General features: G+C 44.2%; 2 protein-coding genes across 5 annotated transcripts; one reads left to right on the forward strand and one right to left on the reverse strand.

The window, feature by feature from the left end:
• The first annotated feature begins 632 nt into the window (after window positions 1–632).
• On the forward strand, window positions 633–25,999 carry tmem132a (transmembrane protein 132A). 4 transcript variants are annotated; one of them, XM_044185601.1, is made up of 15 exons: window positions 637–1,001; window positions 2,837–2,917; window positions 3,280–3,403; window positions 3,828–4,054; window positions 4,180–4,392; window positions 4,497–4,702; window positions 10,350–10,490; window positions 10,633–10,887; window positions 10,982–11,134; window positions 12,579–12,774; window positions 12,915–13,058; window positions 17,818–18,020; window positions 20,400–20,619; window positions 20,718–20,909; window positions 24,458–25,999. In XM_044185601.1, the coding sequence occupies exons 3-15, from the start codon at window positions 3,322–3,324 to the stop codon at window positions 25,382–25,384; spliced, it is 3,159 nt and encodes a 1,052-aa protein (XP_044041536.1). In that variant the 5' UTR covers window positions 637–1,001; window positions 2,837–2,917; window positions 3,280–3,321; the 3' UTR covers window positions 25,385–25,999. The 4 variants fall into 4 exon arrangements, with proteins under 4 accessions (XP_044041545.1, XP_044041536.1, XP_044041525.1 ...); XM_044185590.1 differs by having other exon boundaries at window positions 637–2,917; XM_044185610.1 differs by having other exon boundaries at window positions 633–3,403; window positions 10,404–10,490.
• Window positions 26,000–27,170: 1,171 nt separating this feature from the next.
• Window positions 27,171–51,656, reverse strand: si:ch211-89o9.6 (fez family zinc finger protein erm). The gene is made up of 8 exons (XM_044185655.1): window positions 51,072–51,656; window positions 39,375–39,478; window positions 39,009–39,126; window positions 38,155–38,288; window positions 34,709–34,802; window positions 34,045–34,160; window positions 30,071–30,464; window positions 27,171–28,600 (listed from the first exon to the last, which is right to left on the reverse strand). The coding sequence occupies exons 1-8, from the start codon at window positions 51,364–51,366 to the stop codon at window positions 27,924–27,926; spliced, it is 1,932 nt and encodes a 643-aa protein (XP_044041590.1). The 5' UTR covers window positions 51,367–51,656; the 3' UTR covers window positions 27,171–27,923.
• Between the last annotated feature and the right edge of the window lie 2,913 nt (window positions 51,657–54,569).

The raw sequence follows: 54,569 nt of genomic DNA on the forward strand, positions 1-54,569 counted from the left end.
TACTTTGTCTCTCATCTGCCCATCATGGATGGTAAGCTGGTCATCCTTACTGTAGTTGATCAATCTTATTATTACATATGTTTAATCATTCTTCACATCCCTTTGTCATTACTTAATTTTGGCTATATTTACCTATAACCATTATCGCTCAATTTACAAACAATGAAAATATGGTCACCATCCGGTCAACGCTGCCATCATGTAGGCTACATACCATGTGACACTTGACAAACAGTGAAATAAAACACTAATGTGGAGCCATCATGCTCATCCAAGACCAGGTGACGGTGTTATACATGGGATTTGCAGTCTAAAGCGTTTACAATGGACTGCTCTGACAAACTTTACAGTAACTGCTAAGCTTAAAATGACACATTACAGCCACTATACAATGTCTGAGGCTTAGAGAGACAGTTTGTTTCTAATTACAGCACACACTTCATACACACTCCTAACTTTAGTGTATATGTACGATTATAGTTGGTGTGTGATGGAGAAACCATCCAGACACACACAGTGAAGCTTTTGGGAAAGCATTTTATATCAAAAGAGTGACCTTTTCTTTGGCAAAATTGTTTGAAGAAGATGTGGAGGAGGGAAAACAGAGAGGGAAGGACAAAAAGAGTAACTTGGAGGGAGGGAGAGAGCAAGAAGCAAAACCTATAAGAATAAAATGAGATCGTAAAGAAGGGCAGGGAATAGGGACATAACAGAGAGAGAGAGAGAGAGAGGATTATTTACCGTTGTGAACGAATAAATCTGTATTGTGTGAATCTGGCACAGAGAGGGAGGGAAGAGAGAGGCAAAGAGAGAGGAGGTTTATAGCAGGCGCAGACCAGCAAAGAAGAGCGCGAGAGACAAAAAAGACCATGTAACTGTATTTTGGAAGGTTTTGTATGTAGTATTTGTTGTATTTATTGTTGTATTTATTGTATTTTTTAAACCTGCTTTAAAAATGCCTCGAGAAAAAGATGTAATCTGGAGCTGAAATAGACATACAGGTGGGTAAAAGAGGTGTGTGTGTAGGTGTGTGTGTGTGTGTGTGTGTGTGTGTGTGTGTGTAAGCGAGAGAGACATCAAGTGCGTGTGTTGTGTAGAACATTATGGTATCATCTTACCTGTTCATAGTGATTGTTGTCATATGGGAACATGTACGTAATACACATATTTGATATATTTAGCTTTGATCTGTGTCCGAATTTAACCTAGTTCCACCCAGCTGAGGTGCATGAGTGTGTGAGTGTGACTGTCTGTATGTGTGTGTATGTATGGACACACTGACTTTAATGACTAAAATATTGTTTGCCTAGTGTCCCTGTGTCTATGATGCTACATGTGAAGGCTCTGATTGGTTTCCTGTAAAATTATCTTCCCTCCCTGCAGGTATTGTGTAACAATAATAGGCTTATTGTAAGCAGAGCTGAATGAAGCCTTTCTGGGGTCTTAAGCAAATTTCACAATTTATAAAACCTCTGTTTTTAACACTGACATAGAGAGCAAATCATTCACCTTGGATCTGCTCTTTATAGGGTCCATCAATCAAAAAAACAGTCAGAGCTCTTGTTTTTCTAAACAAAATGGCTTCTGTTTAAAATGTTTTTGAATATACCAGCAAAAATGAAGATAGATGTTGTTGCTTGTACCCATATGGTTAAAAAAAGACTTTCCCTGCTTGGCCCACATGTCAGGCCTCTGCATGCACCCTGAATGTAGATCCAACCATGACATTAGCTAGCTTATCATAGTATGTGGTCATCATCAATCATTGTATTGTATCTGATTTTCAAATAACTAACTCCTCTTGAGCAAGCTAGCATAACTAATTAGAAGCTACATCTGAACATTAATGCAGCTTGTTTTGCAGTTGGTTAGTATTTGAAGTAAAGTTTAGGGCTATGGACACTACAAACGGCGTATTAGGGCTATTGTGTGTAAAAAAAATAATAAATTACGGAGCTGGGGGAGTTGGGTAATATTCAGAGAAAAACCTCAGAATTTAGAGATTAAAGTGATAATTTCCGAGAATTTTTTTTTTATTTTCTCTGAGATTATAAAGTCATAAATTTGCGAGAACAATTTCAGAAATTCTCTGAGGATAAAATCACAAATTTAGCTGATAAAACAATCTCCACTGAAGGATTTACTTGCTTGTTCTGGAGCTTTTGACTGTATCACATGGTCTTCATCAGCAGTTGAAATTTGCTCAGTTTCAACTGTAGATGTTCAAATTATCATTATTCTGAGCACTTTTTGGACTTCTGAGTTGACAACAGTTAAGCTTGACAGTTCATCAAAAACAAAACTTAATCTGCTGATGAAGACCTGTAATCCGGTTGAAAGCTACAGAAGAAGCAAGCAAATGGACCTCGAGTGGAGACGGTTTTGTCAACATTCAGTAATCACATTTAATGGGATATTCCTTCATTATTTGCACATGGCAAACAGTATTAGTATGCTTAAGATATAATAACCAGAAGCACCTGGTTAACATTAGAGATTGTGGTTATGGCAACTTAACCCTATGTCCTAAAGTACAACCAAGGTTAGGGGGAAATGGTTGAATAATAAAAAAATGTCAAACATTTCCTGCACTGGTACAGAATGTTGCTACTGGATGAGAATATCTAATGCAGCTGTCCGCCAGTGTGGCCTGCTTGGAGCAGATACACAACAGAACTGAACTCTCTCTTACAGCAGCAATGTGAGGGCCTGCGTAAGATATATGCAACAATACCTAGTTAGCGCCAATGGCTACTACACAAAGTCTGCCAGTTAACTTTAAGAACTAACTTTGATAAGAAGACGGAGTGACTGGTTCCTCCATCTGCACAAACAGACTGCACAGCAAGGACTTTTCTCCAATCTGGACCAAAGTTCTTCCCCACCTGGTTCATCCACATGGCCAGCTAACAAGGAGGTTTGCTAAGCTTTGTTCATCTTTTAATACATGCTTGTGTATAATTATGCTGGTTTCTTTAATTTTGCACAAGAGTGAATACACCAAATCCTTTAAACTACTAGCTATTAATGGTAATTTTGGTTATAGTTATTAATTGAATTATTAATCTGAGTTACAAATTGAGAGTTTAGAGTATTTTATAAGAGTGAATCAATTAATTAGCTATCATTTTCCCTTGTTTTAAGGGTGGTGCCCCAAGGACTTTATTCATTAAAGTTATTATTTATGATTATCTTTGATAATTCTGATTAATTGATTGCACCTACACAATTCGGTGCCCCTTTAATCATTGTAAATACCAGCATTGACTTAATTTACAGCGGACTGGTTGTCACATACTGTGTTGCATCAAGTCTGTGGGGATGACAGATGTCAGCTGGGCCAGTGTGCGGTGGGGCAGAAGAGGAGTTAGCATGCTGCTGCTCTTTTGGATTTTCATAGTAGGTGAGTCTTTACTATGGTAAGTAGATTTTTGGTCTGTGGTACATTAGAGAGTCACAGTAGGGTGGACTTTTGCAGAGGTCAACAGCTCATGTATCTGTTGTTAAAACGCTGGACACAAGATGTCTCCTACTTCAAAAGTCCATTCTCAGTGTTTCCACATATACTGGACCATGTTTGACTCCAAACTAGTTGTGATGTCATAAATTCTGCTGGTGTTACTGTAAAGTGAGATTTAAGGCGAGCACAGAGAAACATTCCCCCTTCAGCAAATGAACAAGTTTAGGGGGACTTCAGAAAGTAGGATGATTTTTTCAGATACCTCTTTGTGGAGCAAGGTTTATGTTTTCTTAACTTTCTAGCATGCCTCAATCGCTAACACTTTGGTTCACACCTCCTCCATCACCTTCCTTTTTTATTCCCTCAGTCCCTCCATCCCTCCTGCAGCCTCCTCTCCCTCTCTCCCTGCCAGTGCACATGTCGGTCATCCCTCCTCCCTGGCAGTTTCTCCATCTGTCCCAAGCGGAGCTGGGCCCTCTTTTCTCCAACTCCAGCCCCTTTTCCTTCTCCCAGAGCCTGTTCATGGTGTCCCCACCCGGCCGGATCCCCAGACCAGTCCTCCAGGCTTCATTTGGCCCTTACTCAGTTACACAGGTAAGAGGAAAAGAAGAGGACAGAAGAGATGTGTGGGGTGAGTTTACTGAAGATGGCAATGTATGCTAATTCTATATCAACTGCTAAAGCTAACAAGCTTTATACCTCTCTTTCTCTTTCCACAGCACATGTCAGAGCCTGTCCTCCCTCTCTCTCCCCTTGTGTCCGCCTCCCTCCTCTCAGAGCATGTGGAAAGAGAGAGGGATGAGGGAGGGCAGGAGAGGTTCAGGGTGAGGATGCTGTTCCACAAGCGAGGCGATACCAGCACCCGAGGGACCTGCATCACCCTGCATGCCTTCAAAGAGACAGAGGAGCACAAGGTCTCCTGTATCACACAGGTGAGGACCAGATTTTCTCTGAACCTAGTGTTTTCTCTCTGTCCTACTCATTCACTTTTCCATTTCCCTCTCCTGTCCATCCTTCTGTCCGTCCTGTTTCCCAGCCTCCTCTAGGGCTGTGCTTGGTAACTCTGACACTGCCCAGAGACTGGTTCGAGGATCAACACAGCAACCAATCACATCAGGATTTGGACAAGTGGCACAGTAACATCCACCCTCATCGCCGGGTGCAGAAGCGGGAACAGCAGCAGGGCAGACATCATCACAGCAACTTTGTCAACCATCAGCGTGTGACTTCTCCTTTACTGAGGTGAGGTATTATTCTTTCATTAGCTCACTCATTCATTTCAGTCAGCCAACTCACTTGGAATGGATTATTATACAGTGGTGTGAGAAAGTGTTTGCCCCCTTCCTGATTTCTTTATTTTTTGCATGGTTGTCACACTTAAATGTTTCAGATCATCAAAAAAAATTAAATATTACTATATTACCATATTACTATTATTATTATAAAGATAACACAAGTAAACACAAAATGCAGTTTTTAAATGAAGGTTGTTATTATTAAGGGAAAACAAAATCCAAACCTACATGGCCCTGTGTAAAATAGTGATTGCCCCCTAAACCTAATAACTGGCTGGGCCACCCTTAGCAGCAACAACTGCAATCAAGCATTTGCGATAACTTGCAATGAGTCTTTTACAGTGCTGTGGAGGAATTTTGGACCACTCATCTTTTCAGAATTGTAATTCAGTCACATTGGAGGGGTTTCGAGCATGAACTGCCTTTTTAAGGTCATGTCACAGCATCTCAGTAGGATTCAGGTCAGGACTTTGACTAGGCCACTCCAAAGTCTTCATTTTGTTCTTCTTTAGCCCTTCAGAGGTGGACTTGCTGGTGTGTTTTGGATCAATGTCTTGCTGCAGAATCCAAGTTTGCTTCAGCGTGAGGTCACAAACAGATGGACGGACATTCTCCTTCAGGAGTTTTTGGTAGACAGCATAATTCATGATTCCCTTTATCACAGCAAGTCTTCCAGGTCCTGAAGCAGATGAGACGTGCCTTAATGTTCTTTTTGCTCAGCAGTGGTTTTTGTCTTGGAACTCTGCCATGCAGGCCATTTTTGCCTAGTCTCTTTCTTATGGTGGAGTCATGAACACTGACCTTAACTGAGGCAAGTGAGGCCTGCAGTTCTTTGGATGTTGTTGTGGGGTCTCTGAATGGCTGAAGAAGAACAAAATGAAGTCTTTGGAGTGGCCTAGTCAAAGTCTTGACCTGAATTCTATATTAATTTTTTTTTGATGATATGAAACATTTAAGCGTGACAAACACTTTTTCACACCACTGTATATATATTGGTGTCTAGGCTCTGACCTCATTACTCCCCACAAGGAAACATCAAGCTAAGCACAGCAGGGAGTGACAATAAGAACTTCCCTCCTAAGGGAAGGTAGACTCATAGCCTACAGGTAGATGTTGGGTGGCTTTTCAAATGCTGTATGAACAGCAGAAGCAGTAACAGCAGGTGATTTCATCAGTGATAGCGTAGCTTTCAGGTGAGTGGTGCGGCAGCATGCAGCAAGAGTGAACAGAGAACTTAAGGCTTAAATACACTGCCATGATTAAAAGGGTGCGTTGGATATATATGTTGTAATGAGAGGAGTATGACATGTGAGTGCAGCAGCAAACACGAGTTGACTGTGTGAACTAGCTCAGTTTGGGTCTGTCTCCACCACTTCCCATAGAAAAGCTCAGTGAAGTGGCTGTATGCTGCTCTTTATCAGAGGTGGGGAAGTTATCCAGACCTACATTTGCCAAACCAACTGTCAGCAGACAGCAGTTAGTACTGAGACGAGGGAGTTTATTGAAACAGCCAGACAGAGAAAAGCAATGACGGGAGCTAAGCTAGTAAAGTCTATGGGTCTTATCTTGATGTAGCGCTGGTAGTAAGATCCACTGGAGGAGACGGGTGGCAGGAAAGTCGGGAGCTGACGAAACACACAACGGAGAAGTCCAAAGTCCAAAAGGGGTTGTCAAGAGAAGCTGTGGTCGGGTGGAGTTCTCGTAAGAGGTTTGAGACCAGACAGTGAGTGAACCGGGGGAGTGAGACTATATAGTGTGGAGTAGATGATTAGTGGCAGGTGTGTAATCAATACTCAGGTGAGTGCGATCTGCTGATTGCAGTGGGTGGAGCTGGTGGTGTCTGTGTTGGCTCTCTGACAGTACCCCCTCCTCCAGGGGTGGCTCCTGACGCCCGCCGACAGCGACGGGGTCGGCCTCGGCCTCTGGGTGCAGGACGATCCGGATGAGCCCTGTGAAAGTCCGTCAGTAACGCCGGGTCGAGGATGTCGTCTCGTGGAACCCAAGATCTTTCTTCGGGCCCGTATCCTTCCCAGTCCACCAAGTACTCTAGCCGGCCGCCCCGTCGCCTGGAATCCATAATGGCCTCCACCCGGTAGATTAGGGGTTCCTCGATCACATCTGGAGGAGGAGTTAGGGGTAGCTCCTCGGGTTCTGTGGAAGATGGAGACACAGGTTTTAGGAGGGAGACATGAAATGAAGGGTGAATGCGGTACCTCGGGGTGAGCTGGAGCCGGTAGGTGACGTCATTAATCTGCCTCTCGATGGGGAATGGACCTATGTAGCGGGGACTCAGCTTACGGCAAGGCTGACGGAGACGCAGATCCTGAGTGGAAAGCCAGACGCGATCCCCTGGATGATAGACCGGGGTAGGGGATCGGCGGGCATCAGCAAACTGCTTGTGCCTCCGTACAGCATGCTGCAGGTGGATATGGGCTGAGTCCCACACTCTCTCGCTCGCTCGAAACCAGTGGTCAATGGCTGGGACTTCAGAGGGTTCCTCTGTCCAGGGGAACAACGGGGGTTGGTAGCCGAGTATGCACTGGAACGGGGTGAGACCCGTTCTGCTTTAGCGAGTTTTGTGCGTACTCGGCCCACGGAAGGAAGCGGTTCCAGCTGGTTTGGGTGTTGTGACAGTAGGTCCGAAGATATCTCCCTATCTCATGTATCTTCTGCTCAGTCTGGCCGTTGGTCTGAGGGTGATAACCGGAGGAGAGTTTGACTGCTACTTGGAGGAGTTTGAAGAAAGCCTTCCACACACGTGAGGTGAACTGTGGTCCTCGGTCAGAGACGATTTCTTCCGGGATACCAAAGTTGCGGAATACCTGTTGGAAAAGGGCCTCTGTGGTCTCAAGAGTGGTAGGCAAGCCCTTCAAGGGAATGAGCCTGCAGGCCTTGGAGAAACGGTCCACCGCGACGAGTATGCAGGTGAAACCGTCTGATTTGGGTAAGTCTGTGACGAAATCGACTCCGACGTGGGACCAAGGTCTACGTGGTATCGGAAGGGGTACCAGTTTGCCAGCAGGAAGTTGACGTGGCGTGCGGGAGATGGCGCAGACTGAGCATCCTTCCATGAATTGGGAGACATCCCGGACCATACTGGGCCACCAGTAACGAGCCTGAAGGAGAGAGAGAGTACGCTGGCTGCCTGGGTGTCCAGAGCCCGGAGAAGCATGCGCTGAGCCCAGAAGGTCTTTACGTAGGCTGGTTGGGACGTAGATCTTACCCTCTGAGCCTACCGGCGGAGCAGGTTCCGAGACTGCAGCGGCCTGTATTTGGTCGTTCAGGTCCCACTGGATAGGGCTGACAAGTATGGCTGGAGGAAGGATGGGTTCTGGTGTGAGGGATTCCTCGGGAGCATGGATTCTGGAGAGGGAATCCGCTTTTACGTTCTTGTCTCCGGGTCTATAGGTGATGGAGAAGTGGAAACGGGTGAAAAAGATGGACCAGCGGGCTTGGCGAGGGTTCAATCTTTTAGCAGTACGGAGGTATTCTAGGTTCTTATGGTCGGTGATGACAGTGAATGGGTGATTTGCTCCCTCCAGCCAATGCCTCCACTCTTCTAATGCCAACTTTATAGCCAGCAGCTCCCGGTTGCCGATGTCATAATTCTGCTCCGCCGGGGACAGCTTCTTAGAGATGAAGGCACAAGGATGGAGTTGAGGAGGCTCTCCGTGGCGTTGGGATAGCACCGCTCCCGCGCCGGTAGTGGAGGCGTCCACTTCTACCACGAAGGGGAGATCTGGATTAGGATGGGTGAGCACGGGAGCAGTGCAGAAGGCTCTCTAGCTCTTCAAACGCGGCTCGAGCCTCAGGGTTCCAGGACAGTGACTTGGGTTTGCGACGGAGCAGAGAGGTGAGAGGAGTGGACATGAAACTGAAGCTCGTTATGAATCTGCGATAGAAGTTTGCAAACCCTAGGAACCGTTGGAGTTCCTTAACTGATTGAGGAAGTGGCCAGTTTTGGATGGCTTGGATCTTCCCCTGGTCCATATGAATGTCCTCTGCACTGACGATGTACCCGAGGAACTGGACCGTGGGGCAATGGAACTCACACTTCTCACGTTTCTGATGATTATCTGGTGATTATCTTGATGTAGCGCTGGTAGTAAGATCCACTAGAGGAGACGGGTGGCAGGAAAGCCGGGAACTGACGAAACACACAACGGAGAAGTCCAAAGTCCAAAAGGGGTTGTCAAGAGAAGCTGTGGTCGGGTTGAGTTCTCGTAAGAGGTTTGAGACCAGACAGTGAGTGAACCTGGGGAGTGAGACTATATAGTGTGGAGTAGATGATTAGTGGCAGGTGTGTAATCAATACTCAGGTGAGTGCGATCTGCTGATTGCAGTGGGTGGAGCTGGTGGTGTCTGTGTTGGCTCTCTGACACCAACCAGTTAGTCTTCCATCCTTCAAGTCTTTTCTCTTGTAAAACACGCTTCCAATAAAGCATAAATCTCATCTTTGTGTCGCTTGTCGAATTTTGTTTTTGAGTTTGGAATAGGCTCATTGTTGCCCCCTTTGACCATTGGGTATAAAAACAGCCACTACGCCTGCAATTCTCACCAACCATTAAGTACCAGTGGGTGTTTTCTGTCCTCCAGCCTCAGGAGCAAACCCATTACAAAATGAGCCCATTACGGTTTGGCGTACCAGAACGATGCAAAGAGGATGCACACTCGAAAACTTACTTCGAGAAAATACTTCTAGGATGAGTACTAACTGGTTGTTTTGGCACATAACCGCTTTACTAAGCTTTTCTATGGGAACCACCAAGAACTGTCTCAACAGAGCTACGTCTGAACTAGCTTACAGGCTTCACTTTTTTTAGGAAGGATTAATTTGTCTTTCCTTCTTTCATTGGATACTAACATGACAACTTACAGTTCAGTAGTTGTTGGTGAATCCTACCTTATAACACATTGTAACATCACCATTCATCCTTGACAGTCACATCCCATTGACCGCCTCCCATTTTAGTCAATGCCTACTTGGCTTTAGCAAGGCATCTAACTTCATGTCAAATCATTCCTTCTTTTTTTCTGTCATGGTATGTCTCTGCATTGACACAGCTTCAACAGCTGTAGTGATTTTCCCCTAATATGACTACTGACACTGCTAAATTTGTTATGTTTTCATCTGCTGACATGAAGCTCTGCAGTGTTTACATGTTTGTGAATAAAATTTGCCCACAAATGGAGCGGAACCAGCAGCCTTACATGGAAATGTAGGGGAATCCATTATGCTAATGATCAAATCTCACACAAGTGCACCTATTAACGTACAGATGACATTAATCAGGTTGAAACAAGCAATTTACAAAGTTGTGCAGTTAAGAGGGTTTGAATCCAACTTGGAACACTCATACGAGCAAACCTCAGAAAAAAAGTGAGGCTCTCAGATAAGGATCCGAAAATGTTGTTGCATGAAGCCCATTGTCTTTACACACGAAGATGATGTCCGGTTATAACAGGAAAATTGTGCATGGACAGATGTGTTTGAGACAGTTTCCATTCATCCTTGTTTTCCTCTATGAGTCATAGGTGTGAATGATCCTTTTATCAGTTGCCTGTGTATAAGATGAATTTACGCATTGATTCAGATACCATCCAGGTGTTGATGGGGATACCCTGGGGAATTTTCCACGGGCCCTCAGATACCAACGGGGCCCCATGAGAAACCAAATACAGCTTTACTACTCCTCCTTCGACACAGTGGACGACCTAGAGCTGACACCACCAGGGTATGTTACAGAGAATGTGAAAAATGTAGACAGACTATTTTTAGTTTTTATTTACTTTGCTGCTCAATTAATTTTCATAATTCGTCATTCGTCATTCTCCAACATCTGTCGATCTCCTTGTACCCATTGACCATCCATCCAGATGTGTGGAGGACAGAGCTGCTCAGTCCCAGAGGCAGCTCTTCCATATCAAAGCAGTGACACTAAAGGAGGAGGAGGAAAGAGAGCAGAGCAGGACCAAAGAAGAAACCTGTTTGAACGGGCAGCAAGCGGAGGAGCTTATCTTGGACTCCCATGTTGTGATTCGCTATCACAGGGGCCCGGTCCTCATAGGACAGCCAATCAGGGTGTCTGTGAATCTGAGAGCTAACTTCAGTGCTGAGTTTGTGGTCTTAAGGTAGACACAAAATGATGTCAGTACAACCCTACTTTCACATTCTTAAAATGCTGTCTTGTAGTTTTACATTGAAAATCTGCGTGTGTGTCTTCAGGCTGAAGGTGAAGAAGGGCTTGGTGTCGATGGTGGCCCAGAGAACTCTGACCTCTGACCTGTGGGCAGTGACCCTGGAGCGAAGCCAAGGCTCCAAACATGATGTGGTATCCATCTTCTGCCACAAACACAGCTCACGCAAGCACACAAACAAGTAGGTCTAGAGTTTGATTTCAGCTCAGTTCAGTTTGTCTATGAACCATTACAGTCAAGACAGGAAAATGGAGCGAGTTCATTTAGCTAATCTCATGATAACTGAGCACAACACCTCCAACCATAGTGACCGCTATTATACACAAAACGATGGAAAATACAGTAGCAATTAAAAGTGTTTTCACCACATTTTACCATTGAGACAACCAAAGGTGTAGGTTTAAACAAAGACCAGTGTTCACACACACAAAGAACTTGGCAGATTGTCTAACAGCAGCTGAAACCCCCTGCCCCAACACCTTTTCAACAGCTAAATTGTGGAGGCCTACATCTAGCAGGTTCTGTAACTTTCAGAAACTGACAATCCAACAAGCACACCCACTTCACTCAGTGATTGGTCAGCTGTGTGGACGTGAGAAAGTAGGTGGGGTTTGAACTTCTCTCAAGGAATGGTGGAATGAGTGAAATGATTCCTTCATGTGTAGGACAGTAAATGATTAATGCTTCAACATGACTTAAAGGGAACATTCTGCACCTTTTATGTGGCTGTCCAGTCAGTGTTGATGGTAAATGTAGTTAATTGAAGCAATAAGTTCTCCTGCTCGTGGAGCCAAGCTGGCAGTGCCTACCTGTACCAGGATGCATTGCGTGCAAGCTTCTGATGCCCACGCCCACCCAGCGGGCCACTACAGCTCTGAGCCGGTGCTAATCAAAGTTACACAGCGTTGTCAAGCAAATTAGATCCTGCATTTGAAAAACTGCCCACACTGAAATTCATTGCAGCAGAATGATCCAATTTCTGTTGGCATCGGAGGACAATTTGAGCAAAGGCACCACCAGTCAATGTATGCTCTCAGCAGCTGGGGTTCTGGAGGGTCTGGTTCTAGTTCCGCCAGCCATATCCTCTTGCACGGTTGCAGCTGTGATTGCGGTGGCAGCCTCTGCCACAGCCCAAACAGGAAGTCAAGAGGGCTGTCACATTGCCAACAGGACAGAGAAAGCCTGAATCAAAATGTAAATAAGAAATGGTTCAGATGCAAGTAAGCTGAGAGCACAGTGATCATATTTACAGTGTCAGAACTTTCAAAACATTTCTAGCAGTGCCTTCATCTATGTGCATTAGCTTTGAAACTGGCCTTATTTAATCACTATGTAACCAAGGTGGCATTGGGAAGGCACAACTTCCCTCTGCATTAACTCTCACTGTGGTGTAGTTTGAGTAGCAGGGAACGTAGGACTAGGGAGAAAAAGGGGACTGAGTATACAGGGCCCTCATGTGAGGAGGGCTCACAAAGATATTAGAATGAACAGCTGTGGATGCGGGGAGGGGCCCATAGAGAATGCCTATGTACAGGGTCCAGAATTTTGTGCTACGCCCCTGTTGTGTAGAAGCAGTGAGTACTGACATACTGGCAGCTCAGTCTCTGATCTCTGTCGCCCTGCAGTCCCACACTCCTCCAGCAGGTGGTGTGTCTGTCAGTCGACGGCCTGAGGCAGAGCTTCGGTATTGCCATGACCGTGTCTGCCAACTGGTGGGTGGAGTACTCTGGGCATAGTAACCCCCTATCGCCACACGGGGCAGCAGTGAGCATCTTCTCATTCACTGATCGACACATCTTTGGCATCACTCCCATCACAGAGGTACTTCATTCATTTATTCATTCATTCAATCCCAACGCAAAGATCATAATTTTATGAACTTTCAAATCTTTAAAGGTCCATCTAATCTGATTTGTTTCAACATAATTTTAATTGTGTGTTTTCTGATCCTCTTTCGTCAGAGTAACACGATCATCAACACAGCCATACTGACCAATCAGCTGGTGTCACTTCCTGTCATTGTGCTGGCCATAAGTCGTGATGGGAAGGTGTCAGATGTCACCTCTGCTGTCACGTGTCACTCTACCAATGAGAACACTGTCAAGGTGCAATACAGTCAAACACAAAAAATTCTGTCAAAAGATTTTAACCTGTCTCTGTTCAAGGATGGTCTTTGGCATCGAAAAAGACCATCAAAGCGACTAAGTGGATCTTGAAGATTGTTTTTGTCAAACGACTACTTCCAAAATTAAGAATGAACAGGCGCTCAACTTTAGCATAGCTTAGCAAAAAAGACTGGAAGCAGGGGGCAAACTGCTGACATAAACTAAGCAATAAGTAACAATGTACTCATATTAAAGGACATTTATTTGAAAATCAACAAAAATAAATATTGTTATATTGCGACCTCTCCCAGAGGACAGATGTTGTTTATCTGACTTATCTGCTATCATGTGTCAATTTCAAATTCAATCAATTTTTTTGTCCAAATTATCACCTTATAAAGTTATGATTACCTTGTTAGCAAACAGATGCTTATTTACACATCCAGCAGACACAGAGCAATGTGATAATTTATTAGGGGTGGTCTGTGTCACCTGATGAGTCCAATATTCTCACTCTGTTAGCTCTGTCTCTGGTCTCCACCAGCTCCTGAGGGAAATATCTGGCTCTTTAGCTGGTAAATGCTCCACTATGTTCACCAGCTGCTCTCTAACTGTATTTGTCTGCTGTTCTGTTGTTTCTTGCTGAGCAGGTAGTGTACAGTGGATTTATCAAAGCTATTTCACAGCTGCTGCTGTCGTATGTACAATCTTTCGAACCCACAAATGCAGAACACACTAGTAGTCTTTTACAACCAATTCACACTTTATTTAGAATGTTAGCAGGAATAGTGGGAAGGGGTGTAATTGTTCAGAGCAAAGCCTGAACAATTACACCCCAAACTAGATAACCCAGGGGGAGTAGCAATGGTTCCAGCGTGGAGACTGAAGCAGCGGTCACCCGACTAACTTGGTTTAGACGCTGTGTGGGTCTGGACAGGCAGACTGGTCCATGAGGCAGGGTGTAGGTGATACCGTGTAGACCTGGGCTGGCCGTGGGGTGGAGTTTGTTGTGGTATGTGGAGACTGACCATCAGTGGAACCAAGATCATGGAGCAGGTTGGATGCAAAAGGTCTGGCTCCGTGGTGGAGTAGTTGGAGACAAGGTGGGGTGGCTGGAGAGACCGGCAGGCAGGCTGACAGGAATCCAGACAATGACAGGAACTTTGATCACCGAGTGCTGGAAGACACTGGCTTGTGTTGAGATACATGAAAGGTAGGATGAACTCTCGTGGAGCGGGGTAATTTCAACCTGACAGCAGATGGGTTAATGATGCGATCAATGACGAATGGACCAATGTAGCGGGAAGACAGTTTCTTTGACTCGGTCCTTTAAGGGATATTTTTTTAAGACAACCAAACACTCTGACCTGGTTCATAAGTTGGCGCTGGTATCCGGTGTCGATCTGCGATTTGACGGTTCCTCTCGGCCGACTAGAGAAGAGCTGCTCGGGTCTCTCTCCAGATCTTCTGGCAATGGTGAAGGTGGTGCTGCACGGACGGAACTGCGAGCTCACTTTCCTGGGATGGAAACAGGGGCGGTTGATATCCTAGTAAGGACTCAAATGGGGAGAGGCCAGAAGCAGCGCAGGTCAGGGAATTGTGTGCATATTCCACCCAGGGGAGTTGGGAACTCCAAGAAGATGGATTAGCGGCGGCTACGCAGCGAAGGGTTGCTTCAAGGTCCTGGTTCTCCCTCTCCATCTGACCGTTGGACTGCGGGTGGAAGCTGGAGGAAAGGCTGATGGTGGCTCCCAAAGCTTGGCCAAAAGATCTCCATACCTGCGAGATGAACTGGGGACCCCAGTCTGAGACATCCAGCAGGATCCCGTGGAGATCGAACACTTCAGGAGTCAGGGTCAGTAGGTCTGCAGTCTCCAGAGCTGAAGGGAGCTTTGGTAATGCCACGAAGTGTACCGCCTTGGAAACCTGGTCTGCTATGGTGAATATAGTGGTGTTACCCTGTGATGGAGGCAGTCCGGTAACAAAGTCTAGGGCGATTTGGGACCATGGGCAACTGGGGACCGGGAGTGGTTGTAGCAGACTGACCGGCGGTCGATGAGAAGACTTCCCTCGAGCACAGACAGTAACAGGCGGCCACAAAGGCTGGCTATCGGCCTCCATGGTGGGCCATCACAAATGCCGTCGGAGGAGGGAGAGGGTTCGAGTGATTCCAGGGTGACAGGCAAAGCGGGAGTTGTGGACCCACTGAAGCACTTGGGAGCGAGTGGCGTCTGGAAAAAAACGTGCGGTTAGGAGGACCGTTGCCTGGGTCTGGCTGATCCCTCTGGGCCTCCCTCACCACGGTTTCTATTTCCCAAGTCAGGGTGGCTACCAAGCAGGTGGGACGCAGAATAGTGTCAGATCCAGTTTTGGGGTCCAGGGAAAGATCTTGACGGGATAGTGCGTTGGCCTTGATGTTCTTAGATTCAAGCCAGTAGGTGAGGGTGAACTTGAAACGCCCAAAAAACAATGCCCATCATGCCTGGCGAGAGTTGAGCCTCTTAGCTGACTGAAAGTATTTAAGGTTCTTGTGGTCCGTCCACAATAGGAATGGTTGTTCTGCTCCTTCTAACCAGTGGCGCCACTCCTTCAACGCCATCTTAACCGCCAATAACTCCCTGTTGCCCACATCATAGTTTCGTTCGGCAGGAGTGAGTCGTTGGGAGAAAAAGGAACAGAGATGAAGTATCTGGTCGGTGTTGGAGTACTGGGAGAGTACGGCCCCGACTCCGATGCATCAACTTCCACTGTGAATTGGCGTGCAGGATCAGGTTGGATCAGGATAGGAGCGGAGGTGAACAGAGCCTTAAGTTTGGCCAAGGCAGCATCTGCTTCGGCGTTCCAGGCAAAGGGCACCTTGGAGGAGGTGAGCTTGGTGAGTGGGACCGCCACACGACAGTAGTCTCAGATGAACCTCCAGTAGAAGTTGGCAAATCCTAGGAAGAGTTGTAGTTGCTTGCGATTGTGGGCCACTCCGAGACTGCTTTTACCTTGGCCGGGTCCGTCCTCATCTGCTCACTCTCCAGGATGTACCCCAAGAAGCTCACTGAGTCAGCATGGAATTTGCATTTCTCTGCCTTGACAAAGTGACAGTTCTCCAGGATTGTTGTAAGACCTGACGGACGTGACTGATGTGACTAGCTGGGTCTCGGGAGAAGATGAGAATGTCGTTGAGGTAGACGACGGTTTACGAAGTCGCGGAGGATGTCATTGACCAGGGCTTGGAACACCGCCGGTGCATTGGTGAGTCAGAATGGCATGACCAGGTACTCAAAGTGGCCCAGGGGTGTGTTGAAGGCGGTCTTCCATTCATCCCCCTCCCGTATCCGAACCAGGTGATAGGCATTGCGAAGGTCCAGTTTTGTGACTATGGTGGCCCTGTGGAGGGGTTCAAAGGCTGAGTTTATTACAGGCAGGGGGTACTTGTTCTTTATGGTGATCTGGTTGAGGCCTCTATATTCAATGCAGGGTCGCAGTGTCTTGTCTTTCTTTGCTACAAAGAAAAAACCTGCCCCCACAGATGAGGAAGAGGCCCAAATGAGGCCTGCCTGTACCAAGTCTCTTATATAGGTCTCCATGGCCTCCCGTTCGGGTCAAGACAAGTTGTAGAGGCAGCTCGAGGGCAGAGAAGCTCCGGGAAGGAGATCGATGGCACAGTCATAGGGGCAATGTGGTGGTAGAGACAGGGCCAAGTCCTTGCTAAAAACTTCTCGTAGATCGTGGTATTCTTTTGGGATCGAGGCTAGGTCTGGGGGTGTTGGTTTGGGTGGTGGTGTCTTAACCTCCGAGGGAGATCGGGCAGACTGGAGGCAGGTGGAGAAGCAGTAGGTACTCCAGCTCAGGATTCTCCTCGTCTTCCAGTCAATGTGAGGGTTATGTTGCCGCAGCCAGGCGTAACTCAGAACTAGGGGTGTCCGAGGTGCCGAGATGAGCTGGAAGTGGAGGTCTTTGCGGTGATTGCCGGACAGAACCATGGAGACCGGGACTGCCATCCAGCGCCTCCACCTTCCGTGGCCACTGCAAGGCCTCCATGGGGATGCCTGCCTGTCAGGCTAGCTCCACGTCCAGGAAGTTGTCCTCTGCCCCCGAGTTGACCAGGGCTAGCAGAGGAAGAGATCCGCGTGGGTGGTGAAGAGTAGCCAGGATTTGTAGTCAAGGCGGTTCCGGCTGTCGGGGGTTGTTGTGGCTCACCAGAACCCCCACTGTAACTGGTGAGCCTAATCTTTTGGCCTCATGGGGCATGTGGCCAGGAAGTGGCCCTGGCGGCCGCAATAGAAACATTCCCCCGCCGTATGTCAGCGTAGATGTTCCGCCGGCGTGAGGTGGGCTTGGCCAAGTTGCATAGGCTGGCTGGCTGGGCTGGCTGGTGGTGGTGAGAGGTCGGCTAGCGTGCGTCGCAGCTGCTGCTGCTGCTGGAAACAAGGTTGATGAGAGCCATGAGACTGAACCAAAACAGTAAAGTTTTTGTCTGTAAAACCAAAGCAATGAGCTGAAAGAGCTTTAGAGCTGAGGGGGTAATTCTCTGTAGGTTCGTCACTACGAGCAAAACCTTTCACATTACACATAGTCATTTAACCCATTGTTGTCATTAAAATATTGATTGCTTCAGCTTTATATAAGTGACATTGTTATATTTAAACATTCAATTAGAACAAATCTAAATTAAAAGCATCTTCTCTAATGTTTTGATTGACTTAATATACATACTGTACACATGTCCTATAATCTTGTCCTCTGTCTGTATCCATCCTAACCACAGGTGTCCAGTGATTGCTCCACCCTCTTTGTGGACGGCAGCGAATCAGGGTTGGGTAACACCTGTGCAATAGTGGAGTTTCTACTGGGCACGCTCAGTGGCTCTGTGTGTCTGGAGGTGTGGGCTCCTTCAGTGCCCCTGCGAGTGACCTTGGCAGACCCCGTTCTCAATGCCATCGATGGCTGGAACCACTTCACAGAGAAAGGGTAGGAGACATCCACAATGTGTCGTCTGTGGTTTATTTAACCTTTCTATATGCCTTTGTGTGGGTGTTTCTGGAGGTCCGCTGGAGACTCAAAAATTAAATGAAAGTCCTCTTTAGCCCCAGTGTTTCCTCTAAGTATTTCATTCAATAAATTCTGAAGGTGGCCATATGTTTTCTTTAATGCACAGGCTGGGAAACCCTATCAGACAATGTCAAGCACTCTTTGGCCAAAAATATATAAATATGCAATAGAATAATAACTTTTCACTAAAGAACAACCACAATGATGAGCCTTAGACTACAGTGTTAGCTAAAGCTGGAACAGTGTGAGGAATATAGGATGTCTTACCAAAAGCTCTTGTTGTGGTCCTGTGATGAGTGTTCTGAATTAATCCTGTTATGTCATCACAGTTGTGATTTTTCATTTCTTAGAGACCAAAGACTGCAAATACAGTTTAGTCTGTGGTTTTGAGCTCTGTAAATAGACTACATAATCCACAAGTAGTCTACATACAGTAATGTGCAGACATCCCACTGAGCAATAGACGTCATTTCAATATCGCCTCTATGCTTTAGCTCTGAGACCAGGATTTCTTGGGTTATGTATAGCCCGGTTTTAGACCATATTTTAAAAACATCATTACATATTTTTAAAATGCATACAAACCTGTAAATATGTAACATAAGCCTTGTACAACCCCAGGTTTACAGTATAACTGTTTCTTTTTAGGCTTTTTAGGACGTCTGGTGACGTAGTATACAGAGTGAAAAGATGTCTACATTGCCACAAGGATGTGGTGGATAAGTGGGTTACACTCAGGGCTGGCTCTTGGTACATTGGGGGTTCAAGTTTCATGTGTGTCATGTTCTTATTGGTGTTCACTTGAGAAATTTGGATGTGGTTTTTTAGTTACGCTAGTGACAATAAGCTATTATTTGCACAAAAGCGAATCCTATAGTCATTAAGGAAGGAAGAGCAGTTCAGTCTTGTCGAGGTTGAGCTTCAGGTGGTGTGCAGACATCCACTGAGAGATGTCAGCCAGACACGCAGAGATTTGTGCTGCCACCTGGGTTTCAGACAGGGTAAAAGACAGAATTAGCATGAATTAGCTGAGTGTCATCTGCATAGCAGTGGCAGGGAAATCCATGTGAGTGAATGACAGAGCCAAATGACTTGGTGTAAAAAGAAAAGAGGAGGGGACTTGAACTGTATCACTGACTGTATTTACAAAGACTTTTGTGTTTCCTAACACTACTGGAGGTAAATTAATAACTAGTTAGTAAAGATTACAATTATACTGGACCAGAGGTTCAGTATACAGTTCAATTCCACAAAGATACCTCAGTTTCAATTCAGCAGCAAATAATTTCTTTTGTCACTCTGTTTTTGGTTTTGAACCACTGAGTTGTTTTTAACTACTTTTTTGTCTGACTGGGCATCCTAATATTGGTAATTTGGAATCTCAATTCTCAGTATTTGGATCCAATATTCGGAAGGTAACAATAATACTCACTATTCACTGTATTAGCATAACAAAATCACCATAACCAAGGCACCATAATACACCACATCAATAATATGAATACTCAGTTCATTCACTTAAACCAGAAATGGTTGCAACTCAGTCCTTCCGCAGACAACCAGAATGCGTTTGAAGAAGAATGAAGAAGGTAAGTGTCTTTTCCAAACCAAGTCAAAAAAGGGGTAAAGTCAGAGTCTGGGATTTGGGGTTGTGCAAGTGGTCCTGAGAGCTGAGTGTAAGAGTGGTGCTGGCCTTGTGCAGTATATTATGTTTACCCTACCCCCATGGCAGGAGAGGGGTAAGGTCAGCAGTTCTTGGCTCTGGGCTCTTCAATTCAGGGATCTAGACGTCTCGTCTGGGTAAGCCCTAACTTCAAATCAATTCAAAAACATGACCTGCAATCATTGACATGGCCAGGATTGTTCATTAATCAATTGCCTTTCAAATGCCTTTCTGATTTGTCAGTAATTGTTAATTCCTTTAACTTCAACAAAACATTTACATATAATGTAAATTGTACAATCAACATAACATTTTAAATAACCTTTATAGTAAATTAATTTCTGAGTGAAACACTGTTTCATGAATTACAAACTATACAGTGTACACTTGATGCAATATTCACTTGAACTCGTTAGCTTAGCCTAGCACCTTGTGGCACAGCATTCATTTATTTATTTTTACCACGACTCACCAATTCGGGAGTCACTCGGCAGGTTTCAGTGAGCAGGGCCTCACACACACACACACACACACACACACACACATCTATGTGTGTACATGCTGTTACCGTTCTGATTTGACAACGTCATATTGTGTTTTTACTTTAGTTCTTCATGTGTGTCCTGTCTCCTTAGGTGTGTGCCGGTGTATCAGCGTTCCTCAGTCCAGGTTCTGACTCAATTCACAGCTCAGGACTCCCACAGTAGAACCACACATCTGCTGGGCTCATCTGATTGGTTTGTGGATGTTACAGAGCTGGTCCGTAACTGGCTGAGAGTAGATGACCCTCGAGTGGCTTCCCTTGGCACCCAGACCAACCTGATTGGTTTACGACCAGGAAAGACATCACTCCATGTAGGTGATAGTTGTACATCAATTCATTTGGACATCTTCACTTACTGAGCATCATCATCATCATCATCATCATCATCATCTTTCTCTCTCTCTCTCAGGTTGTCTCTGAGCAATGGGATGGCGTGCTGGGCAGATGTGACATCACTGTGACCTCTGACCCCGTAACCCCCGGGGACCTGTCTGTGCAGGTGGTCAGCGGCCTCGGCATGTCAGTCACGGCCAGCCCAGCCCACCCTTCCATCGTCACAACAACAGTGACAGCCTACAACATCCTGTACAACCATCACCAGGTGAGAGTGATGTTGATGAGGTTGATTTATGATGTGTGAAGACAGTTCTTCATATAGTGCAGGCACTGTAAATTCTCAAATAAAGCAGGTATTCAAATAATAGCATTAGGGTGTGGCCAGCACAAGGTACGCTGCTGATAAAGGGGGGTTAAAATGACCTTCACTATAATGGCTCACATGGTAAATTAAGCATAATGTACTGTACATTTCCACAGCGCTAATTCCATGAGTACAAAAACAGAGTCGTAACATATGCAGTACTTTGGTCCAGCTTTACTCTAGCAGCATCACCTGGTCAAAATGGCCTTAGTTCAGGCACTGACGAGCAGTAAAGTCATGTGTTAGTTGATTGGCATCAGCTGTTTCATTCATGCTTCACCATCACTGGCTCATTCACCAGCTGTTTGGCTACCAGCTGTCTAGTAACATCATTCATGCAGGTGGCCATTATTACCCAACACCTTTTACTACCCAAGTGGTGTTCAGTTGTTGGACTTCTGTGCTAGTTGCAGTTTGTCCATAACTAACACCATGTTCAAGCACAAGGGTGTCCATCAGTGCACGTGGCACCAGGACACCTAGGCGGAGGTCGATGATCGACTTTGTTGTCGTATCATCTGACTCTCCGCCGCGTGTCTTGGACACTCGGGTGAAGAGAGGGGCGGAGCTGTCAACCGATCACCACCTGGTGGTGAGTTGGATCCGCTGGCAGGGGAGGAAGCCGGACAGACTTGGCAGGCCCAAGCGTATCGTGAGGGTCTGCTGGGAACGTCTGGCGGAGCCCGCTGTCAGCAGGGTCTACAACTCACACCTCCGGGAGAGCTTCTCCCAGATCCCGGGGGAGGCTGGGGACATTGAGTCCGAGTGGACCATGTTTTCCACCTCCATTGTCGATGCGGCGGCTCGTAGCTGTGGTCGCAAGGTTTCTGGTGCCTGTCGCGCGCGGCAATCCCGAACCCGGTGGTGGATGCCGGAAGTAAGGGATGCCGTCAGGCTGAAGAAGGAGTCCTATCGGGCCTTGTTGGCTCATGGGACTCCCGAGGCAGCTGACAGGTACCGGCAGGCTAAGCGTGCTGCAGCCCGTGCGGTCGCAGAGGCAAAAACCCAGGATTGGGAGAGGTTCGAGAGGCCATGGAGGAGGACTATCGGTCGGCCTCAAAGAAATTCTGGCAAACCGTCCGGACGGCTCAGGAGGGGGAAGCAGTGCTTCACCAACACCGTGCACGGTGCGGGTGGAGAGCTGTTGACCTCGACTGGGGATGTTGTCGGACGGTGGAAGGAATACTTTGAGGATCTCCTCAATCCCGCTGTCACGTCTTCCGAAGAGGAAGCGGAGGCTGGGACCCGGAGGCGGACTCATCCATCACCCTGGCCGAAGTCACTGAGGTTGTTGGCAAGCTCCTTGGTGGCAAGGCTTCAGGGGTGGATGAGATCCGTCCTGAGTATCTTAAGTCTCTGGATGTTGTGGGACTGTCTTGGCTGACACGTCTCTGCAACACCGCGTGGCGGTCTGGGACAGTGCCTCTGGACTGGCAGACCGGGGTGGTGGTCCCTCTGTATAAGAAGGGGACCGGAGGGTGTGTTCCAATCACAGAGGATCACACTTCTCAGCCTCCCGGTAAGGTCTACTCCAGGGTACTGGAGAGGAGAATTCGTCCGGTAGTCGAACCTCGGATTCAGGAGGAGCAGAGTGGTTTTCGGCCCGGTCGTGGAACACTGGACCAGCTCTATACTCTCCATCGGGTGCTCGAGGGTTCATGGGAGTTTGCCCAACCAGTCCACATGTGCTTTGTGGATCTGGAGAAGGCATTCGACCGTGTGCCCCGGGCGCTTTGTGGGGAGTGCTCTGGGAGTATGGGGTCCGGGGCCCTTTGCTAAGGGCTGTCCGGTCCCTGTATAACCGGAGCAGGAGCTGTGTTCGCATTGCCGGCAGTAAGTCAGACCTGTTCCCGGTGCATGTTGGACTCCGCCAGGGCTGCCCTTTGTCACCGGTTCTGTTCATAATTTATATGGACAGAATTTCTAGGCGCAGTCAGGGGCCGGAGGGTGTCCGGTTTGGGAACCACAGGATCTCATCTCTGCTGTTTGCAGATGATGTCGTTCTGATGGCTTCTTCAAACCAGGACCTGCAGCATGCACTGGGACGGTTTGCAGCCGAGTGTGAAGCAGCTGGGATGAGAATCAGCTCTTCCAAATCTGAGGCCATGGTTCTTGACCGGAAAAAGGTGGTTTGCTCTCTTCGGGTAGGTGGGGAGTCCTTGCCCCAAGTGGAGGACTTCAAGTATCTCGGGGTCTTGTTCACGAGTGAGGGACGGATGGAGCGTGAGATTGACAGGCGGATCGGTACAGCGTCTGCAGTGATGCGGGCGCTGTATCGGACCGTTGTGGTGAAGAAGGAGCTGAGTCGAAAGACAAAGCTCTCGATTTACCGGTCAATCTACGCTCCTGCCCTCACCTATGGTCATGAGCTCTGGGTAGTGACCGAAAGGACAAGATCGCGGATACAAGCGGCCGAAATGGGCTTCCTCCGCCGAGTGGCTGGGCGCTCCCTTAGAGATAGGGTGAGGAGCTCAGTCACACGGGGAGCTCGAGTAGAGCCGCTGCTCCTCCACGTCGAGAGGAGCCAGCTGAGGTGGCTAGGGCATCTGATCCGGATGCCTCCTGGACGCCTCCCTCGGGAGGTGTTCTGGGCATGTCCCACCGGGAGGCGGCCCCGGGGAAGACCCAGGACACGCTGGAGGGACTATGTCTCTCGGCTGGCCTGGGAACGCCTCGGGATCCCCCCGGAGGAGCTGGAGGAAGTGTCTGGAGCGAAGGAAGTCTGGGAGTCCCTGCTTAGACTGCTGCCCCCGCGACCCGGCCCCGGATAAGCGGAAGAAAATGGATGGATGGATGGACCTTTTACTATTACATTTGCTGCTGCAGCTCGATCCACCACCCCAACCTCCTGCTTATGTGCTATATTTTTGGTATTGCCTACATCCACTGATTTTTGTAACTTTCTGAAACCGACAATCTAGCATGCTCACTTCACACACTTGGCCAGGGGTGCCAAGCTCTCTCTCAAACTTTTTTTTTTATTCTTCACACAACTGCTTCTGTGTACAACTGCAACACTATGAATACCTTCAAGGAGAGAGTGTGAAAGTGTGTGCCAGTGACGGCAGGCTTTTAACCCTGCATTTGAGTTGACTTAAAATGTGGTCAGAATGCACTTCATACAAACTGCTAAGTTTGTATGAAGTGCTCTTTAAGCTACTGTCAGTAACACTCAACATTTCCTGCAAATGTTTCCCATGAAACAACTACAAGGTAAGGGAGGCATCACGGAGGCTTCTTAAATGATTAATAAAGGGCTGGCTGTCTCGGAAGTTGAGGTAAATTAAGGCCACTATTTTAGAATTTACAGTTGGCTGATAGTTCAAAACAATTGGCTAACTGTTATTTACATGTTTATTTATATAAAGTAACAATGTGAAACAGTTAAGAGGACAATGACCTGTGAGCTCTAATAGTCTTTCCATCTATATCCTGTCGTGTCTCTCCAGGAGGCGTCCATCAGTGTCTGGCTCCAGTTCAGTGACGACACTGCCTCCCTACTCTCCTCCTTCAGCGACCTACCCTTTTTCCTGCGTCTCTCCTCATTGGCTGAGACCGTGGTTGTGGTGACGCCCAGCCCCAGCCAACGTATCTTTGCCCAGGGCGACGGAGGCGGGCCTTTACTGCGTGTAGAACTACTGGTTTCAACCTGCACTGACCAGCCAATCACTTCCAACTCTGTCAGTGAAGGTGACAGGGATTGGAAGGACACCGGAGGAGGAGGAGGCGGGACCAGGAGGCTGGCAAGAGGATCTGGTTGGATAAGAGTCAACCTAGAACTGGGCTTCCTGCAGCCAGTAGGGGACAAGGATGAGGAGGGCGAGGAGTTTGAGTTTGACATTTCAGACACGCTGGTTGAGTCAGACAGTGACATATATGCATCGAACTTTGACGAGAACGAAAATGGGAATCTAAGCAGTGACTACTATAACAAAATCAGTGGAAAGATGACTAATAGAAACTGGAACGAGGTGGGGAACGGAAGGATAGTCAGTCAGAACAATCTGGAAAAAGCTGTGCTGATGCCGAGCCAGGAGGAGGGCACTGTGTACTTCTCCCCGAGCCAGGAGAAAGGAGAGAGGGAGGAGGAGGAGGAGGAGGAGGAGGAGGAAGGGCAGGGAGCTCGAGAGCTTGAGGTCGGTGTGGGCGCTGTCCTCTCTCTGCTCTGTCTCTCTGCTGTCCTCTTCCTGGCAAACTGTCTGCCCTGTGCCCTGCGAGACAGGAGGAGGACAACGATAGAGGCGAAGAGGGAAGGAGAACTAGAGGGAGGCGCAAAGGAAGAAGCGGAGAGGATGAAGAGAGAAGGTGAAGAGAAGATGAAGCAGCAGCAGGAGAACAATAAAAAGGATGTTAAAGAGGTAGAGATCATTTGGTGATAAATGTGCAGGCCGAGCTGAATTTCAGCTCAAGTCTGTACTCACTTTGACAGAACAATCACAAGGAACATGAAGCCAAGTTGTTATTTTAACCGCATGCTATCACCCTGTTTTGTACAATGTTTACACTGCCAAACAAACCACAGCATCGCCCCCAGTTACAGTTGGTGGAACCATGACATCATTTTTTTTCTGGGTGTTCAAGTCTCATATTCGGTCCATCCGGTCTTTATTCAGTCCACAAAAAAAGCACTTGTTGACTTGGTGCATGTGTTATCAGTGGTTACACACATCAGTGGGCCTGAAAACAAGCTAATTGATATTTCATTGGGTCCGTTTTACAAATTACTAAAACTAATTTAGCCTCACTGAAGTGAGAGTTGAGAGAGACAATGTACCATACAATGTAAATATGTTTAATAATTACTTGTATTAGAAATTGTCTAACTCTGAATGTTTTCTTTTCTGATTATGTTATATGTCATTTTGTCAGTTGTCTGTTTCTGGTTTCATGTCAGTGTGTTTAATATAAAGTGTGCTGTATGAAGCTTTCTACGTTTTACAGGACGGCTGGTCCTGTGTGTTTTCTACTAATAAAGAAATGAGCCCGCCATGCCCTCTAGTGGCGTAAAGGTGAAACTAAATGTAATATGGCGAACCGGGCAGCACAGACTTATCAGAAGACGAGGCCCAGCACACGCACTTGACAGTCTCCTCTGTTGGAAGAAAACGTTTTGTAACGTTACCTCATCGTGTGACTCGCTTCCGAAATGCTCTTATGGATAATATATGTTTAATGAATCGTTCTGTGCAGTCAGAATGTAATCGAATATACTAAAGTTAGTAATATATCAGAAATTCAACCAGTCACTGATACTGTCCCACGTTAAGTAGGTAAATGTTACAGCATTGCAACCTAAAGCAGAGTGGCGCAGCGGAAGCGTGCTGGGCCCATAACCCAGAGGTTGATGGCTCAAAACCATCCTCTGCTATGTGCAATCGTCTCCTTTTAATCAACTCCAGTCTCATTACATATCTAATGTAAAGACCCTGTAATTAATACTCGTGAAATGTGAATTTGTTGGAAATCCTTCTGCGCTGCAGTATGACGCGCTTTTGACTGCCAGTGACGTTAACGTGGCTTCACAAATGCGAACACCTGTGGCCCATCAAAGTCGTTAGAATCGACTTGGAAAAGGATCAGTTTCGTTGAAGATGGAAAACTTAACTATATACAACACTGCTACTGAATGACATTTTGCTAGAAACCTTATGGTTTTAACGTGTTCGACTCTCAGCCATTGTAGTGTTTCAAAAAAGCTACATGTAGTCGGAAAAACCACATTCATGTGCGCAGGGTGACGCTCAAAAGATCAAGCTTTTTATGGATATGGATCAGATGATGTCAATTTGTTTATTATTGTGACCATTAATGATACAAGTCCACCTCAACATTGAAATCATTTCATTGTGCCTCAAAAAATGTTTATTGTACACAAATGACACTTGACGTGTTCAAAGTACAAAAGTAGTAGCAGCCTGTCAGACTCATTGTGACCATAGAGTGTAACTACTGTTAACAACAGTACAATCACTTTCACGCCTGTGGAATTATTAGTGCTGGTGTCTCTCAAAAGTAAGACCACATTTAAACCCTAAAAGCTACTTACTGGCATCTTTTGTTTTGAATTGGAAGGGCATGAAGGAGTTACACTGAAACTATGTAGAGAACTGTACTGTGACTAGATTGTTCTCAAAATTAATACAGCAATGAAAACACATTATAATGAATCTTTCAGTGTCATTTTAATATTCACAATAACAAGCTTTTGGCTTGGGCTGGCACCATTAAAACTCTTCATTTGTTCTTTCCATTTGATCCTCTACAGAAACATGTCATATCGCCAGTGTTATTTAAACATGTGCAGTAGGATTATATTTTATTAAACTAATGTTGTCTCTTTCCAGTTGGGAGGTTAACTGGTGGTGGCACAACACTTGGGCATTTCTGTCCGCACGTGAGAACAAGTTAGAGAAAGAGCAGATGACATTTTAGCCCATTTAGCACAAGTCAAGTATAAATTACATTAGTACCAACAATTTCCCAAAGCATTCCAAAGTCTGCTGGAATATTTAATGTGCTTTCCCTAACACCCTAACATGCCGTAGAGCATGAAAATTTACTTGCAGATGCTTGAAAAAAATTCATCACAGTAAACGTGTGATTTTGTTGTTGTACAAGTCAGCTTATTGTTGCATGGTGTTGCAGTGCTGACTATCAAATCAATCTGCACTTCAAGTTGCATCAAATGAAAGCAGTGACTGCCTGGAACAACACCTTCAAAACCCTAAAACAACATAACCCACTTTGGTAAGCATAAAAAACTAGTTTGGTCTTTTAACTGAGAGCTAATAGTTGTTCAGTGTTTCACCATAGTATATCAAAGACAGAAAATATCTGGAAAGTATGAAAGACAAAATAAGTAAATATGGTAAGTGTTTCACCCTTTGTATTGCTGCTCCAGTGTACTCTGTGTGATCAGCCCAGTCCTAACCCTCCCCTGGCCTGTGGTCCGCAGCCTGTGGCAGACTGCTGGTGCGTCCTCAGGTTGCAGATCCAAGCGAACCTCTTCCCACACTGGTCACAGCTGAAGGGTTTCTCCCCGGTGTGAACTCTCTGGTGCTTCTTCAGGTTCCCGGCCTCTGAGAAGCGTTTCCCGCAGGTGTCGCAGCGGAAAGGTTTCTCCCCCGTGTGGACTCTCTCGTGGGCTTCCAGATTGGACAGGCCGGAGAAAGCCTTGCCGCAGGCTTGGCATACGTAGCTCTTCCTGCGGCGTTCCCCGGGCACAATGCCTGCGGCCTGGCTTTTATTGTGGCAAGCCAGAAGGCTGGCTCGATGCTGTGCAGCGATGGCCACCTCAATGCTGGCCAACGCTGCTGCGGATCCCCTGGCAGGTAAAGCTGACTGTGCGGTCACAGTGGAGCTCATAGTACTACTGGTTGAGCTGATACCAGAGCTACTTGTTTTCCCAGCACTGTGAGTGTTACTGACAGCAGCTGTGGTGGAGGACAGCGTGGTCTCTGCACAGATCCTGCTGCTGTTACGAGGCTGCCGCAGCAGCTGAGCCTGTGCACTTCTTAGCATGGCTGGTGTTCTGCTCCATGGAGGCTGGGAAGATGGAGCCTGCATCCTCATAGGTATGGATACAGGAGCCCCTGCAGAAAAAACAAGGAGTCGACAATAAATCAGTGTCTGCTACTGCAGTGGACAGTAAAATATGAACACCATGTCATTTTAATAATAATATGACTATTATTTCGTTAGCCTTCATCAGATACAGTTCCCATGATGCTTTGACAGCACGTCTGTGTCTAAAGGAGAATCCACAGAGGGAACATTTTTGATGTCTGTCCCTCGTGCGTCTAACAATACACATACAGTTCACTTCCATTTTATCAAATGTATCAGTCCACACAATGCAAATCAGAACATGTCTTTTCCTTTGTGGCACACAAATCACCTGCTGTCTGTATGTTTAATGACTGATCGTGGAGTTTAACTACGAGCTTTGAGGCCACACAATGGGCGTAGAAGATTTGTTGGGCGGCACCAGTACGTAAAAATAACACCTTTATTTCTCATGCAGTCTACATGAAAATGATTTGAGACATTATTTTATGAGACATTAGTCAGCCTGGTGAAGACCCAGATTAGCTGTGCTGCTGATGGACAGCTACGCCTGAGGCTGATTGGAGGTTGGTGTGGATTGAGCAGATGGACACTTAAGTACTTACACACCGCTGACGTCTTGTGTCTAATGACCTAAATTCAAAAAAATCACTAAAAAGATGCAGAGACAAAAAGACACAGGACTGTTCACTAGATAGGACAAGATGCAAAGAAAGAGTTCTCTGCTCCCCCCCCAAAGAAAAACGCAGGGTAAAGTAGTCCGGCAAAAACGCTGATCCTGGCTCAACTTGGGTCGCAGCAGTCGAACAGATGCAAGTGTATGTACCAGGTAGAATACCTGGTAGCCTGTTCTGTGCAGCATTGTGTTAAATCTACAGTTTACTTGGCAAAAGTCAAGATGGAGGAGCAAATCACTGCTGATATAACATTCCAGAGTTGTAAAATCCTGCCTGTGCTATGTCTGTGTGTAATACGCCTTCAAAGTGAACTTCCTGGTTTGTACTTTATCTTCTCACTGCTACCTGTTCCTACACACCCACAGTTTTCTGTTCTGTTAAACTTCTAGGTTCACTCTGAAATATTCATATGTAGGACAGATCTGTTGGCTGGCAAACAACTAAACTGTAGACATTAGTATTCAACACAGTCAAACACAGTACCAGTGACATATTGTTATAGTTTCTGTTGTTTGCCCACTGCAGAAGCCACTAGAGTCACCTGTGCTCTAAACTTGTTTGAAAAGCTCGGTCCTTCCTCTTCACACTACAGAGCATGACCAGCATTTTTAATTTTACACTCCGGAGAACATTTTCAAGAAGATCCATGTTGGGTGTAAACTGACGCATTTTCAAATTTCGCCAGCTTAATGTGGACGTGATCTGAGGAAGCACTCGTCTCATAAAGTCATTAGTAATGTCTCTGTTTCAGGCCTTTAAAAGAGGCACCAAGGCAGCGACACACGGAGCCTCTACAAAGGAAAGGAGACGATCTCTTACCTTGCGACACAGACCGCTGGATGTGAACTCCTCCACTCGTCCTCACTGCTGAGGAAACTGAGCCCTGTGGTGGCTGAAGCACATGGTGAGGTTGTGGTTCAGTCTCTACAATAATAACTCCATCCTGGTCACGCTCTGCTGAGTCATCAGTGGTGAAAGAACATGAAGGGCCACCGGGGGCCGATACAGAGTCATTATCAGGGGCCCAGCGGGTGAAGAATGTCTCCAGTTCAAACAGAGAGTATTCAGAGCTCAGAGGGTTATTGTTACTGGATCTCTGCTGTTGTTGAGTGTTAGGGTTGGCTGGTGTGTTGGTGTCTGGTACCCTCAGCTGGACTGACACTACACTGCTGGGGCCTTGTGATGTTACAGGGGTCGACTGAGGTGCTGCAGACTGGGGGCATGAGCAGAAGAGAGGTGCATTAAGACCAGGTGTTAATGACTTCAATATCATCAGGGTAAGGACTGGATAGACATCAAAACAAATAGTTGGACATTTCTTGCAGCGTTAGATGAGAAAATAGATACCACCCTCACGTCTGCGCTGATTTGCTGATGTCAAGAAATAGTTACACTATTCCATAAATTCATACAAAATCAACAGAAAGACGCAGCGATGAACAGACACATCCACACCTGACATGATGAGATGTAAAGGGGCTGCTTATGCAGACACAGAGTAGTCCAGGCAGAAGGTGGATCAGCACAGTCCATCATCTGTCAGGGCGCTCAAACTACTACTATACTATTTCTGGACATCAAGAAGAACATTAAGCCAGGAGGTGATTAGCTTAGCTTAGCATAAAGCAGGGGGAAATTGCTTGCCTGGCTCTGCCCAAAGGTAAGAAATACATCTACCAAGACTTTTACTAATGAACATGTATCTTGTTTGTTTATTCCATACATAAACATATGACAAGTTGTGGTTTTATGAGGAGTTACATACTGTAACTATTTTGGCCAGACTCAGTGACTTCCTGGAGTCTTGTTGTCACTGTGAAGTCCCTGTGCCAAGAAATAGTTTCAGCACACAATTCCCCGTAAAACCACAACTTGTCACTTTGAAATTGTGTTTGTGTACCGATTAATCAAACAAATCAAATTAATCGTAGAAAAGGTTTCAGTCTTAGTCCTCTGGACACTGTTTTCAGAATCAAGACGTTTCGGCTCCCATCCGGAAGTCATTCGCAATTGTGAAAAAATGGACCGGGAACTCAGAAATTTAAGCTACTCTGTGTTACATAAGCCCTGCTCTCAGGAAGGAGTCTACATACAAATACGTAGAGAGAAGAGTTGATTTGAACGGGGTGTCAAGGAAGCCATTTTGTGAAAAAAGAAAACCCCTCTTTGAACAGAAATGGTGGTCTGAGATTCAATCTGCCCAAAGTTTACCACAGTGTATTAGCACCTTGGTCACGCCAATCATATGCTAATCAGATACTTAACAGTGATGAGGGAGGTGCAGCCAGAAAACAATAGGCCTGATTACTGATTACTGGGCCATCATGGAAACAATTAGGTCAGTTTCAGGTGAAAATAGCTAGAGTAATCAACAGATACTCAGGTAGACTTCTTCATGAGGGCGGGGCTTATGTAACACAGAGTAGTTTAAATTTCTGAGTTCCCGGTCCATTTTTCACAATTGAGAATGACTTCCGGATGGGAGCCGAAACGTCTTGATTCTGAAAACAGTGTCCAGATGACTATGACTGAAACCTTTTCTATGATAGAACACTCCTGGACGAATGAGGGACTACACCGTCTTAAATCAAATTAATCTGAACATCTCATTCTGACAGAAAGTGAATAAGTGTATTATTGTGTATAGTGTATATTAAAATGTTGAACTATTCCTATAGTAGAGGCTATAAAAGTGGCGGCTGTAGCTTAGAGGTTGAGCAGATTGTGCTTGGGCATGATACTGAACCCCAGATTGCTCCTGAAAGCTGCGCCATTGGTGTGTGATGGGGTGAATGACGTAGCGTGAAGCGCTTCAAGTGGTTGGAAGACTAGAAAGGCGCTATATGAATACAGACCACCATTTACCATCCCTAACAAAGCCTCTTACAGTCCCAATATATGACCGCACATGACTGGCATTAATGACTGCACAGACCACCACCCCATAGACACAATTAAAAAATAATATCTTGAAACTGTCCTTGACTACATCTCAGCAGGCCTCCAGACAACTTCAGTACAATATCTTGCATCATAATACAACTCTGCAATTTGTCTTGTTATTTTGGCTGGAAAAAGGCTACTTAAGACTTAAATTGTAAAGGGCAGCTGGTGGCTAACATTACACCCCACAACACTGGCTGAAGGTTCGTCCAGAGGGTGGCAGTACAGAAATGCTCATGGAGTGTGCAAAATTGTAAGTGAAAAGCACGAACGTGCTTCAGAAATTTGGTGAAATCTATTTCTACTTGGAGGCATATAGACTTTAAAGGGAATCTGTACATTTGGTCATTATAAATTACAACAATGTACTGTATGAGTTATAGATTTCATGATAATATTGTGTCACAATTTTGTAATGTATGATTTATAATGAAAACACAAATTCACATGTTGAGTTTTTATAAAGTTTTAATGACTTACAATTGCAAACTGTGAACATTGAGCAGGATTTACAAAATTGTGACACAATAGAAAAAGCTAGCGTTACATTTACAGTAAATGCTTATGCTACAATGGCTGGTATTTTACATAATAGTCACACTTTAAAATAACACATTCCTCAAGAAGAGAATTATTCTTGTAGATAAAACAAAGAAAAATATGTACTGAATGCATTTTCACTGGAAGAACATGATTAAAATACGTTAAGAAACAGTGCATTCTGTCCTGCACTGTCTGATATGTCTCATTATGTCAGTGACTGCAAGTTTTTGTTGCTTGGCTTGTTTTGTAGATTTTGATCTGACACCCCTCAAATAGTTCAAATACAGTCCTGGCCCTGTAACCCTTGAATTACTGTAAATTCTCAAATAACGGCCAGGCCCTTTCTTTACCTCCACTGCAGAGAGATCCAGGCCTTTATTTGAAGGCTCATATTAGAGACAGGCCTTTATTTCTAATTTCCCAGGTTTTATTATTTTATTATATTTGATCGTACACAACAGGGTCATGTCCTACTCACCACTCTGCTGCTCTTAGTTTCTGTTTTTAATTATTAATTAGGAGGAGATAAATTCCCTGTAGCATATTTTGGCTCCAGGGCAGTGAGCTACATGTCGTCATTATCTTGCTGTTGTCTGTAAATTTCAATTGTGATTCGATTTTGAAATATAAGGCTTGTTATTTAAGTCTCTCTAGGGGTTTTTGAGACATTATAACAGAGCATGTCCCTGACTGTATGCCTACGCCTGTGGGTGGTGTCTCTTTTGGTGTTTTTTCAGGTTGCTGGGGTCAGAGAACCTCTCGGGGCAGAGCGAGCACTGGTACGGTCTCTCCCCCGTGTGGATGTTCCTGTGGATCTTCAGGTTCCAGAACTGGGAGAATTTTTTGCCACAGATGCTGCAGCCGTACGGCCTCTCTCCTGTGTGAGTCCTGAGGTGGGATTCTAAATTTGCCGGGGAGCTGAACCCTTTACTGCAGAACCTACAGATGCAAACCCTCTTCCTGGGGATTTTCTGCTGTATATCAGCGCTGCTATAACTGCCCTGACCCTGACTTTGACCTTGTTCCAGGAACTGTTGGGACCGCTGTATCTGACCTAAAACCTGATTGGGGCTGGACTCCTCTGACAGATCGATAACAGGAGGCTGCTGCTGAAAGGACACAGAGGTGTGGAAGCCTCTAGAGCTTTCGACAGCCAATCCCCTCCCTGAGCTGCCAGGCTCTGCTCCAATGAGTGTGGTGGGCAGGTATGAGAGGGGGGCGCAGTGTGAGGACGGCCCCGGGAGGCTGTCATCGTGACAATAACTACCCCCCCCATTAGTCCACATCGAAGAATGGCCATAGCTGACCTCTGAGAAGCCCCGCCCAGACTCCTGCAGGTCAGACAGCTGATTGGTGGACGTTTGTGTGTTTTCATCAAATGGCAGAACTGCTTTGTAGTCATCAGTGCTTGACTCCACCAACCCTGGATACAAAGAGAGAGATGCTGAGTGTCAGACTCTGTATGTTCTAGGCAGGATCAGGCTTTTCACAGGACCTCCTGCCCTGTCTATTCATCCTCCATGTCAGGAGGGACAGCAGTGGTAACAGTATATGTAAAACAATGGCTGAGAAATATTCACTGGGTTTTTTAAAAATCTGCTGCCATGAAATAAAAAAGAGGCATTTGGCACTGGTCCATCCTTTACTGTGTGAGAGTTTTGGTTTTCGTATCGGTTTGGCTTGAATGCAGCATTTGATTTTTCTATGAGAAATACATGAACGGTGATGAACTGGTATCTTATTACTGATATTTTGAACATGTTGCAGTTCCAGTTGCTTTTCCAGTGTTTAATCTGCTTTGCCATACAGGAAGTGGGCATTTTATTTTGAAATTGATACATTTTTAGTGGCCATGCTGGGTAAGAGACAACTATACAGGCATATGTACTTTGTGTTGTAAGGGTGATGTCAGAGAAGTGTGCTCATCAGTGTGATCACTGATTCAAATGAAAGGTGGATGTGTCCACTAACCCTCCTGTATGCTGAGGCCTGTCTGGCTCAGAGTCCCCGTCACCGGCTCCACTTCCTCCACCTTCACCAGCACCACATCTGGCTCCTCTTCCTTCTGCACACACAAACAAGAGAGGAAATGTCTGTTATTACTGCACCGCAGACACAACATTGATGACTAAAAAGACACACGATAAAGAACATGATCAGGAGAGATGCCATACAATTTTACGACCTTTGCTTGAGTGGAGAGCTGATACTAGCTTATTACAGATATATCTGTACTGGCATATACGTCAGCCCATAAGTAACAAGAAATTGCAGTAGAGAAATGCCAAAGACCTGATTGAGAAACTGTGAAAACGTTCTGCTCAGTACATACCTTGTGTACAACTCTTTAAACCTGCATTATTTTCATCTTTTGCCCATCCAGCAGACACAGAGCAACATTAGCAACATTCATTTGGAGTGGTGTTTGTCACCTGATGAATGTTGAATGAACGAATATTCTGTCAGCTCTGTGTTTGGTCTCCAGCAGCTCCTGAGGGAAACATCTGGCTCTTTAGCTGCTAGATGCTCCACTATGTTCAGCAGCTGCTCTCTGAGTCTGTCTGCTGTCTGCTGCTGAGCAGCTATCAGAGCTTTTTCATTTCATTGTTTCCAAAACAATGAGCTGAAAGATGCTAAGATGTTTCGTAGCGCTGAGGGTGACTGCAGAGTTTGGTGACACTTCTCTGTGGGTTCGGGGGGTGACAACTGGTTCAGAGGAAGCAGTTTTGCAATATTCAATCATTTAAACCTGCCTTAGATTGAGAGCACTGACGGTCAATATTTAACTGTCATGTTTGTCATTTAATTTCTCCTCTTGTGTTGTCTAACATTAGGTTGCAACAAGTTTACCGTTGTGTACCAAGTGGAGCAATGAGTTGAGAACAAAATGCGACCATCAGTAATGTTTACACAAACTTAATTAAAGCTATAAATGAGCCTGTTTTAAATATATTTTGGAGATAATGAGGATCGTGACAGTGAAAGTGTGCTTTATACGTAGACAGTATGACTCATTGTATAACTGCATGAAATAAGATTTCAGCGGTTTAAGAAGCATATTTTATTCCATAAATGAAATGTTGCATATAAAATGTGAAATATTTCAGCTATAAACAACATGAAATGTGTTACATTTAGAATGACAATCCACTCCTTAACAATGCTCTCAAACATTTACTAGGAGAACATGGATACCATTTTCAGACCTGGCAAGTGCCTGAATACTGGACAAGACTCCAACACAAGTACTTATTTATTCCAACCATATAACCCATGAAAACAACACTGTGTGTAACACATAGATCACTGGGCAAACCACATTTTACAATCGCCTACATATAATGGAAGTGGAACCAGTTGTTCCTGTGTGTTAGACCATTCAGTCAGTGCTCCCTCACCTACTACTGAGTGATGTTCTGTTTTAGTCTCTAACTTTGCAACTGTGCTGGCTAATCTTTATGTGACAAGACATTTTGAGCCAAAACCTGATTTTCGTTGTGATTTGGTTGAGGGGCCACAGCAGCTTTACTTAAGAGATGTGTTCTTAAAGCTAAACAGCACTGTCTGCCATGTTCAGACTCAAACCAACACTGAATGCATCTACTAACAAGTATTAAATCTCCTTCCTCTGAGCCGCAGAGCTCCACTGTTGTCCAGAAACTATTACAACACATCAGTGAGCCGCACTGCTGCACTGGGTGACATGTTCCTTCATCACCACGAACACACACACTGGAGTTTATTCTGCCTCAGTCCCACACACACCGTCCTGCTGCCCCAAACATTCACTACAGCACCATATGTGGATTCATCCGCCGCTGGAAATAGTCCCCAACAAATGCACTGTTTCCTTCTGTTAGTCTGATAAAAACTACAGCGAGCAGCTGTTTGAGGAATTGACTGAGCCTTTTTAAACATTAAGCTTTACGTCTTCAGCAGGAACCAATGGGCTCGGAGCTGAGAGCCGCAGACAGGAACTGTCAGTACTGAGAGACGGACTGACACATTGCTGGTTTGAGTCTAAACATGAGATTTTTTTTTATAATAATAAACTATTTATACAGCACTTTTCAAAAACTAAGTTACACAGTGCATCACATGGTTGAACCAGGATTAAAACATTTCAGTAGGCAACAAAAAAAAAAAAAAAAAAATAGACAATTAAAATAATACAAAAACAAGATGGAATACCCAAAAATAATACAAAATAAAAAACAATAATAAAACAGGTAAGACATGTTGGAAATAAAACGATGTGCTAGCATTAATAAAAAGTTTTGGGTTTTTTTAAAGAGAGTTTTAAGAAATGATTTAAAAGACGTCACTGATTCTGCAGCCTCAGCTCTTCAAGCAGGCGATTGGGACAAGGCAGAGTATCCACTCTGGCAGAGAAGCTCCTCTTGGCTCACCTTTTGGACAGATTTGGCAATGCAAAGCTCCAGCTGTGTGCAGTATCATCTTGGGTGGGTCAACCCAAACATGTGTATAGGAAACAGATAAATGAAACACATTTCAGGTAAACATGTGTCCCCACTTTTCAATCTAAAACCTTCACTTGACCAGAACACAGAAATACTATCATTCCAATTCATCTTATTCTTACTTCTCTCTTTGAAAGCAACGTCACATTTAAAACATGTCTCTTCTTAGCTACTGTGTGAAACATTTAGAAATCTGTTTATCAAGTTCTTAAGATGGTCCTGTGTACAAATGATTTTCCTTGTGTAGAGACTCTTTTTCTACTGGATTATTACACCCTACAGTTCAGTTCAGGTCTGTTCCCAGGTTTCCTCCTCAGTATAAATTTCAGGGTGGCTCTTTTGCTGGTGGGTTTTCAGGTTTCTTATCCAGGCGAATCCCCTGCCACACATCCCACAGCTGTATGGTTTCTCTCCGGTGTGAACTCTTTGGTGTTTCCTCAGGTTCCCGGCCTCAGAAAACATCTTCCCACATGTGGAGCAGCTGAAAGGCTTCTCCCCCGTGTGGACGCGTTGGTGGATCTCCACCTTCTTGGGCCGGTTAAAAGCCTTGCCACAGTAGCTGCAAACAAACAGTCTTTCCTTGGTGCCGGTTCGATGGTGCACTTTGCTGCTGTCACTGAAGGGCTGGGACAGGGGGAAACTGGGGTCGTAACGACTCCAGCCGTTAATACTGGAAGAGGTTGATGGGAAATCAGCCGCTGCCATCGAGTACGAACAAGATGGCCTCCTTCCTCTCACTTCAACCCCCGACTGCTCGTCCAAAAGCTCCTCAACCAACGAGTTAGTGCTTTTATCGTTGTCACACAGCACGTCAAACTGAGAGTCATTGCTGCCGTCATCAATATACTGGTGTGGGTTTATTGTTTCCTGCAGTGAGTCTCTGCCCTCAACAGAGGCACTAAGTTCACACTTAAGGAGAGGAGAGGAGTCACTGACCTCCACTCCTCTGCTGCTGCTGCTGCCGGGACGCCTCGTCCTGCTGCTCTGGATCTGGGGCTGCAACTGGGTGTCCTGCTGTTCAAGGCTGGGTCTCTGCCCTGCAGCTCCACAAGGAACACACTCCACCACTCCTTTACAGAGACCATGTGGGGCAAAGAAAGGAGAAAAACTTAATAGATAATACTTTAGTCTCTTGATACAGACCAAATTTCTGACACAATAAATATTCACGCCTGTCAATTCTTTCATTAATCAATTAATCAATCATCAGTTAACATTAATCACCATTAATAGCTCACATGGTTCATTCATCATAATTCATTCATCGTGATGTATCTTTTAATGTGAAACGCCTGCAGGAAGTGTTGAGTTTCATGGACAGCAAATAGTGATTGACAAAAGTGACTGACAACAGTATTCAGTTAGACCCACCCTACCTGGTAAACAAACTCAACACCCACACTTGCAATAAAAAGCAATGCAGTCTTTCTGATACACATTTGTAGTCTCCCAGCCCAACCTGAGATAACCCTGGTGACATCATTATGACATCATGGTTTTCTCAGATTTGATAAAGCTCCTCCAAAGCCACAAGACATTATTCAACTGTTTACACAGCCTGAGTAGTACAGCCCATTACTAGTAACTGACCATCAGTGTAAAATCAGTGGAGTGCTGAAGAAGTAAACAGGAATCTGCCTGAGCATTCAATTAAATTTTCAACACTTGATTGCTTTTCATGCTTCAGACACTCAATGATTCAGTACTCGAAAAGTATTGATTTTTAATACTAAGCCTTAGGCACAGGGTAGTCTTATACACATGTGCATAAGTAGTTTGTCTGTACTCACCATCATCTCCTATAAGTGGCACGTCTCCCTCTGTTTCTTCAGCTCGTGACATGTTTGCCTCCACCTTCTCCTCCTTCACTAGCACTGCCTCTGGCTCCACCAGCTCTACGTCTGGAGACTGCACAACAAGGCAGGTTTGTCACTTGGTCATCAGCAAAGACCAGTTTCATATTCATGCAGCTACAGTACATGGCCTCACTCAGTACAAAACACAACCCTCTGCTGTTCACAGACAAGTTCAGGGTTAGGTTTCTATGTAGCATTGCTCAGCAGCCAATCTGTCCCATCCCTGTATGTTTGTTTTCAATATCCATTCCTTTCTACTCAAAGCATCATGTCTCCAGTCCTCCCTTGTGGTGTACTCACCTTACTCTGGATGCTGTCAGAATGGATCAGCTCGCTGGTTGCATTCCCTGCTGCAGCTCTGCCAGACCACAGATCCACATCCATCTGTTGCTCAAACACATCATCTACACAAAAACAAGGAAAATGTATATTTAGAAATACTGACAGTGTACATTTTAATGGTCAGTATTGACAGTGTAACTACAGTGGAAGCAGAGATAGGAAATACACAACAGAGATGGGAAATACACAACAGAATGTGTCTTGCCCACCATTAAACAGTTAAATATAAACCCAAGCATATTGTTGCTAAGGAATATTAATCAGTACTTTACTTTAACGATCAATCAAATGACTATGTGTAACGTTTTATTACTGGGTAGTGGAGACAACCACACCACTCCAAATAAATGTTAATGTTGCTCTGTCTATTGGATGTGTAAATAGGTGTCTGATAACAAGTTCACCAGAACAGAGAAGAGAATAAGAATAAGCCGCTGATATTGTGCATCTGTCAGACTTTTTGATGGTTTCCTGTGCCTTAGTACATTCTGGATTAACTGGAGAGTCTTACGGAACTTATTTGGGCAGCCTGATAATAAGGAATTGCAATAGTCCAACCTAGAAGTAACAAATGCATGCACTAGTTTTTCAGCATCATTTTGAGATAGGATGTGCCTGATTTTTGCAATGTTGCGTAGATGAAAGAAGGCAGTCCTTGAAGTTTGTTTCATGTGGGAGTTAAATAAATCCTGATCAAAGATAACTCTGAGGTTCCTTACAGTGGTGCTGGAGGCCAGGGCAATGCCATCTAGAGCAACTATATCTTTAAACGCTGCCGCTCCTCAAAACCCAAGACGTTCCCGTGTCTTGCTTCCCAGCTGCTGGGTAAAAGTGAAGGTGGTTAGCTCTAAGGTTAGCATCAACCTCAGACCTGGAGGAAAACGAAGTCTTCCTTGTGCTTCCTGACCAGTCTGAAAGTTGCAGCAGGAACGGTAAATACTATGCTTAAGTTACCTTTTTAACCAGATCATATTAACCTTTTATTGCCCAGAATTAAAAAGGCATCTTACCAGTAACACAAATGTCCATGAGTCCAACATAAATTCAGCCCAACATAAATAGTGCAAAAAAGAGTTTAGGGCATGTATTAGTCATTGAAATGTTGATCAGTTCAAGTAAAAGTTCAAAAGAGGTTGATAATCTAACAAAAACATTTCTAAATCAGCTCTGATCTCAATATTGAAATTTCCTCACTACTAAAGGGACAGCAAGCGTTCAATTAGCATTGCAGTGGAGGGATGTAAGCATGTCTAAAGGCTCTGCAGTCAGGCTTGCTATTTTCTTAGTCACGATGTTCCCTGCAGCTCAGAAGAGGCGTTCGGATGGGGTTGATGTTGCTGAGATAGACAAGTATGACTGCCAGGATGGCTAAGGTGAGAAACCTTGCTTCATTTTCCTTCCACCATTTGAGTGGGATCTCATTCTTTGGGATAGGCTCATTCCTCACCATTTAACTGTTAGTATCATCATCTAGAACATGTTCATTGTCTTCCTCACTGTTGGTGTGCTCATCTGAATCTGAGCCAAGCTCCTCTCTCAGACTGGTGGTTTGGTACTTGCTGAGTCAATTCAATTAAATTTTATTTATATAGCGCCAATTCATAACAGAAGTTATGTCATTGCGCTTTTCCTATAGAGCAGGTCTAGACCGTAGTCTTTATAATATTAATTACAGAGACCCAACAAATCCCACCATCAGCAAGCCTTTGGCGACAGTGGCAAGGAAAAACTTCCTTTAAGAGGGAAGAAACCTTGGACAGAACCAGACTCAATGGTGGGCGGCCAGCCGCCGCTGCCACAGTGTTCCACACTGATGTTGCTGTGTTTCCTGTCTCTCCCTTCGTTTTACTTGAAGTGCAAGAGCTTGAACTTGACTTGCACTTTTAGGCTCTCTCTGCTAGCAGGAACTTTAGTATGCGAAATCTTGAGTCAAGGGTAGGGCTGGGTATTGTTTAAAAAATTACGATAACGGTACCAAAACCGGTACCCTTCAAGTGTTACAGATACCAATAGAGTACTTCTTCATACCCGCCACGTGAATGGAAGCCTTCAGTTGCGTAAACAAATACATTTTGAAAGTGTTCTTTAATTTGATTTTAATGCATGAGATAAGTGTAGCCTATACAGTGGTGTGAAAAAATGTTTGCCCCCTTCCTGATTTCTTACTTTTTTGCATGTTTGTCACACTTAAATGTTTCAGATCATCAAACAAATTTAAATATTAGTCAAAGATAACACAAGTAAACACAAAATGCAGTTTTTAAATGAAGGTTGTTATAAGGGGAAAACAAAATCCAAACCTACATGGCCCTGTGTGACATAGTGATTGCCCCCCCCTGTTAAAACATAACTGGTTCATCACGCCTGAGGTCAATTTCTCTAGCCACACCCAGGCCTGATTACTGCCACACCTGTTCTCAATCAAGAAATCACTTAAATAGGGCCTGCCTGACAAAGTGAAGTAGACCAAAAGATCTTCAAAAGCTAGACATTAGGCCGAGATCCAAAGAAATTCAGGAACAAATGAGAAAGAAAGTAATTGAGATCTATCAGTCTGGAAAAGGTTATAAAGCCATTTCCAAAGCTTTGGGACTTCAGTGAACTAATAACACTAATAAAGTGGCAGGTGACACCTAACTATGCCTCAGTGCCAATATTTGTCCATGTATCTGTGGTGAGAGTGATTTTTGTTTTGACCTCTTTGAGTGAAGCGTTCACTCTCAAGAGTCTCCTCATATTTCCTCTCCATCAGCTTAATGAAGTAAGCAGGGCTCCAGACTAACTTTTTTTCACCACCGTCCTGAAAAACAATTTTAACCGTCCCGAAGTGAATGTAAACCATCATAAAATCTAAATGTTTCTTTACTTTGTTAGTATCATCTAATGTTGTTAGTTGCATAATGTTTTAATAAAAACACCATTAAAATGTTGAGGAAATAAATAATAATAACATTTATTTTGTTGCATTCAAAGAAATAGGTTTAAAACAAAACCTGAAAAATGATCTGTAGAGTGTCAAACAGAATTTTAAAAAATTAAATAGTTAACACAATTTAATAACACAGCAGGCGTTTGTCATGTATGTTACCACGACCACATGGCCCATAGAAACACAAACAAGTCAAGGGAGATCGATAAGACAGAACTGATTAATGTCATTCAGGCTTACATAAAATCATATTGTGAACATACTAGCCATGCTGGCAATTATTTGTCAACTAGGAAACCTACCATGGCTTTTACCCTGTAGGCCGACATTGTAGTTTGTTTTATCAGCTGCTGCTGATAAGCGGTGCACCGGTGCACTGAAATGGAGGGCAGCCAGTGTTTAGCTTCTTTAGCTGTTAACACACCGAAGGACTCTGCTGCCCACCGGCTGCTAACAGCTAACTAGCTCTCCTCCTGCCGATTTTAACACAGATTTGTTGTTCACAATGTAGCATAGCAGGGAAAAATAATATACTCACACACAGCCAGGGTAGCGCCTGGCTAAAGTTAGCTAGCTAGTAGCAAGCAGCTGGCTAGACTGTTTCAATCAAATGATGTGTGTATGATCTGTAACCAGCGCAACATATTTGCGAGGTCCTGCCAGCCCTTTGTGACTGAGGGGTTAGACAGACCGGTACTGTGGGAACATTTCAGGATCTTCTTCATATTTTTCGTAGGTCTCGTGCTGAGTAGTCAGGCAGTGATAGTAACTATAGTAACAGCATGAGAAGATGCGATCCGCTGTAGTCAGGGCTCGGTTCAGTTTGTCATTTGCTAAGCGATAGTTATACATACATACAAAAATCCCTTTCATCCCAGGGAAGCTCTCTGTTCGTCCACAACACATTTTCTATCGTCCACGGAACGCAATTAGTCTCGAGCCCTGTAAGAGGGCCCTGGTGAAGTGTGTACTAGGCCTGCACAATATGAGGAAAATCTGCGATGTGCGATAACTTTGTTCAATATTGAGATGACAATATGACTTGCGATAAATAAACAAATACTGAAGTGTGTATATTAGCTATACAGTTACTATATCAGGTTGGTTGTCTTTAAATTCAGAACAGGATTAGAATTAAATATAAATATAACTAAATGTTTCTAAAGCTACAGTAGTAGCAAAATCATATAAACTCAATATCATCTAACTGGAAACAAATCTAAAATCTCAATAAAATAAATCATATTCCTGACATTAAAATACTGAGTGAAGTTTAGAAAGAATGAACACAGATCAGTCAGTATCAGTGCTTCCTCCTGTCCTCTGTCCTCCCTCTGCTGCGACTCACTACAGGTAAGTTACCTGGTAGAGGGGGGAGGGGCTGCTTTGTCTCAGCTAAGTTTACAAGAATTTGCCAGATATTTAAGGTTACGTGGCAAACTAAGCTAAACAGTTAGACTATATACATTCATTTTAGCTTGTTTGTGACAATTTGCTATTAGCCGAGCTAGCTCGCTGTGGTTGTGTAAAACATATGAGAGACTGCAGACAGATTAAAATGTCGCTTTCTACATGTTCACGTTTATGCTTGTTGAACAGGTGTATTGGCTTTTTACTCGCCAAGGTTTTATTGCACTTACAGTAAAGAGCGTAGTTATCCTCAACTCGAGTAATCTTCACAGTCTCCACCACGGATGGCTCTGCTGGCTGCTGTGCAGCTTTCACCGTGTGCATGTGTGTATGTGGAGGTGCTCAGTCCGACACAGAGCAGGGCAGAGGCTGCAGCGTGATCATAAATACTACGGTCTTAGCCCCGGGGCCCTGGGTTTCCATACCCATCCCTAAATTAAATGTTTTTTCTTATTCATCGCGTTTCAGGCAGTCTTCTGCAATGTGTTTATCACACGTTTATATCGCGATGATGATGAAAATACGATTTATCGGTCAGCACTAGTGTGTATCACACTGTAAAATGGGTAAATTGCAGTGGCTATGGGTAAATGACTGTGGCCATTTAGTTACAATTTGCAACCATTTTTGCAGACAATGCTACTTGCAAATATGTCCCCCGTTTCTTGTTTTTTTTTTGTTTTTGTTTTTTTAAATTGTTATTGTATTTCATGTGAAACACCAGGAGAGAGCAAGAACTGGTGTGTGTGTGTGTGTGTGTGTGTGTGTGTGTGTGTGTGTGTGTGGCCCTATATGCTCACTATGCAAGTTGCATAGGGCCTGCCTTCCCCTCATGTCAAAGTGGGTGTCAGTATTTACAACTTCGATGAGAGGATGAACTATCCTTCTGGTCATGAAAAAACAAAACACCATGAGAATTGGTGAATTGCGGGAACAGCAATCAGGTAAACTTGTGTTCTCTCCTCTCCATGTTTGATGTCAGCAAATAACAGTAAGGTTAAGTTGATGTGCTAGCTTGCAGTGCATCTCTCTCTAGTCTGTCTTGCTAACCTAGCTGGGCAGTGCCTCTTGGTCTGTCTGTGTCTTGCCAGCCACTTTAAGGGCTGTGTTCTGTGACTGTGTGCCTGACAAAAGTGAGTGTAAATACATCTATTTATTATGTTTGATAAACGCCAACAGGCAACGGTGTTAATAAACTGCAGCTCTTTAAAGTTAACTTCATTGCGCGCGAACATGCGTTTACATGCGCTTCCATGAAACTTGTGTGTTTCAGCAACAACCTCTGTGGAGACCAGTGATGACAATATATGGCATGATGGCACTCCTCACACATCATTTCCTCTAAATCTGAGAAAATTATTCGTTCAGGTGGGTGGTGGGGGAATTATTTATGTGAACATCAGAGCCAATCTGAGCATCACAACTGCACACCCAGTTGGTGTTTATTAAAAAATATTTGTATACATTATTTTTTAATTAGACCTGCTAAATTTCAGGTGCAGCAGTTCGACCAATGAAAATGTTTAGGCGATTTTTGGTCGCATGTGCGGTCGCACCCTGGAGCCATGACATATGAAATTACTTAACTGTCATTTCAAAAGAGTTGCACATATCACTACAACAGAACAGACAAGACAAACTTATATATTCCTTTATTTACGGCGCTATGTTGTATTACATTGTCAATAAAGACAGAAAAAATATACAATGGGCGGTACTGGTTTGACAGTCTGACAGTGGTCTACCACTTTCAAGCGGCAGCTACAAAGCTCTTAATGGTCTGGCACCATCGTATCTTAAAGATCTCATAATACCATTTTATCTGACTAGAACACTGCGCTCCCAGAATGCAGGGTTACTTGTGGTTCCTACAGTCTCCAAAAGTAGTCCTGAACCATCCCTTAGTTATGCTGCTATATGCCTAGACTGCCAGGAGACTTCCCACGATGCGCCTCTTTTCTCTCTCCTTCTCTCCCTCTCCCTCCATCTGTATGTATTTTTATTACTTCATGTTACTAACTAGACATCTTCTCTCTCCCGTAGTTTTGTGCTTTCTCGTCTCTCTCCTCAGGCTTCTGTCACTTTCAACAGGTATTTCTGCCTCCAGAGCTGCAGAGACTGGATCTGTGGTTGTGGGCCACCTGCTGCCCCCGTGTTCCTCCTCGGCTTGTTATTGGCTCTGTTATTAATACTGACATTACTTCTACTATTAAAAAAATAAATAAATAAATTGATTTGCATTATGCCCCCCCCCAAAAGATAACCGGCAGCGGCGGATGGCCGCTCACCACTGAGTCTGGTTCTATCTGAGGTTTCGGCCTCTTAAAGGAAGTTTTTCCTTGCCACTGTCACCAAATGCTTGCTCATGGTGGGATTTGTTGGGTCTGTGTAATAAATATTTTAAGAGTACGGTCTAGACCTGCTTTATAGGAAAAGTGCAATGAGATAAAGTCTGTTATGAATTGCGCTATATAAATAAAATTTAATTGAAGTTAGGAAACAGTATGTGCCAGTGGAACACGAGCGGCATACCATCCATGGATGTATAAAGAAAACTGGATACAGAGTCATTCGTATGAAAGCTGTTTAGTGGCACATCAAGCCAAAAAAGTTCGACTTCCTGGTATAAAATTACTCAGATCTTCAGCATCATGGCGCCCATAGAGCAAGAGCACCAGAGACTTCCGCCAGCCGAGCCAGCCCACCGCTAACTTGAATGAGGATAAAATGATTTAATTATGCGGCTCTTCTAGACTTACCAAATGTTATCGGACCGAATGGATCTAATTCTGATAGTGAAATGAGTCACTATCCACCGTTAATAATAATTATCCACCGTTTTACAGCCGCTTCTTCCACAATGTAAGACTATAGGGGAAAAGTATTTTTGGGCCAGTGTGCGCCACGTGACGGACGACGTGTGTATGAAGAAAAAAATAACACTTTCACTGGCTCCATACTTTGCACTTATTCATACCTTCAGTCAGTAATTAACATGGACGACACAGAGGCATCATCTCACCCAATAAAAAATTAGTTAGTCCTCATTTTGGTGTTCTTTGACGTTGGTTGTGAAATTAAATAGACATTTAAAGTAATTTCTTATAAAGAAGATGTGAACACATCCAAAAAAGCACAGATAATCCCAGCAGCTATTCAGAAACATATTAAAACACAATCATCAGCTGCATGACTGTACAAGTACATATTAAAGCCTGACCTGATACTGGATTTACTATAATCGGGACAGTTTCTAAATCATTTCAGCCGAGCAGGCATGTACACCAAATCCACAAAAAGCTAATACATGTTGGCCTGCTACATGTAGCTCTCGTACACATGGAGTTTGTGAGCCAACAACTTTTGCTTTCTATTTTCTAATGTCATTGTGAATGTGTACGGGTTTATATATTTAAGGTAAGTGATAAGTCAAAGCTGTCATAAGTGACGGACAGGTAGTAACATGTTAGCATGATGAAAATATTCTTGACAGAGGCCATTGTTGATCCTAATGTAGTCACAAATCATTGGAGCTGAGTGTGCAGTTAAGAGGGTGAGGCACTGGAATTACTAAAACTCTTATTTATATTAAGAAAATATGAATTAAGACTATTTCTAAACTTGGCAGTGTCCAGTAAGGTGTATAACAGCCACATTTTAGTCCAATTTAAAGTAGCTGCCTTAACTACTAAACAACAACCATGTTCCACCAAAATACATTGTGGTAGATAGCTATCAGTCATAGTGTTGGGTGAATGCTGACTTTAGGCCATATAATTACACTATAATATACATATAATTGTCTTGTTAGACCTTAGTGCGTCTTGTTAGATCTTAGTGCTGCGTTCGACACCATTAACCATCACATCCTATTACAGAGACCGGGACATGTAATTGGCATTAAAGGAACCACACTAAGCCGGTTTAAATCCTATCTATCAGATCGATCTCAGTTTGTACATGTTAACGGTGAGTCCTCTGTGCATGCCAAAGTTAGTCATGGAGTTCCACAAGGTTCTGTGCTTGGACCGATTCTATTCACCTTATATATGCTTCCTCTAGGCAATATTATTAGGAAACACTCCATAAACTTTCATTACTATGCAGATGATACCCAATTATATCTATCGATCAAGCCAGATGAAACTAGCCAGTTAACTAAACTTCAAGCATGCCTTAAAGACATAAAGACCTGGATGACCTGCAACTTTCTGATGTTAAACTCAGACAAAACTGAAGTTATTGTACCGAGACACATTATCTAAAGATATAGTTACTCTAGATGGCATTGCCCTGGCCTCCAGCAGCACCGTAAGGAACCTCGGAGTTAAATTTGATCAAGATTTATCCTTCCCAAATGAAACAAACTTCAAGGACTGCCTTCTTACACCTACATAACACTGCAAAAATCAGGCATATCCTGTCTCAAAATGATGCTGAAAAACTAGTGCATGCATTTGTTACTTCTAGGCTGGACTACTGCAATTCCTTATTATCTGTCTGCCCGAATAAGTCCCTTAAGACTCTCCAGTTGATCCAGAATGCTGCGGCACGTGTACTGACAAGAACTAAGAAAAGAGATCAAATCTCTCCAATATTAGCTTCTCTGCACTGGCTCCCTGTAAAATCCAGAATAGAATTTAAAATCCTTTTCCTCACCTACAAAGCTCTTAATGGTCAGGCACAATCATATCTCATAGTACCTTATTACCCGACTAGAACACTGCGCTCCCAGAATGCAGGGTTACTTGTGGTTCCTACAGTCTCCAAAAGTAGAATGGAGCCAGAGCCTTCAGTTATCAACCTCCTCTCCTGTGGAATCAGATCCCAGTTTGGGTTCGGGAGGCAGACACCATCTCCACATTTAAGAGTAGGCTTAAGACTTTCCTCTTTGATAAAGCTTATCGTTAGGGCTGGCTTGGGTGAGTCTTGAACCATCCCTTAGTTATGCTGCTGTAGGCCTCGACTGCCGGGAGACTTCCCATGATGCACCTCTTTTCTCTCTCCTTCTCTCCCTCTCCATCTGTATGCATTTTTATTACTTCATGTTACTAACTAGACATCTTCTCTCTCCCGTAGTTCTGTGCTTTCTCGTTTCTCTCCTTCTGTCGCTTTCAACAGGTATTTCTGCCTCCAGAGCTGCAGAGACTGGATCTGTGTATTACTAATTAGTATTATTACTAATTTATTAATATTAACACTACAATTACTATTCTACTATTTAAAAACAAATTCTACATGGCCTTTGTATTGTGCTTTCTCCCCACCTCTCAAAACCTAACACGGCAGCAGCGGATGGCCACCCACCATTGAGTCTGGTTCTGTCCAAGTTTTTCCTTGCCACTGTCGCCAAATGCTAAAGAGTTCGGTCTAGACCTGCTCTATAGAAAAGTGCAATGAGATAATTTCTGTTATGAATTGGCGCTATATACAGTGATGTGAAAAAGTGTTTGCCCCCTTCCTGATTTTTTATTTTTTTGCATTTTTGTCACACTTAAATGTTTCAGATCATCAAACAAATTTAAATATTAGTCAAAGATAACACAAGTAAACACAAAATGCAGTTTTTAAATGAAGGTTGTTATTATTAAGGGAAAACTAAATCCAAACCTACATGGCCCTGTGTGAAAAGGTGATTGCCCCCTAAACCTAATAACTGGTTGGGCCACCCTTAGCAGCAACAACTGCAATCAAGCCTTTGCGATAACTTACCATGAGTCTATTACAACGCTGTGGAGGAATTTTGGCCCACTCATCTTTGCAGAATTGTTGTAATTCTGGTTTTTGAGCATGAACTGCCTTTTTAAAGGTCATGCCACAGCATCTCAATAAGATTCAGGTCTTGCTGGTGTGTTTTGGATCATTTTCCTGCTGCAGAACCCAAGTTCGCTTCAGCCTGAGGTCACGAACAGATGGCCAGACATTCTCCTTCAGGAGTTTTTGGTAGACAGCAGAATTCATGGTTCCATTTATCACAGCAAGTCTTCCAGGTCCTGAAGCAGCAAAACAGCCCCAGACCATCACACTACCACCACCATATTTTACTGTTGGTATGATGTTCTTTTTCTGAAATGTGGTGTTACTTTTACGCCAGATGTAATGGGACACACACCTTCCAAAAAGTTCAACTTTTGTCTCATCAGTCCACGTATTTTCCCAAAAGTCTTGGGGATCATCAAGATGTTTTCTGGCAAAAATGAGATGAGCCTTAATGTTCTTTTTGCTCAGCAGTGGTTTTCGTCTTGGAACTCTGCCATGCAGGCCATTTTTGCCAAGTCTCTTTCTTATGGTGGAGTCATGAACACTGACCTTAACTGAGGCAAGTGAGGCCTGCAGTTCTTTGGATGTTGTTGTGGGGTCTCTGAATGGCTGATGAAGAACAAAATGAAGACTTTGGAGTGGCCAAGTGGAGATAAGTTGAGCAAACTGTTTGCGAATGTTTATTCAACATCTGTTGCATAATAGCCGAACCTTATATGGATTCAGATGTGAATTTGATACAGCATTCTAGTGAGGCTGACAGACTTTGGAGTGGCCTAGTCAAAGTCCTGATCTGAATCCAATTGAGATGCTATGAAATGACCTTAAAAAGGCAGTTCATGCTCAAAAACCCTCCAATGTGGCTGAATTACAACAATTCTGCAAAGATGAATGGGCCAAAATTCCTCCACAGTGCTGTAAAAGACTCATGGCAAGTTATCGCAAACGCTTGATTGCAGTTGTTGCTGCTAAGGGTGGCCCAACCAGTTATTAGGTTTAGGGGCAATCACTATTTCACACAAGGCCATGTAGGTTTGGATTTTGTTTTCCCTTAATAACAACCTTCATTTAAAAACTGCATTTTGTGTTTACTTGTGTTATCTCTGACTAATATTTAAATTAGTTTGATGATCTGAAACATTTAAGTGTGACAAACATGCAAAAAAAAAATCAGGAAGGGGGCAAACACTTTTGCACACCACTGTAAATAAAATTGAATTAATTATACTGTGTTTTGGCTCAGCCATTATGTGTGTGTTTATTTATTTTTTTGCCATTTCTACTTTGTGTGATAGCGATAGCTGGTGAGAGACAGAAAAGAATGGGGGGTGACATGCAGCAAAGGGCCGCGTGCTCCTCCAGGTGAGCTACGGGGGCGCCCCGATTACGTGTGTGTTTGGTCAACTTGGTAGAATAACGTTAAACGTTTAGACCATGATACAAACACAACCACACACGTACATTTTATATATGTTTTAATGAGTGTGTTCGAATGAAACGACTGCCATGGTTTTAGACTTAAGTGTTCCACTCCTGCCTTGTTATTGTCATCTTACCGGCGGAAGGCGAGGACTCTCGGAGCCTGTCGCTGGTGTTTATCTGAACCCTTGGTCGGCTGCTGTTCATGGCGCTCTCCCGGAGCCTCCTCTCGGCATTTCCCCGGGCCATCTTCAGCTCCAGCAGATGCAGCTTCCTCTTCAGGGCTTTGTTCTCTCTCTGGCACTGAGACATCTGTAAACTCACCACCGCATAGTCGTCGTCCACCAGCTTACAGATCTCCGCCACTGCTGCATTAGCCAGTACCTCCATGATGGAGGCCAGCTGGGTCTGGAAGGCCAAGCGGCTGGACATTGTTCCCACAGTCGGTTGGTCGTTTTGGAAATACCGTTTAACTCCTCCTGCAGGATTAGGATATGCTGGAGGTTTGGTCAAACCATTACAGCAACAGTGGGAATTCTACGCGTTTAAATGTTGAGCGGGTAAAACACGGCTAAGCTAAAGTAGCTTTTCCTCTTCTGTCCACAAGCTCCCACCGCAAACATATGGCGTCATTTCCGGTTCCACAAACATTTCTTCTTCTTCTTCTTCTTCTTCTTCTTCTTCTTCTTCTTCTTCTTCTTCTTCTTCTGTTGGGTTTTATGGCGGTTGGCATCCATAATTATGCATTACCGCCACCCACTGGATTGTAACAGCTTCACAGTGTAAACTATTTACAGTGTCCACCCAAAGTGATCCCATGCCATAGTCCATTCTATAACCCAGACCCAATCTAGATCCTCTCCAGATATGTCCACAACATTCAAGAACCTTCTTGCATCATCCAGCACCATATTAATCCTTTCCCACTTCACCCCTTTATTTCAGCAGCATAATTTATAACCATAGCAACAAATGCCAGAAATAGTTTCTTGTCCATACTGATGCTCTGATTATCTCCATTTCTTTTCTGCTCCTTTTCCTTTTGTACTGCCACCATTTCACCGTTTCTCTCCATTCTCTTAGCAGCTTCAGCGTATGACAATCCCTTTTCTGCTCTGATTTTATTCATTTTTACTTCCTTAATTCTTTTTGGACACTGTGCTGATCCCGTATGGTGGTTTCCTTTGCAGTGCAGGCACTTTGCTTCCTCTTTCTCCACTTTGCACTCCTCCACATTACAGTTGTCCTTCCCACATCCCCCATATCTTCTGCCTCCTCTTCATCCTGCAACAACATGTCCATATTCTGAGAGGAGCTCTCTCGTATGGCCTCACCCTGTAACACACATAATCTAGATACACTCTTTCCGGCAACTCCCCCTCAAACGTCAAACACACCGAGTTACTGTCCTCCTTTTCCCCTTTTCTGAATCTTGTCAGCCTTCTTGCCTCACATACATCTTTAACCTTCCGAAATGACTCGGCCTCTACTGTCAGTGGCACACCGCTTAGTACTCCCTTCTTCTTTATTTCTCCCCCGAGTGGGAAGCAATTTACACTGCTATAATCTCTAAATGCACGAATCTTCAGGGCTTTATCTCTCTGACGCTTTGATACACAGTCAATGATAACCATCCCACTTCCTGTTATCTCCTCCTACAAACTCTTACAACTTTTTATTTTCAACTCCTCTCGAGTCCTCGTTTCCAATTTCACGCTCCTATTCCTCCTCTGACTCCTTTTCTGCCATCGCCCTTCCTCCCACAAACATTACCTTTGATATTACTCTTCTTCTTCTACTTCTCTCGGTTTATTAACTTTAAGGTGCATACCGGCACGTATTGTAGTGTTAAACATCATGTCATTTACCTATTACTTAAAGGGACAGTTCACCCCAAAATCAAAAATATATATTTCTCCTCTAACCTGTAGAGCTGTTTATCATCTAGATTGTTTTGGTGTGAGCTGCAGAGCTTTGGAGATATCGGCCATTGAGATAATCAAGATAATCCACAGACCTTGTGAGCAGTTTCACGTAGGAACTATCGGTACAAAGAAAATAGTCACTACATGAAACTGCTCACAACAAATCTGGGGATTATCCTGAGTACCCGGGTCACGATCTCTGGAAACAGATGTTGCTGCTGAGTTTTTCAGATGTATTTTCTTGGCGCTCTGAGCTTCACAAGCCGAGGGCCACGTAGTCCCGTTATATTCAAACATGCAGACATCTCCAAAGCTCTGCAGCTCACACCCAAACTATCCAGATGATGAACAGCTGTACAGGTGAGAGGAGGAATACGCATTTTAGGTTTTGGGGTTTTGTGCATTCCTCTATGCTTCCTTCTAGTGTTACCAAGTGTGCTGACTCCTCACAACATACTCTAAATTTCATAGATATCATGATGTATATGACTATCATGCAATTTTTTTGATGATATTGCAGAATGGCCTGTATGGTGACAGTGTTTTATAATATCACATCCATAGTGGCTCTGAGATTCCTGAGCCGTGGTGTCAGTGGGAGACAAGCTACAGTATGCCCTTTGACCTCTAACTGTTGACAAATGACATTCACCTTAAAATGTGGAAATTAATAGTTTTTAGTGGCTTGTGCTTCTGATCTTTAGTCAGTTGAGTTGAATTTTGGAACTCAGTTGTTGGATGGGTTTTCTCAGAGGGTCTCTTTTGTCAGTCTTTCTAAAAGCTGCAACATGTTTTGAGGGGTTTCGGTAAATTTGTAACTTCTTCTGTGCCCAATAGTAACATTTGAGAAGCTCATTATTTGAACATTTTAGCAAATGTAGATCCAAGCAGTGTCGCCACAGAAGACCTGAGGGGAAATTAATTACATTTTTTAGTATAGTTGTAGACACCTGCTTATGTAAGAATATGGCTAAAAAACCAAGAGAGGAAAGGAGTGAAAAGAGAAAAAAGAAAAGAGAGAGAGAGCTGATGCCTGTCAAGGAAAACAAGTTTGTCTTATTTCATTTCAAACTAAAAATGAAAAATATTAATATATTAAAAATATTATTGTCCAGATTTACAAATGGCACATTTTAGCAGATCTTGGCAGTTGTCTTTGAAGAGGACATCACTTATCTAATATGAAACAGGAGACCCAACTGAACTAAAAGCAAACACATTTAAAAGTTGTCCATCATATGCATCTTTATTTTGATCGTTTCTAGACAATTTGCCAAAAAAAGTTACCCCACTTATCGGATGTCACATAACTTTTTCATTCATTTTTTTTACTTGTAAACTCTTACGGATTTCAAAACTACTACTCTACTTTAAGAGTTCACAGATTGCGATTTATATGTGGTAGAAGTGAAAACATTTTTCTTGTCAAACTGAGTGCATAATTGTCTTTTCCCCTGACCCTTGTTGCTGTGCGTGTGTGTGCAGGCCTCCAGGGTGTGAAAGCAGCTCCTGGACTGGGTGACTGAGGCACTCGGCAAATATTAAAATCAACTACTCAGCTGCTACAAACACTTTTAGTGTGAGAGAAGTCTGAGATAACAGCAGTGAACTCTACTCAGCTCTCAGTCACACTCTTCATTTATCAGTTTTGTGCATTTGTGATAATCTGGTTTACACATGTATCCATTTTGTATCCTTTGTCACTGTAGC

The sequence above is a fragment of the Siniperca chuatsi genome, linkage group LG3, assembly GCF_020085105.1.
Source record: "Siniperca chuatsi isolate FFG_IHB_CAS linkage group LG3, ASM2008510v1, whole genome shotgun sequence".
NCBI lineage: Eukaryota > Metazoa > Chordata > Actinopteri > Centrarchiformes > Sinipercidae > Siniperca > Siniperca chuatsi.

Coding starts and splice junctions, on each gene's coding strand:
- tmem132a (XM_044185590.1), top strand. CDS start 3,322: ATGACAGATGTCAGCTGGGCCAGTGTGCGGTGGGGCAGAAGAGGAGTT. Junction 4,055..4,179: donor GCCCTTACTCAGTTACACAG/GTAAGAGGAAAA, acceptor CTCTTTCCACAG/CACATGTCAGAGCCTGTCCT. Junction 10,491..10,632: donor CTAGAGCTGACACCACCAGG/GTATGTTACAGA, acceptor CCATCCATCCAG/ATGTGTGGAGGACAGAGCTG.
- si:ch211-89o9.6 (XM_044185655.1), bottom strand. CDS start 51,366: ATGTCCAGCCGCTTGGCCTTCCAGACCCAGCTGGCCTCCATCATGGAG. Junction 39,479..51,071: donor AGAGTCCTCGCCTTCCGCCG/GTAAGATGACAA, acceptor GTTTTTGTGTAG/ATGATGTGTTTGAGCAACAG. Junction 30,465..34,044: donor CTGGGCGGGGCTTCTCAGAG/GTCAGCTATGGC, acceptor TCATGCCCCCAG/TCTGCAGCACCTCAGTCGAC.